Source organism: Capsicum annuum, chromosome 7, assembly GCF_002878395.1.
Source record: "Capsicum annuum cultivar UCD-10X-F1 chromosome 7, UCD10Xv1.1, whole genome shotgun sequence".
Classification (NCBI taxonomy): Eukaryota; Viridiplantae; Streptophyta; class Magnoliopsida; order Solanales; family Solanaceae; genus Capsicum; species Capsicum annuum.
The window spans coordinates 202866847-202929022 of record NC_061117.1 but is presented as its reverse complement, the minus strand read 5'-3'; the positions used below and the strand labels follow the sequence as shown (position 1 = coordinate 202929022).

The 62176-nt window shown below is 32.2% G+C and overlaps 4 protein-coding genes, 1 long non-coding RNA gene, 2 other non-coding genes and 2 pseudogenes across 10 annotated transcripts; 6 read left to right on the top strand and 3 right to left on the bottom strand.

Moving 5' to 3' along the window:
* The first annotated feature begins 3195 nt into the window (after positions 1-3195).
* LOC107855002 lies at positions 3196-15884 on the top strand (annotated as a pseudogene).
* A 1017-nt stretch (positions 15885-16901) lies between these two features.
* On the top strand, positions 16902-19913 carry LOC107855003 (annotated as a pseudogene).
* A 199-nt stretch (positions 19914-20112) lies between these two features.
* On the bottom strand, positions 20113-21290 carry LOC107855018 (homeobox-leucine zipper protein HAT22-like). Its single transcript, XM_016699994.2, has 3 exons — positions 20892-21290; positions 20675-20754; positions 20113-20580 (listed from the first exon to the last, which is right to left on the bottom strand). Exons 1-3 carry the CDS (start codon positions 21204-21206, stop codon positions 20340-20342), a joined length of 636 nt encoding a protein of 211 aa, XP_016555480.2. The 5' UTR covers positions 21207-21290; the 3' UTR covers positions 20113-20339.
* A 1911-nt stretch (positions 21291-23201) lies between these two features.
* Positions 23202-23273, top strand: TRNAD-GUC. Its single transcript has one exon. It is a non-coding gene; the product is annotated as a tRNA-Asp (tRNA).
* Positions 23274-30056: 6783 nt separating this feature from the next.
* On the top strand, positions 30057-33882 carry LOC107855045 (QWRF motif-containing protein 3). The gene is made up of 6 exons (XM_016700034.2): positions 30057-31744; positions 32120-32239; positions 32328-32444; positions 32589-32678; positions 32843-32950; positions 33191-33882. The coding sequence occupies exons 1-6, from the start codon at positions 30536-30538 to the stop codon at positions 33296-33298; spliced, it is 1752 nt and encodes a 583-aa protein (XP_016555520.1). The 5' UTR covers positions 30057-30535; the 3' UTR covers positions 33299-33882.
* A 626-nt stretch (positions 33883-34508) lies between these two features.
* Positions 34509-34602, bottom strand: TRNAY-GUA. Its single transcript has 2 exons — positions 34566-34602; positions 34509-34544 (listed from the first exon to the last, which is right to left on the bottom strand). It is a non-coding gene; the product is annotated as a tRNA-Tyr (tRNA).
* Positions 34603-43917: 9315 nt separating this feature from the next.
* Positions 43918-47639, top strand: LOC107855047. Of its 4 annotated transcripts, XR_001670161.2 has the most exons (5): positions 43918-43998; positions 44096-44174; positions 45060-45159; positions 47103-47187; positions 47359-47639. It is a non-coding gene; the product is annotated as an uncharacterized LOC107855047 (long non-coding RNA). The 4 variants fall into 4 exon arrangements; XR_007057751.1 differs by lacking the exon at positions 47103-47187; XR_001670158.2 differs by having other exon boundaries at positions 43927-44174.
* Positions 47640-48188: 549 nt separating this feature from the next.
* On the bottom strand, positions 48189-49970 carry LOC107855046 (enolase-phosphatase E1-like). The gene has a single exon (XM_016700035.2). The coding sequence runs from the start codon at positions 49968-49970 to the stop codon at positions 48189-48191; it is 1782 nt and encodes a 593-aa protein (XP_016555521.2).
* Positions 49971-52468: 2498 nt separating this feature from the next.
* Positions 52469-61092, top strand: LOC107855048 (formimidoyltransferase-cyclodeaminase). The gene is made up of 2 exons (XM_016700036.2): positions 52469-53122; positions 60356-61092. Exons 1-2 carry the CDS (start codon positions 52753-52755, stop codon positions 60868-60870), a joined length of 885 nt encoding a protein of 294 aa, XP_016555522.2. The 5' UTR covers positions 52469-52752; the 3' UTR covers positions 60871-61092.
* Positions 61093-62176: the final 1084 nt, after the last annotated feature.

Below are 62176 nucleotides of genomic sequence, written 5' to 3'. Positions count from 1 at the left end.
ATGGGGATTTACTTGTTTAAGTATTCCGCCATATCCAATATTAGAGGCGTCAGTTTCAATAATTTTTAACCAATTAGGGTTGGCAAGAGAAGTGCAAGGAAGAGATTGTACTCGAGTTTTGATTAGTTTTACCAAATCAGTGTGGGCTTTAGTCCACGGAGTTTTGTGATCCTTTTTCAGACGATCGTAGAGCGGGGCTAGATCACGAGACAGATTTTGATAGAAGGGAGAGATATAATTAAGACTGCCAAGAAATCTTTGTAGTTGCTTTTTGTCAGTAATTTCATCAAATCAAATAATGTATAAAAAAATATGAGCATCATTAATACAAAAACAACTAATACTAAACTTCTACAATATTTCTATTTCTATTATATAGAAGAGGTGGTTTCGATCACCTCTCATGCAATTACCAAAAAAATCCTCCACTCCCACTTAATTACATATCATGCCTCAATATATAATAATTTCATTATTTCATCATAATGGTTTAAATATTTAATATATTCTATTAATTTATATTAATTAACTATAACTACATATTGCAAGTAAAAAAAATTTATTCATTTAATTGGTTGTCATGTTCAAAACTAATTTGTTACCACGAATCACAATAATTAATAACTTAAAATATTTAAAAAACATATAGAAATTTTATTGACTCTTATTATTTTAGAAATGTCACATAAATTGAGATAAAACAAAAAGTACTGCAAATCATAATAAATAACAACTTAAAATATTTTAAAGATATATAAAAATTTTAGTTGATTCTCAAAATTGTATCGAAACCACATAAATTAGGACACAAGGATTAAATATATTATTTGATAATTACGTAAAAATTATTATAAATTATAATAATCAACAAGTTAAATACTTTTTTAAAAATAGATAAAAGTTCTATTCAACTCTCAAAATTTTATCGGTACACCATAAATCATGACAAAATAAAAAATTATCTTAATTAATTACAACTAAATATTTAAAGTAAATCAAATTTATTATTTTAATTGACTTTTAGATAGAAAAATAATCTTTTTATTTATTTATTTTAGTAAATTTAAATTTTAAAATTATTTTTTTATTATATAAAAATACTAATATTTAAATTTAACTTTAAATTTTTAAAGTACAAAATTAATAAATTTAATTTAATAAAATAAATTTCTAATGAATATTTTCTTAGAATTTGTGTTGGGTCAATATGTATCAAGTTAAAAAGAAATAAAGAAAAATATATAGTAAAATTTTATTATTGTGAAAGATAAATATAATGCACTATCCAATAATGTTTAATAATCATATTTTGCAAATGCAAATATAGCATCCCGTATTTAATTAATATACTATTTCGGTGAATTATCGATAATTACTATTGGATATGATAAAATTATATTAATTTTCATAGTAATAACATAATCAACCGTTCTTAATTAATTATTATGAGTCATCTAGGTATTAAAAAAATAAATAATATTTAATGAAAAATAAAATAGACATAAAATGCGAAATTAACTCTTAATATTTTAAATTAAATTTTCATCTTTCAAACGATGATTTTACTCTATCACTTCTTATTATAAGTCATTTATGTATTAGAAAAATAAGAATAACAAAATGATATATCAACATAAAATATTTGATTGACTATCAAAATTATATTAGTGTCATATAAATTGGGACAGGACAGAAAAAGATATTAAACAACATATATTATTTGAAACTGAAATAAAAAGTACTGTAAATAACAATAATTAACAAAAAAAAATTTAAAATTGACTGATTTCTGCTGCTTCAATCGTGATTTTTATGTATCACCCGCAATTAATTATTATAAGTCACTTATGTATTGAAAAATTAATAATATTGAATCCACGATTTTAATATATATATATATATATATATATATGAATAAAAATTTTCATGATATTTTTTTAAAAAAATAAAAATTACTACATATACTCAAAGGGCAAAAGAGTAAAAACGCACAAGAGATAAATGTAAAGAAATCAAGAAGCACTAAATGGATTATCAACATTTGTAACATTCCATACATTTTTAAATGTTTCCAAATTTTTCTTTAATCAACACATACACATAATAAAAATAATAAATAATAATAATTACATTTTACTATATCACCCCTAATTAATTATTATGGTTATTTAAGCATTGTGCCACATAAGTTGAAATAGAAAAAATATTATAAATCACAATGATCAAAAATATAAATTATTTTAAAAAATATAATTGGCTATCGTCGACACAAAACTCTGGACAAGGAGAGTAGCATATATTATTCAAAAATTATATAAAAAGTATTATAAATTACAATAGTTAACAACTTAAAATATCCAAAAATAATTTAATATGTTATATATTTCAAAAAAATTACATGAAAAATATTAGAAATCACAATAATTAACAATTTAAAAAATTTAAAAGATATAAAATATTTGATCTATTTTAAAATTATATTAGTGTCACTAAAATTGGAATAGAAGAAAAGTATTATAAATAACAATAATTAAAAACTTAAATTATTTTTAAAATGTAATTGACTATCTACGCCATAAAAATTTGGACAAGAAAAGTAACGTATATTAATTTAAAAATTACATAAAAAAATATTATAAATTACAATAGTTAACAACTTAAATTATCTAAATACATATTAAAATAATATACGTTGAACTCATACTAGATTCCGGATGAATCCTATTAAACATATGCAATTTTTTTATTAAAAAATTTTATTTAAATATATTAATATTGAAAAGATAAATAAATATCTTAATATTGGGTCGTGTCAATTACGAATATAAATATTGCTAATACACGCTAGAAGATTGTTCTTGTATTAGCTAGCTACCAAATAGAGTAAACTCTGTGGTCAGTTTCCTACCACTTAGTGCGCTGATCAAAGAACGAAGAATTAGTCACACGATTTCCCACCGTGAAAACTTCTAGTTGTAAAATACTTGGGAAACCAAAAAAAATAAAAAAATACCATAAAGTTCTTTCTCATTTAGTGCAAAGCGGGGCTGGAATCTAATTTATTGACAACACAACACACACAAAAAATATGCCAAGTGGCAAATTATTTCTGCTGATTTGGCTGAAAAAGCTCGATATCTCCTCTTCTTTAGTGTTGTAGAAGTGTAAGTGACAACATGTGTGCTTATAGTCAATTTCTTATAACTTGAGAGTAGTTTGGTTATTCAAAAGATGCTTTTCTACTTCCACTTGGTTCAACCTGCTCCTCCGCATTATACGTGGCTTCCATGCACACTTCCACATTAAAATCCAATTCATCTGTCAAAGCTCAAAAATTTTCTTCATCTTTAAACTTTTTCACATTGTTGTTGTAATGCTAAGGTACTTATTTGTTATTGTTCTCTCTTCATCTTCAATTTTCTCTTCATTTTGAGTAGTTTATTCCGTGTTTTTTATTTGGTTGAGTGAATTTGTAAAGTGTAGATCTTAATGTTTTTTCTTTCAATTTTCTATCCTTCTTCAATTTTTATTTTTTTTCAGTTTGTAGATTTGGTTGAATGAATTTATAAAGTTTGGATCGTTATGAAGAATAAGAATATATGGGTGAAAAGTGGTGCAGTAAGCAAAGGGCAAAATCTAAAAAGAATTGAAATTAGGGCAAAAATTGAGATAAAAGCTTGTCAAAATTTTCAATTCCCAAATGTAAAAGACGACAAATTAAAAACTCAAAGACCAAGACCAATGCTGAGGAGGATAAATATGAAGGTATCGACATGCTTTTCATTAGAAGAGGATTAGTTCTTTTGGAATATTATTATGTTAGTGACAGAGGGAGCAATTAGTGTTGATAAATATAACGAAGTATCTCCTGTACTCAAAGTTAACATCTTAATTAGAAGCCACAGTATCGACATAGCCTAGGATATTTTGAAAGTCATTTGTTAGGTGCAACACTTCTGAGTATATGAGTTGCTGATTTTTCAACTTGAATGCAATATTTTGATTATTTTTCTTTTCTGTTTTGGCAATCTTCCCAGTTGTTATACTAGAAGCAGAAGAAGAATTAGTAGCCGGGCATCTAACCAGATTTTCAGGTAGCAAATTTGATTTAATTCACCTTGGTTCAATATCTGAAACTACTAATTTCTTCATTATCTGTAACAATTTCTTACTTAGGAGGTTAAAATATTTTTATATTTTCTACACATTTATGGTTATGATTGAATTTAATTCTGTGTGAACTTGCCTTTCCTAAATCCATTTTATGGAATTACACTTGATAAGTTATTGTTGTTATAATTATGTAAATATTCTTAGACCGTCAGAAATGAAACCACTTTGATGAAGTAAACATTGATTTCGCAATACATTTAATAGCTACATAAGCCTACAATACTTCTGTTGGGTAATTGTCTTTGCGGCCAGGTCTAGAAATATATAAAGAGAAAGTACCCTATACATGGTAAATATTATAAATTTATATGTGAACATTGGATGCTATTTGGCAAACTTTAAAAGATCAACTAAACTTGTTATGATACTTCATAAGCTATTGTTCATCATTTACTCATTCAAGTTTGGGACAAATCTGCTCTTTTTCTTCTTTTGAGTATGTGTATATGATGCCATTATCAAGATTTATCTGCTGGTAATTTTGGTCCTGCAAACATACTTTTACTTTTCTTGGTCTTGTGAATTGTAATATATGGTGAAGAAAGTATCATATTGCTGAAAGCAAGTCCATATAATAAAGGCCTCCATAATTTGCGAAGGATGTATGTTGAGCTTTTAATGGTGTTAATGGTAGGTGCATCTATGCACACCAAGAATCAAATTTGACTCTTTCAATATTTCTTATTCATGCTTCATCATCTCTCTCATGTGGATAACGCTCCGAGGTAATTTTTCCTTTTTTTCCCTTCTTTCTTTTACTAGAAACTAGAAATCAGTTGATTTGCATCTTTTGTTTGTTATTGGCTTCAATATCAGATAAATAATAGCTCGGAAGTTTGTACTTTGTTCTTCTCTGTTTTATAATTTTAAGTTGTAGTCTTTGATTGGAGAATTTTGTGATTTTTGACCTTCTAGCTTTTAGGAATTTTATGATGGTTTTAATATTTGATAATTTACTTTTGTATTTGTGATCTTCTCATATCAGCTTGATTTCTCAAGCATTAGAAGCAATATTTATGAGGTAAAGCCGGATGTTGAGTTTCATAACTAAAGATTCAAAGAGCTTAAATGTCATTGCTATTCGGAGTAAACAATAGCAAGGAGAGGGGTTTTAAAATCGAAGCGGAGTGACTCCCTCCAGCAACAACAATCATAATATATGTACGCATTATCCCCTTAGACTTAACTCGGGATACTTGGGGCTTTTTTTCATCCAAGAATACTCCGGACATATTTTACAGGTACTGTTTACAATTATTTATGCATATGTTTTGCTTCTTCAGCTTTAGCACTATTCTTCAGCTTTAGCACCATTCCCTCTTGAATTGACGGTAATATGTAAAGAATTTCAGCTCCTAGATTGGACCATTTAATATGTAATTTATGTGTATTGATTTTCGGAAAGAACTTCTTTACCTCCTCGAGGTAGGGATAAGGTCTGCTTACACTCTTACCTTTCCTAGACTCTACTTTTGGGACTACCTTGGGTTTGTTGTTGTATTTATGTTTATTAATTAATTAATGCATATATTCTTAGACCTTAAACCAACATATGATGTATTTGGGAGAGGTTGCTTCCATAGAGATAAGCAGATTTTAGTTGAAGAGGTATTGACTTTGCCACGTTCACATGGATATGGTGGAAACTATTGCGGAGAAATATATCTAGCAGAGTAGCTATGTAATCCAAGAAATCTGTATCAATTATGCTCTGTCTCTATATTTGTTTCACATGCAATACAGTGTTGTATTCTTTTTGAGTTAATGATGAAAAAATACACGCAAAGGCACAACTCAGCATTTTAGTACCAAACGAAGTAATAGCTTAGGTAGGTAAAGGGAGTGGTTCGATTATGTCCTTTTATTTCTAACCTAACTTAGAGGAACTATTATGTCCTTTTATTTCTTCCACCTTGAAAATTCACTCCTCTTTGCAATAAGAATCATCATTTTGGAAGTTGTCTCGCCGCCAACTCCGATGATTATTATTAATTTCGACTTCTTTGGCATAGTGATTATTATACGCTCTTTGACCTTTTGTACAGTATGCACCTTAATTGCTTTCCGTTAATGTAGCTCGGAGCTTACTCATTCAGTTATCTGTTCAGAATTCCTTTATGTGTATTTAATATTTGATGCACTCAACCGTATGTAATTTGGGAAGTCAATGTAGCTTAAAATCACGTGTGAGGAGTAGGTTTTTTGCAGGCAAACTGTGAGGTATACATATTTAGTTATAACAAATGCCATTATGTATTTATAGTTAATTTATAGCAGATTGTTGTCCCAAAACAAAATTTTCTATTCTAACAACTTTTACCAAATATCTCAACAGCTGTTTTGTCAAACACTGTAACAACACCTGCCGAGAGCAAGATGACCACCAAAACCATGGTGATTGGCTGCATCAGTCTCTCCTTTTGCCAAATGTCACCTATGTGTACTATATACATGTACACATGAATCATGCAATTATGAATGTGTAGAATGGACCATCTCACACCCATACAACGTCCCATGTAATGATGTAAACAAAATATGTTTTAGCTATGCTCTGCCTTCTTCCCCTGGTTTCGTATTACTCATTGCCAAGGTTAAAAACTACAAGCATATACTTCTTTTCACCAACCCCTAATTAATCACAACTCCTAAAACTATATTCAAATGCAATTTCACACTGATATATATTGATAACTATTGGGCCGGTGGGCACACGGGCAACCGACATCTAGTTTTCTATAAAACTTTCTGTGCTAAAGAGGCGATATGTTCTTGTGCTAAAAGAAGGCTTGATATCTAATTTAACAGCATAAAATTGATCCCAAAAAAGGTATACAAAAATTGGTAAGCTATTCGTTTTCTTTCCTTTTAGGTGATTGTTAAATCTATGGCTGGAATCACTCATGTTAAATTTAGTAGGGAGTATTCAGGTTTGGCAAATCTAGGCATTTGCTTCCATTTATTCAACCTGTGTTTGATCTTTCTTTTGTAAATGCAAATTACTATTTTTGGTTTCTTTCATTTCAGGGTATGGAAGGCCCAAGTATTCTGATTTTAGATACTTCAATTTTGTCTTGCTCCCTTTTGTGCTAAAAAATTTGTTTAGATCTATTGTAAGCTCTTTGCTATATATGGGATTTTGGTTTCTGTTAATGTGCTTTCAAATGTGGGCTCTTTTAAGGCAATAACTTATCAGAATGTGTAAATTTATGCAGATATGTGCTGTTTCTGATGTACAAGCAAAGAAAACTGTAATAATATTGATCAAAGAAAATTGGTATATATTTTATGCACTTATCACATCTGTGTGCAGGTTAACTTTTGGTACGGACCCTTCAGTATAGCAAATCTGGATTTCTACTTAGTTTTTAAATCTCGGTGTGAAAATGCAGTTATGTAACTTTGTAATGTGAGCTGTATTGCCACTTAATGGTCCATGTGTTCTGTTGATATTTTTTAGGTTTAGTTATTAGAGACTTGATAAGTGTTTTTCTTTTTGGTGTATGATCTGTTTGTTTGTCTTAGGTCTATGCCTTGCATGTGCATGCACATACATCTCTTTTCCGTTGAATATTTTTTAAGTGGCATCCTTTTAACATTTTGTGCAAGAGATAGTTGAGCTTGACACCCAAGGATTTGTCCTAGTGGTCAATGAAGTGGATTGAGAACCATGAGGTCTTAAGTTTAAATCCCAGCAGAGAAAAAAACGCTAGGTGATTTCTCCCTATCTGTTAGACAACAATTACCTGTTGTTGTTAGGAGGTGATAGATATCCCGTGGAATTAGTCGAGGCTCGCACAAGCTAGACCGGACACAGTTATTCCAAAAAAAAAGTAGTTGAGTTTGGACTTGTTTGTTATATCAAATATGTACTCTTAGAAAATAATTGAATGAGATTACATGGTCCTGTTACAGAAATTTTTTAATCCAAACTTCAAAAGTTAATTACATTAAAAATTTTCCAAAGATGTTTGATCTAATGTTTTATCATCATTAACTGTTATCTCAATGGATATTTCTTACACTAAAATTGATGCACTCTAGGATTCCTCTATCTGATTAACTAGATTGATGAAATGTCTTGTTCCCTTGCTCTTGGTTTGTAGGAATAACGTATGCCAGTTCCTTTCTATTGATCAATCCGCAGCAAGGAACAACCTGTTCTTTCCGAATATCTTTATTTAAGGGCTAAGGCTAAAGATTTCCTTCATCCCGTCGTTTTCAATTTGTCGCACCTAAAATGTGTTAGAATGTTATACAGAAATAAATATGTCTTCTAGACAAAGAAGCTGTGACTTTGACGAAGACTGCATCAGTGGATGACCAGATGCCATCCTCATCCCTACTATGAAATATGTGTGAATGTCTCTCTCTACTATATCCAAATAGGATGATTTCTAAACTCCTTTTCTTTCCCAAAAGACAAAAAAAAATAGTATTCAAGGTGGAAACGTCATTTTCTGAACTTGTATTTTTTTATATGTACTGTTTGACAGCATCTACAGATGTGTTCTCATCTTGTGTTACCCTAGCAATTTGCAACTTTTAGTCCCTATTAGTGTCCGTTATAGTGGGGTTGGTACAACTCTTAACGGGATCACTTGTGCTTATTTTAGAACACACTCTCGTGGATTCATATTGGAATATGGTAGATACTCATGCCGACTGCTTGACTCATCACCTCAAAATGGTGGTGGTAGCTGGGCGTGTAATGAAGAAACAGGTTATTCAATTTCCTGAATATTTACTCGGGCATGCCATGGTGTTAGAAATGAAGGTGGAGACGGAAAAGCAGACACTGACCAGTGGCCCAATTTATTTATTTTCTAATGCTCCTGAATATGAAGAGAGGTTAATGAACGCCCCATTAGCCTCTGCCTCTGTTGCAGTGTGATTCTACCGAGTGAACCCTTCGGACGTATTTGCCTAGATTCTTTTAGGTCGAAAAGTTTGTTTCAAGGAACTCTTTTGCAATAAACAGCTAGGAACTCTTTCGCAATAAATAGCTAGTTGTTATAGGTATAAATAAAGTTAAACTCATGATAATAATGTGCACAATGAATTTTGCTGTGGAAAAAGTTTCCCGTAGTAACTGTTGAAGGGCTTTGTTGTTCGATGTTTGAAAGTTTCTTCTTTAAATTTTTTTTTCTTTTGGGTGAAATTACATTTTTAGATTGATGGGCTTTCGATCATATCTAATGATAGGAGAGTTGGGCAGGGGACATGAATCTTTGTTCCAAACCATCTAATCCCAAGTACCAATGTCTTGAAATTCTAATTGAGCATAACCAATCTTCTTTGGCCATAGCAAAACCACAGTTTTAACCGGATAGAATATAATTCATCGTTTGATCCATTAACTTTACTTCATTAAGAGATAATATTGTTAGAGATTTCAGTTCACTCTTTTTTATAAAATTTTCAATATGTCAAACAGAGTTCAACCAAATTAGGACGGCTGAGAACACAATTAGGCAGATCATAAAGAGCACGTGCCTCAAATGTACCATGTTGTGGGAAATACAAGTCAAGGACCTTCAAATTCTTATTTAATGCGAACCGGATCCAGGTACCCATTTCATTAGCCATCCTTTTCTCACTCCTCGGGATATCGTACTGCGATATGTCTATTCTGTTGGATGCCCTTTGCTAAAATGAGTGAGATAAGCTAAAGTAAAACTTAAGGCAGAACTTGTGTATAGTTAGGCTCATACTAAGAAGAAGCACACGGCGAACAAAGTTCAAGAACCTTTCGTCATAGGCAGGACAACTAGCTCGACCGCAATAAGCACAATAGTGCCCTCGAAACATGCATTGATCACAATTGAGTGTGTAGATGAACGACCAGAGTTTATGAAATCTTCCAAAAAAGATTGTCTTTGTAGCATCCTTTGATGGCAATAAGAAGAGAATATGGAGATTGCATCTGGTAGTCCACTGATGTGGTCTTCATTAAGGTCACAACTCCTTTTCCTTGAAAACAAATTAATTTTTGTATAACATCATAACATATATTAGGTGTGACAAATTGAAAACTATGAGATAAAGGAAACCGTTAGCCTGAAATTGGGATATTTGTAAAGAATAGTTTTTTCAAGATCGAGGATTAATCTATAGAAAGGGACAGATGTATGTTATTCCTACATACCAAAAGAAAAGGAATAAGAACTTTCTTCCCTCAAGCTAATCAACATATCAAATTTCCATTTAGAGATAAAGTTCATGATGATAAAACATAGATCAAACATATTGGGAATTTTTTTGAAGTAATTAAATATGAAGTTTGAATTAATAAACTTTAAAGACAAGAAAATATATTCTTAGATTTAATAACTTTCTAAGTACCCACCGATAAAAAAACAAGTGTAAACTCCATTATCTCTAACAAAAAAGATCAAAAGGATATAACAATAACAACTACGTGTTAGTTCCAAACAAGTTGAGGTAAGCCATATGAATGCTACAACAACGGCATACCCAGTGTGATCTCGTAATTGGAGTTTGGGTTTGGGTGGGTAGGGTGTACCTAGACCTTACCCCTACCTTTGTTGGATAAAGAGGTTGTTTTCTATAGACCCTCAGCTCTAACAAAATCATTTTTCATAACATGTTTGAACAAAATAAAAGATAGCTAGAGTATAAGTGACAACAACAGTAATATAAATGAAGAATATAGTGCCAGCATAATAATACTAGTAAGGAAGCAGATAGTTGCTCTAGCCTAGAATACCGCACTGGGAAGAGAGAAGTCACTCGACTACCTACTAACTTTTACATTAATCCTCGACCTCAATGTTCTCCTATCTAGGATCTTAGCTTGTCCTTGGTAAGCAGAAGATGTGCCATGTATTGCTTTTCACATGCCAAAATCACCTTAGTCTCGATTCACACATATTGTCCACCATGGAAGCAACCCCCAATTTGCCCCATATATTTTCATTCTTGATCTTGTATTTCTTAATATGCCCATAGGTCCATCTAAGCATCTTCATTTCTGCTACCTTCATCTTTGAACTTGAGAGTTCTTGACTGGCCAATACTCAACCATGTAAAACATAGTCGGTAAAACCATTCCTTTATTGAACTTACCTTAAAGTTTCGGTGACACGTCATATCACATAGGACACCTGATACGATCCTCCATTTTATCCATCCACGTTCTAATATAAAATGTGACATCCTCGTCGATCTCCCCATTTCCTTATATTATAGACCCAAAATACTTAAAAGCAATATGAATCCTAATTCCTCCTTTTAAGCTTATATCATATTATCATCATAGTTAATAAAATAAATGTGAAAATACACTGTATGTCTGTATATATATATGTGTATATATATGTGTGTGTGTAGTGTACATATAATCCATTATATAATCAAATAGAATAGAAAGAAATGTATTATTACTTACAATTATAGGCCAGCTTTACAAACAATCCTTCCTCTTGAAACCTTAACAAGTCTCTAATGTCAACATAACTCATGGACGCATGGACTCATGGACCGCTAAGTAGCGATGTAGCTCATAATATAAAGTTACGCAACTACATTTTCATTCTGAGATCCAAAAATTTGAAAACAATATATAAATTAGATTTGTTATTCTGAATGGCCCAGACAAGATCAACCTGCACACAAATGCGATAAGTGCATAAAATGTGTGCTAATTTGTGAAGAGTTTTCGCTCTTAGATCAGTAACGGCACACACTTGCACAGATTTAGACATACCGATAAGTTGTTGCCTAGAAAAAGACAACATTCAAAATAGTATCTAAGCACAAACCAAAAACTCATATATAGCATGGAGCACAAACCCGTTGTTAGCCTTGTTGGGAAAGTTACCTGGTTCCAGCTACTGGTAGGAGGTGATAGGTATCCTATGGAATTGGTTGAGGTGCATGCAAGCTTATCTGAAAACCATGGTTATTCTGAAAAAATAGTAGTTGAGTTTGCACTAGTTTGTTTTATCAGTAGGTACACTTAGAAAATTATTGAATATAAGATTATATGTTCCCAACTTGGAAATCTTTTAATTGAAACTTCAAAATTTAGTTACATTAAAAAATTTCCCAAGATCTAATGTTTTATCATCATTAACTGCTATCTCAATGGATATTTCATATGTTGAGATTGATGCACTCTAGGATTCCTATATCTAATTAACTAGAGTGATGCAATCTCTTGTTCCCTTCCTCTTGCTTTGTAGGAATAACATATGTTAGTTCTCTCTATAGATCAATCCGCAACCAGGAACAACATGTTCTTTCTGAATAATTTTATTTAAGGGCTAAGGCTAAAGATTTCCTTCATCCCATAGTTTTCAGTTTGTCGCACCTAAATGTGTTATGATGTGCTATAAAAATGAATATGTCTGCAAGACAAAGAAGATGTGACTTTAACGAACACCACATCAGTGGACTACCAGATATCCTCATCCATATTCTCTCTTTGACCCCATCAAAGGCTACTGTCAACACAATGTTAATTGGAAAATTTAATCACCTCTGGTCATTCATCCGCACACTCACTTTTGATTAATGCATGCTTCTAGAACACGACTGTTACTATTATAGTCGAACTATTCGTCGTGACTTTGACGAAAGGGTCTTGTACTTCATTCATCATCTGCTTCTTCTTAAGCCTAAGTATTCATAAGTTCTGCCTTCAGTTTCATTTTAGCTTTATCTCAACTCATTTCGGCAAAGAGTATCCGACATAATAGACATGCGGTAGTATGATTTTCTGAAGAGTGAGACAAAGATTGGCTAATGAAATCATGATACCTGGATCCAATTAGCATTAAATAATAATTTGAAGGTCCTTGACTTGTCTTTCTCTGTTTATGATACATTTGAGCCAAGGCTTATTATGGTCTGCCTAATTGTGTTCTAAGCAGTCCTCATTTGATTGAACTGCATTGGCATTCTGTAAGATGAATACAAAAAAGAAGAGTGACTTTAAGTCTCTAATAACATTTTCTCTTGATAATATAATGCTAATGGATCAGTCGATTGATGATTGATTATATTCCATCTGGTTGCCCTATGCTTGAGGAATTGACGTTGTGGTTTTGTTATGTCCATAGAAGAGTGGTTCTGCTCAATTCAAATTTAAAGAAATTTGTACTTGGCATTAGATGTTTTCGGAGCAAGGGTTCATGTCACCTGTCCATCTCTCCTATCATTATATTTATCTGGAACAGTGGAGGTCTTGGATATTACAAATATAACATCTATCGTTGAAATCTGTCATCTGTATGGAAGAATTTGACTTCAGAGAGTTCAAGGATTACCAGGATATGAGAATATTACTGCAAACAAGTAGTGGAGCCAAAAGTTTCAAGCTACGTTCCTAGTTTGCTCTGGTACGCACTTCTTCTCTTTGTTCACAACTTCTCCAGGTATAGTTATGATTTCTACTCTATTGAGAGTAATAACTTTTTTGGTGGATATACTTGCTATAAACAGTTCTATTCACGAGATGGAATATCAGTACATTTATGTACTAGAGGGGTTATGGTGCTGGATAGTCTTTAATGTCTCAGATTTTGGCATCTGTCAATACTTCATGTGCATTGTGCAATTAGTTTTTAATGCTTTTGTTACTTACCTAATTACCTTGTGGTCGTCAGGACAAGTCCTTGTTGATTAAGTCATGATTTTGTTTACTGCTTCTGTACTTCTCTTAAGAAAACTTATTTTAATTCATCGAGAAAAAGAAAGATTTATTTCAATTCATCAGAATACAAACACACCCTTCTCATGTTGTCTTTGTAAAACTTGAAATGGTAGATTAGTCAATATGATATGTCCTACAGCATAGTTGACAGTTTTGCATGCAGAAGGTTATATCAAGGCTAGATAGTAAAAACTCAAAAGTATAGTGAAGCTGTCATGCGACTCTAGGCCAGTGTTCAGTAATGCTCTCGCATTGTCACATAATGCGATAAAGCGAAGCGATGCGGGCCCCTCTCGCTGCGTGGGGCTGGTGCGAGCGCATCATGTTGATTTTATTTTTAGGGTCGATTTTAAATTTAAAAAAGAGTAACTTTGTGTTGATTTTATATTTAGGGTCAATTTTAAATTTAAAAAAATAGTCTACTGCAGTGACTATCACTGCTGCAATTTTCTAAGGTTAACTTTGAAGTCCACTTTTGCGACTTCTTCTTCTTCACTGTGCGACTACCACTGCTGCGCCTTCTTCTTCTTCACTGCTTCACTTCAATGACGTGCTCGCATCGCTTCACGCTTCGCGTAATGTGTGATGCGGAGCCTTATAGCTTTTTTCCGCATCACGCTTCCCTGAACACTGCTCTAGGCTACTTCTTCTATGCAATTTAGATGGATGATTTTCATGGTTTGGTTTAGCTAGTCTTTGCATCAAATTTGGTCGATGCAGCATTCTTTGCTGTTGTAAGATCTCCTTGACAACATATGGAAGAGGCTCCCTTGTTTTCTTGATCATTTAGTAACATGTTCATAGTGCATAGGATCATTTCCCTTAGACATAATCCTTTCCGCCAACATCGGATTACTAATGTTCTGAAACGTGTTTTAGCTTAATTTGAACTTACAATATTCTTTTCATGGTCTAGATATGCATTGTTCAACTAAATAGATAGGAAATATTTGTTTAGGTTCTTTAACTTTTATGTTTACTTTTTGTCTGCCTAGGTATTTCCTTCGTGCCAGTTGACAATCTACCATCTCCGACCTTCAGCTGCGAATCCCTTCATCTTTAATTGGATTTTGTGAAATGGCACCTTGCACGAATGCTAAACTTGCTGAAGCACTGTCCTTGCTTAGAGAATCTTATCGTCAAACTTACTTCTTACAATGAATCTACATCCCAAGTATGACAGTTTAATTGTTTTGCTGCTCTTGTTGTTAACTGTGTTCTTTGCAAAGTATTTGGAACCTAAAGATTGGGCAACATTTTGGTGTCAGACGCTGGTAGGACACTACACTAACCAGAGTAGGTATAACTGGGATGTGTTGAACTCTTAACTCTGGCATTTTCCTTTTCTAAAATACATTTTTTTCAAATTTCATATACAACGTCCCTTCTATGAAATGTGTGTATGAGTGTGTCTCTCTACTATATGCAAATAGGATAATTTTTCCTAATCTCCCTCTCCTTTTTACTCGTTATTTGGTAATCCTGAAAAATAATCAAGTAGAAACATAGGATATCATGTTTTCTGTTTCTCTTTTTCTTTCCCAAAAGACAAAAAACAGTATTCAAGGTGGAAACTTAATATTCTGAACTTGTATGTTTTTATTTGTATTGTTTGACAGTAACTATAGATGTGTTCTCATCTTGTGTTACCCTAGCAATTTGTAATCTTTAGTTCCTAATGTGTCAGTTATACTCGGGTTAGTACAACTCTTAACGGGATCGCTTGTGCTTATTTAAGAACACACTCTCGTGGATTCACCCATATGATTTGATGCGGATGAATATTGGAATATGGTAGATACTCCTGTCCACTGCTTAACTCATCACCTCAAAGCGGTGGTGGTAGCTGCTCAACTCAGTTTCTGGAATATTGGCTCGGGCATGCCATGGTGTTATAGGAAATGAAGATGGAGGCTCAAAGGCAGAAATTGATCAATGCCCAATTTATTTCTTCTCTAATGCTCCTGAATATGAAGAGAGGCTAATGAATGCACCATTTGCCTCTACCTCTGCTGCAGTTTGCTTCTGCTGAGGTGAACCCTTCAGATGTATTTGCCTAGATTCATTTAGTTTGAACAGTTTGTTTCCAGGAACTCTTTTGCAATAAACAGTTAGGTATAAATAAGTTGAACTCATGATAATTATGTGCACAATGGATTGTGCTGTGGAAACAGTTTCCTGCATTCTGTAATAACTGTTGAAGGGCTTTCTTGTTGGATGTTATAAAGTTTTAACCTTTTGTTTGTTTGTGAAATTACATTTACATGAGGTCCTAGAAGAGGAGATATCGAGATTGATGGGCTCTCTATCATATCTAATGATAGGATAGTTGGGCAGGGGACATAAATCGTTGTTCCAAACGATATAGTGCCAAGTACTTATGTCTTTAAATTCGAATTGAACAGAACCACTCTTCTTTGGTCATAGCAAAACCACAGCTTCAATTGCTCAAGCATTGGTCCAGATAGAATATAATTCAACATTGATTCTTTAACATAACTTCATTAAGAGATAATGTTGTTAGAGACTTCAGCTCACTCTTCTTTTTTGTATTTAACTTACAAAATGTCAACTGGAGTTCAACTAAATTAGGACGGCTTAGAACACAATTAGGCAGATCATAATAAGCATATGGCTGAAATGTATCATGTCTAGAGAAAGACAAGTCAAGGACCTTCGAATTCTTATTTAATTCGAACCGGATCCAAGTACAAATTTCAGTAGCCATCCTTTTCTCACTCCTCCAGAAATCATACTACGATATGTCTATTCAGTGGGATGCTCTTTGCCGAAATGAGTGAGATAAGCTAAAGTGAAACTTAAGGCAGAACTTATGAATAGTTAGGCTCTTATTAAGTAGAAGCACATGGAAAACAAAGTTCAAGAACTTGTTTTCATAATCAAGACGACTAGCTTGACCACAATAGGCACAATAGTGCCCTCAATGCATTGATCAAAATTGAGTGTGTGGATGAATGGTCAGAGTTTATGAAATCTTCTAATAAAGATTGTTTTGAAGCATCCTTTGATGACAATAAGGAGAGAGAGTATGGATGAGGATGACATCTGTGGACTACCTGACCATCCTCATTCATATTCTCTCCTTATTGCCATCAAAGGATGCTGCCGAAACAATCTTTAGTAGAAGATTTCATGAACTCTGGTCGTTCATCCACACACTCAATTTTGATCAATGCATGTTTTGGGAGACTTCTATGCTTATTGTGGTCGAGATAGTTGTCCTGACTATGAAGAAAGGTTCTTGAACTTCGTTCCGTTCCTCATGCGTTTCTTCTTTATAAGAGCTTCATTTTAGCTTATCTCACTCATTTCGGCAAAGAGTATCTGGCAGAATAGTCATACATACGGCAGTATGATTTACTGGGGAGTGAGAAAAGGATGGCCAATGAAATTTGTATAAGGATTCGGTTCGCATTAAATAAGAATTCGAAGGTCCTTGGCTTGTCTTTCTCTAGACGTGATACATTCCAGCCACATGCTTATTATGGTCTGCCTAATTGTATTCTAAGCCGTTCTAATTTGGTTGAACTCTGGTTGACATATGGTAAGATAAATACAAAAAAGAAGAGTGAATTGAAGTCTCTAACAACATTATCTCTTGATAAGGTTATGCTAATGGATCAATCGGTAGATTATATTCGATCTGGTTGCCCAATGCTTGAGTGTTTGAAGCTATAGTTTTGCTATAGCCAAAGAAGAGTGGTTTTTCTCCGTTTGAATTTAAAGACATTGGTACGTGATATTATATGGTTTCCAACAAGGAAGCATGTCTCTTGTCCAACTCTCCTATCTTTAGATATGTCTGGAAATGTGGAAATTGCAAATGTAGCATCTATTGCTGAAGTGTCTGCCCGTCGCAAATTAAAATTTGATTTCAGAGTGTGCAATGATTACCAAGGTTGATAATAGTACTCCAAACGATGACCGGGGCCAAAAGTCTGAAGCTATGTTCCTGGTTTGCTCTGGTAAGCACTTCTTCTCTTTCTTCGCAACTTCTCCAGGCATAGTTTGTCATTTCTGAATCTATGGAGAGATAACCTTTAGGGATATATATACTAACTATAAACTAGACTTGAGGGTGTTAGCATGGTGGACAACTCAAAGATCATGAATTAATAATGAATATTGTATATATTAATGTAATTATATATTGTAGTATATTTGTAATTTAAGAGATATGATGTAGTAATCAAGAGATAGAATAGCAGATTATTAGGGATACAATAGCAGATTCAAAGGGATAAAGTAGCTGATCTTTAGGGATAGGAAAGGCAGATTTTTGGGAATGTTATCTTTGAATACTTTCTATTTAATGGCAAGACTCTCAACATTGAGAGACATTCAACACAAATTTGACAATTTGACAGAGGGGTTATCATGTTGGGTTTTGTCTTCAACGTCTCAGGCTTAGGCTTCTGTCAATATTTCTTGTACGTTGTACAATCAGCTTTATAAAGGTTTTTCTTACTTACCTTGTGATATAGTCCGCCCAAGTCCTTGTTCATTAAGCTCAATACGAAAATCTCTATTTATTTAGTTTGTTTAACTTTTTGTTTTATTTTTTTCTGCCTAGGTATTTTCTTAGTGGCAGTTGACAAATCTACCATCTACCACTTCCAGCTGCAAATCCCTTCATCTTCAATTAGATTTTGTGAAATGGCACCTTCCAGGAATACTGAACTTGCCGAGGCACTGGCCTTGCTTGGAGAATGTTATCGTCAAACTTATTTCTTTACGATGAATCGGCATCCCAAGTATGGCAATTTAATTGTTTTGTTGCCTCTTGTTGTTAACTGCATTCTTTGCAATGTTTATTTGGAACCTGTTATCATGGACACAAATTTGGTGACATTTTGTTGTCAGACGCTGATAGGACAGTACACTTATCGGAGTAGGTATGACTGGGATGCGTTGAACACTAACTGGGATATCATGTTTTCTAATTCTATTTTGTTTCCAAAAGATGAATAAACAGTATTTAAATTGGAAACTTAATTTTCTTAACTTGTATGGTCTTGTATATACTGTTTGGCAGTAACTATAGATGTGTTCTTATCTTTTGTTACACGAACAAGTTGTATTTTTAGTCCTATTCAGTGTCTGTTATAACTTATACATGGGTTGTTACAACTCTTAATGGGAGATTCGCTCGTGTGCTTATTTTAGAACATACTCTCGTGGATTCACCAATATGAGTTTGATGAGGATGAATATTGGAATAAGGTAGAAGCTCCTGTCCGGTGCTTGATTCATCACCTCAAGACAGTGGAGGTAGCTGGTCTCGTAATAGAGAAGCTGGTGGATTCTGTTTCTGGAATATTTGCTTGGGCATTCCATGGTGTCAAAGAGAAGGAAGATATTCCCAAAAAGGAAATCTATTGCCCAAGTAGTCTCGTGTCTGATAAGGCTTGTGAATAATGAAGGGAGGCTAATGAATGCACCAAAAGCCTCTGCCTCTGCTGCAGTGCTCTTCTTCTGAGGAGAACACTTCAGACGTGTTTTCGTAGATAATCTTGGCTGCAACAGTTTTTGTTCTCGGAACTCTTTTGCAACAAACAGTTGGCGTTACTGGTCTAAATAAGTTAATCGTGATAATAATGTGCACGATGAATTGTGCTGTTCCTCCATTTTCTGTAATAATAGTTAAAGGGTTTTCTCGTTGGATGTTATGAAGTGTTTTTTTTTTCAGTGAAATTGCATTTACATGAGGTCCTAGACGAGGAGAAAGTAAGAGCGATGGGTTTTCTATTAGTTGTTCAATTTTCTACACTTAAAACTAATTAAGCAATGAGAATTGAAAAGTGACGATCATTGGATGCAAGATTGTCCTCAGGTGTGTATAGCTCCCATACAATTTTTTTTTTCAATAGTATTTTCAGACACATGGTCTCGTATAGCCAGAACTCTACAAAACTATTTTGACTGTTTAGCCAATCTTCTTGTAAGCCAAAAGTGCCTTTTTAAGTGCTTATTTGAGAGAGTTTATGTGTTTGACCAAACTTTTAGAGAAAAATAATAGCAAAAGCTATTTTTTAGAAGTTGAAAGTTTTAGCTCCTCTGGAAGGATTTTGGAATTTTGGTCAAGCGCAAATATCTTGCAAGAGTGTTTTTCAAAACAAAACTAAGAGCACTTTCCTGGAAGGCACTTCTAATGAAAAGTAAGTAGATTTTAAAAGTCTAGCTACACTGACTATATATTAGATGACACTATTTATAGCGATGTGTCTCCACCCCTTGTACTATATTATCAACCAAAGATTGATGAACTAGAGCAACATAAAAAAGTATAAAAGTTAATATCTGTTTCTAGATTGGAAAATCTATGGTGAATCACAAATTGTGGTTCTTCATCTATATTAGCATGTCATGCTTTTGTTTAATAATGTCTGCGGTAAAAAAAAAGGGCTATTATTTGTTCTTCCCATTGACAAGAACTTTGTTTCAATTTGCTCTTTCAAACATTGCATCACCAACCACTTTCCGTCCCTGTTTCATGCTTTTCATCAGTGTCGCCCCTTGAAATTTTCCGGCATGATGAACATAGAGCCAGTGTCCTAGCCTTGGAAAGTTGAAGATGAATACGTTGATCAATCTTGATAGATCTTAGTTCTTGCAGCTCTTTCTTCAGCCTATTATTTTCACCATTCAGACTTTGACACCATTTCTTCAAGAACTCACAGTCTACTTCTGTTTGCTTCAGTTTAGTCCTTTATAACACACAATAATTAAAACAAAAAAGAATTAAGAAGGGTTAAGAGCAATTTGAAATAGAGAGATGGTAAATAATTAGATTTTAATCACCTTGCTCTTCTATTTTGAAACCATACTTCTACTTGTCGTGGTTTGAGTTTTAACTTTGCAGCTAGTTCTTGTTTCTGACCCTGCATTAGTTAAAGAATTGTTTCATCAAATTTATCTACAAGTCACGTGATACGACAATGATACAAAATTTCTTTAGCCTGTCAACGTATATAAGTTAAATATAGAAAGACATAAAACATAAGATATATAATGATACCATAGCAAGTGTAGTGTGAAGTTTGAAACTGTCTTCAAGTAAGGTGGACTGTTCTTTGGTGAGCCTTAGTTTCTTTCTCATACCAATCTTCTTGCTCTCATTATTAAATTTAGTGTAATTCTTACAAGTTTTTGAGCTGGACCCATCAATCTTATCGGTGCCATCATGACTAGAATGAAGAGGAATAATAGATAGATCTTGACAAGTAATTTTCTTATGGTCGTCTTGGTTTTGTTTTGGTAATATGTGATGATCACTTGTGGCAAGTCCAAGTGTGAGCCTAGTGTCGCAAGCTTCATTATCATCATTTCCCATAGAAAGAGGATGAGTCGGAGCCGGAGACGCCTTTGTTAGAGAACGTTTTAGTCGAAGAAAATATGATGGTATGATTTGAGAATTGTAGTGAAATTGTTCCGTTGAGTAGGATCTTTATATGATATGTTTAGCTTCAAGAAAATGAATGAGATTTGATTAATTGTGTATTAATTATACAAAGTCATTAAAGTTTGTTGAACTAGAGAGGAGTGAAATTAATAATTAAGTACTATGAATTAATGATAATTATGGCATGCGTTTAAAACAATTGACTCCTCTAAGGAAACCACAGTAACTTACACTTTGAACAAGATTTTCTTTGACTTGCCCCCTTGTTTCCTACAATAATTTTGATGTATTCAAAGGGCTTTTCCTATTCCAATTACATTAGCCTTTAATTGCATATAGAAACTTTATACATTTATAATTCTCATAAATTGATGAGATGGGATTGATTCATACATTTAGTAACAGTAGTGACAACAGTCAACAAAGAATCATGTTACTACATTAAAACAAGAACCCCGTTAAGTGACAAAATAATTACTTCCTCCATTTCTTTATAAATGCTTCTTTTTTGTGATTTTGTTGTAAATAAGTGTATATTTAAGCTTTCAACAATATTTTTATCATAATCTTCCTAATATGTCCTTAAATTTAAATATAGTAATTAATGTCACTTAAAAAGAAATAAATTTTAATTAAGGGTAACCTGGTAAAGTTACCTTTAATTTTTTAAAATGAGTACTCCCTCCGTTTCATATTAGCTGACCCTCTTACTAAAAGTATTTGTTTCATTCTAGTTGTGTAAGTTCTAAAATCAAGAGAAATTTATTGTGTTTTTTCAAAATTACCCCTATCATTAAATGATTATGTAAAGTATTATACTCCCTCCGTTTCATATTAGCTGGCCCTCTTACTAAAAATATTTGTTTCATTTTAGCTGTCTAAGTTCAAAAATCAAGAGAAATTTATTGTATTTTTTCAACATTACCCCTATCATTAAATGATCATGTAAAGTATATATAATAAAATTTATATTTTTCATGCATAATTAATAGGGTTATTATAGTAAAATAAATCTATATTAAATATTTTTTTAAGGGGAGTGTCAAGTCAATAAGGGTCAACTAAAATGAAACGGAGGGAGTATAATAAAATTTATATTTTCAATGCATAATTAATAAGATTGTTTTTATAAAATAAATCTCTATTAAATATTTTTGTAAAGAAAATGTCAAGTCAATAAGGGTCTACTACTAAAATGAAACAGAGGGTTTTTTTATTAAAAGATGTACTCAAACCAAAAAGATGTAGGAATAGAGGGGTAGTCTTTAATTGCTTGTAGAAACTCTATACATTTATGATTCTCATAAATTAGTGAGATTGGATTGACTCATACATTTAGTTACGATAAGAATAAATTCATTACAAAAAAAATCATGTAATTAAAATAACAAGAAGTCAAGAACTCCATTAAGAGATTTGGAGTTATAGTTCATCCATCCCAAAATAATTATCTTTCACTTTTTTAGAGTCAAATTATACTATCTTCAATAAATATCTTAGAATATTTTAATCATATTGCTATAGATATCCGAAGAATAAAGCAACTTATACTAGTAAATTTCGTATAATTTTTAATAAACTAAACTGTAATTTTAAAATATTAAATTAAGTTAATTAAATTAGCTTTAAGGACTACTCAAATTAACTCTAGATAAACAAAATGTGACAACTATTTTGGAATAAAGATAAATAAAATTAATTTTTTTTTAATTTTACTTTATTGACCGCAAATTTTGATGGTTTCTCGCCTATATTAGCATTTAGTAACTAGTGACACTAAATCCTTAGTCTGTAATATTGACAATATATGGGTGACAATCATGAACAAACTTGGAACTAGGTTCCAAATAGTCTGTAATTTATGTTAATAATCTAAATGCAATTATCGAACTAAATATTGTTTATATTTTGACAGCAAACAACAAAGTCGTTGTAGTATAGTGGTGAGTATTCCCGCCTGTCACGCGGGTGACCCGGGTTCGATCCCCGGCAACGGCGTATCTTTTAAAATCATTTTTGTGTTTCTTTGTTGTTGGTTGTTTCATTTTTTGAGGGGGGTTAACTTTGAAGTATAGAACTAAGAAATATTTTGTTTGCTTCTTTCTGCATAACTAACTTTATCTAGAACACAAGTTACAACCAATACTTACTTGCTTAAGTGACGTGACTTTGATTATATTAAGCTAATTAATTTAACAATTTATACAAATTTCAAAAGAATTATTTGTTTATTGGTGTTTTATAGATATCTTCTCACCAAAATATAGAACTTAAAATTCTTTTATTTACCCTATTAGGCTCCAATAGCTTAGTGGCAAAGGCAGGAAGCAAAGATAAAATTACCCAGTATGATCTATAAGTAAAGAATTTTAATGGTCAAATCAATCACTAATGTTTGCATCAGAATAAACTATTTATGGCACTCTCTTTTGAGGTCCAACCTTTTTCTGAACCTTGCATGTATGTGAAATGGTCCTGGAACTGGATTAATTTTATTTAATTTTTTGTTAGGACATTTAAAGAAAATTACGATAAAATATAAGATATATTTATTATGTAAATTTTTTTTTTAAACGTTCGTTGGATCATAAATTTTGAAATTGAAACTTAAAAATTAAGCTTTTGTAATTGTGGCTTTCAGAACTTGAAAAAGTGAAATTTCTCCTAAGAATTGTTTTGGACTAGATTTTGAAAGTTTGAAATTTTTCTCAAGATAGATTTTCAAAATCTGATCTAAAATCTTTGGTCAAACAGATATTTAGATAAAGGAAAAATTGCATAAACTAGCAACCTTAAGATATTAATTACAAGAAATAACAATAGGTTGGCAAAATTACAACTAATAACAAAACTAGCAATATTTTATCTTTTTTTCTTAAAAGCGCGTGAAATCTACTCTCTTATTTTCAATTCCCTATTTTTACTCTACCTATTTCACTTCCCCCAACTTCCTTTTTTTTTTTTTTTTTTTTTTTTTTTTTTTTCCCAATTTCCCTTTTACCCCCCCCTTTTTTTTTTTTTTTTTTTTTTTTTTTCAAATTCTCCCAAATTCCGCATGAAATCCCACATCTTGATAAAGATCATCTCCATTTTTTAAGGTAAGTTTTTATTTAGTTAATGCATGTTTTTTTTTTCTTTTAATTTCTGTTAAGGTGTTTTAGTGTCGTCATTTTTTTAAAAATTAGTTTGCGAAACTCGTCTTTTTGGGTTTTTTTGTTTTGTTGAAATTGTACGAGTTATTGTATAATGGCTCAACATACAAATCGTAGTAGTTCAGTTAGAGAAAATCAATCGAAGAATTTAGTTTTCGATGAACTACCATCGCTTAGTCTTGCTTTAACACAAGACGAAGATTTTAACTTGGGTTCTACTAATATTCTGTCTAACGAAGGTGTTATCTTTGAAGAGTTGAGATTGAAGCACCGTAACAATCCCGAAAAGATTGTGGAGCATTGACAAAATCTTCATCTCCAAAACCCATAAAATTTCAAAAATCAATGAAAAAGATGAAATCGGATGAAAAAGAAGAATGTAGTAAAATTGCAACTCCCGTTGCATCAGATTATGAATCTGAACAAGAGAAAGTGGAGGAGGTATGGTGCTATTCGAAAATTTTGTTATTTATATGAATTGTATATGTTATTTACAATATATTTTAAATATATACTTGATATCTAAAATTTGTGTAAGATATTTGTATTTATCAATGGCAAAGTTTTTGTATATATATTTTTATATAGAAGTGTATTATGTATTCTGAAAATACATTTGTTAAATAATTTGTATATGTGTTGTTATACTCTGTTCTTGTAAATTAAATTTGTACAATTCATGTATTCACAAAATACATATGTGTTTGTTGAATTCTAATATGTATTCTGAAAATACGTTCAGTTTAGATATGTGTTTTTATGTTTACCTCTAAAAATTTTATTCGATGTTAAGTCGTATTTGGTAGTCATTAAATTTTGAATGTGATATGTAGTTCTTGTTTGTTGAAATGTATTTTTTACGTACATCAGGTGACGATAATTTTTGTATTTTGATGTGTTGATAACTTAGATATTCACTAGTAATGTAACTTTTAGGATGTATTTTCTTAAATACATATGTTGCATTGTTTAGACATATAATTGTATTTTTATGTTGTATAACTGTTGCGTTCTCAAAATATACATGGCAAGAGTAATTCATGTGTATGTTTCAACTATTAATTTTGATCCAGATCTTCTTCGCACGAGATATGCTTTAATGTTGTGGCATTTTGGTTCGAGGAAAGAAGAAGAGAAGGCACAAAGTGATGATGAAGCACTAATGAGGCATCTTAGGGATATTGGGATAACAGAAGATATTGAAGTGCATGATATTTGAAGATTATTTTGAATTTGTTGTATTTTACAATAATGAACTTTAGGCAGACTAAGATTTAGTTGAATATTTCTTAGGTTTCATTTGTCACTTTAATGTTGAAAATTGATATCTTAATATTTTCTTTGTTGTAATTGTTAGATTTTTTATGTTTAAATTTCTAAAATACGGTTGTTTGTGCTTAGTTTATGCTACTGTTTTGCATATTTTGGTATGGATATGTGCTTTCTAATTTTGAATATAATTTTCAGTAATGAATACGTATGTTTCATTCATTATATGTATTTTTCAATTATACATTTGTATTTTTCATTTTATATATATGCATTTTTGAGTAATGCATATGTATTTTGAGAAATGCATGCACTTTTTTTCAATTCTGCACATATACTTCTAAATAATACATAATTATTGTATAGTTTTACATAAGTCTATATATTTTTATGATGCGTATATATTTATGATTAATACATAAGTATTTTATCAGAAATGCGTGTTGTACCCTTTTACGTTATGCATATGTATTAATTAATGCATATGTATATATGAATACTGCATTTGTTTTTTACAAGTCTGAATATATATTTTCTGCTATGCATATATATATATATATATATATTTGTCTGAATATATATTTTTTTGTCCATACATATGTATGTGTATTTGTCCAGTTTAATACGTATGTATTCTACCACATAAGCATATGTATTTATGAGTTATTCATAGATTTTTTTTCATGGCTAAATACATATACAAACCCCTTAACTATTCGACTTTTCCCGCATAGACACCTCAACTAAGCCATGTACCTATTGAATTCTTTACTCCTTCACAAAATGTGTCAATTGAGCCCAATTGCTAATGTGGCGCTGACATGGCGTGGCATGTGTAATGCACTCTCCCAAGGGAGAGTGAGAAACCATAATTAATTTAAAATAATTAGACATACAAATTTCAACCAATTAAAAAAAATACATTAAAAGAATTTAAAAAAATAAATAAATAAAATAATCATTATCTTCTTCTCCATATCTTCTCTCCATCAATGGCTTCTTTAAAAACCATTAACTTATAAATTGAGTGAGAAACCACAATTAATCAACATAATTAAACATAAAAAACCATCAACCAATAAAAAAACACATTATAAAGAAATTAAAAAAAAAAAATAGCCATCATCTTCTTCTCCATATCTTAATCTCCATTAATGGTTTCTTTAAAAATCAATCATATATAAATTGAGTCCATATATTCTTCTCCATTAATGACTTTTTTAAAAAACACATTGAAGAAATTAAAAAAAAAATACAAGATACAATTTTTTTTCTTCTTTCTATGTTCAATCCGCAAAGGGGGCTGGGGGAGGGGGGTTGTTCAATCGACGAAGGCGGTGATGGTGTTTGGAAGAAAAAGACTGCTAGGGGTGGGAAAGGGGGCTGGGGGGAGGGGTTCGTGTTTGGAAGACAAGGGATACGGGGGAAGAGGGCTGGGGGGAGAGGTGTTTGGAAGAGAAGGGATACGGGGGTGGAGAAGGGGGCTGGTGGGGGGGGGGGGGGGGTTTTTTTTTTTTTTTTTTTTAATTTAAATTTAATTCTATTAAAAAAAAATTTATAGTTATTTTAAATTAAAATGTCACGTGTCGTTATTTAATTCGTTACTTCGCCACATCATCAGCGTATGTATTACACGCATTTTACATTTTTTATCACGTCAGCAAATTGGACTCAATTGAAACCATTTGTGAAGGAGTAAATGGTTCAATAGGTACCTGACTAAATTGAGGTGCCTATACGGGAAAAGTGAAATAGTTCAAGGGCCTGTATATGTATTCTGTCTTTTTTTCATATATCTATATATATCTATGAATAATGCATATTTATGTATGATTAATGTATATGTTTTTTTTAAAAAAAAAAAACAAATGTATTTAAAGTTTTAGTTATGTAATTGATAAGTCATTATATGTATTCTTAAATACTTTTATTTATTACATAAATGTATATTAACTTATTCTTACTTTTTACAGATTGACATAGGTTTTTATTAGATTCCCATATGTATTTTTTTTAGATTAAAATTTTGACTTGTGTAACGTACAGTTCATTAAATATAAATAAATGATGTTACACGTCTTGTATACTATATTCTTAATGATAACATTTGCAATAATTTAACTACAAAAAGTTCAATAACATTAAAAAAATTATCAAAATTTAGAATCATATAATAATCAGTGAAAAAATGAAGCAATTATTTTTTGACTGAATACATCAATAAACTTATCATTTATTATATTTTCTACATGAACATCTATTGTGAATGAACTACAATAATTTTTTTTTTTGAACATATCTCTTCTCGATTTTTCACGATTCTTCTTTGTAGGTCTCCCAAGGGGTCGCTTGTATTTTGAGGGCAAAACTATCTCCTCCAATATCTCCTGTGGAATTATCCACTCATTTTGTGTAGTAGAGGATAGATGGGAAGATCATACATTCTTAACACAATTTTTAGCTTGTATAAATAATAGCAATATGGTCCCTTTTGAAAACTCTTGCTATCAAGTACCGCACAAACATGCACACACAGATCTCGTCCAATTGGAATGCTTGGCAAGAACATTTTTTTTCCTTAAGACAAACAATAAAATGTTTATCCATGTCGTGGATTGTATAGACATACTCTGAGGCTGGTATAACCTGAAATTATTAATACAAGAATAATTTTTAAAAAATAATTGACAATTCAAATCATTCCAGTTTATCAAATGTATTTATTCTGAAGCAGCATATGTATATTACAAGTCTTAATATGTATATTTATGATATGCATATGTATTTTCATTACAACATATAAATTACTGCATATGTATAATATAAATACATATACCTGAAAATATTTGAAACAGACAGTGAGCACATAAATAGACTGCATATGTATATTATAAATACATATAGCTGTTAAAATATATAAAGTCAAATACATATAGCTATTAAAATACGTACTTTAAAAATAACTATTTCGTATATACAAAAATGCAAAACGAATTCCGACAAACATGAACATTTTTTTTTGAATACTAGTTATCATCGACTAAAATTCAAATTTATTGTATAACAATTGTATCTCAAATTTCAAATTAAATAACGACATGAATAACTTTAAATTTGAAAGAAATAATTCGAGCAAACCATTTTTTTGAGAACTGATAGAATTCATATACAATCTCAAATTTTGAAATTCCACGACTATTACGCAACTTTGTTGCAAGTTTTTCGGTAATTCTTGCAATATTTTTTTTTATGAAATTCACAAACATAATCAAGTTTATTTATCAATACCTGTAATTGGAGAGTTATATTTTTAATATTTTCTTTAAAATTTTAGAAGATCATCAAAAATATTGGAAGCACTTTGTTTTTTGAATTAACTTTGATTTGTTGTTTATGAAAATCGTTGTTTGAATTTGAATTATGTTGATGTAAATTAATGGCTGAGATAAAAATAAAAGAGTCATATAAGGTAAAGGAATCTGTTTAATTAAATGTGGCATAAATCAAGGAACAGTTTCATTCCTTATTTAACTCTAACTGATTAGATTTACTGTTTTTAATTTGAATCTGTATTTTGGATTTAGATTTTAATTTCTGATTATTGAAAATGTTTTTTGAATTTGAATTAATTATTGTAATTTAACATTGATGTGAAAAAAGAGTTTTAAAAGGTAAGGAAATCAGTCAATTAATTGTGTCATAAATTATGAAACCGTTTTTTTCATTTTAAACTGAAACTGATTTGCGTTATATTAGGAACATAATAATGATTGAAAAAAAAAACCTTTGGTCTCAGGCATAAGAGCTGGACTGGACTCTCGTATTCGACTAATGAATGATCGGATCAGGGGGCTCGCCCAATAATCAATAATCAAGACTAATACAAGGCTTCCTTCTCCCTTCGGTCGAAGAAAAGATAGAAAGAAAAAAAGTAGTATACTAATCTAACCTTATTGGACAAATGCAAGGTCTTAAGGCCGACCCCTTCGGTGTCCGTTGGCCTTGGAGGACCGTAAGAAGCACTTGGGCAAAAGACGGTCCGGAAAGGAAAGGGAAAGGTGCACTTTAAACTGAAACTGATTTGTGTTATATTAGGAACATAATATTCTGTTGTATATGTATTTAACTAGCAACAGTTTACTCAAATACAAAATACATATTACTATTTTTTGTAATTTTGAAACTGTTGCTAGAAAAATTACAATTGAAACTCTACAGTGGCTATTTTTGAATTTTTTCCTTAAAAAAATACAATATCTAGAACTAAACTCTAGGTTGATTACATAAGTTAAATCCTAAACTTAAGAGTCACCAAGTGGCACAGCTCCATTTTATCCCCCACAATCAAGTATGCCGGCTAAGCTAAACAAACAGAATCCTCAAACAACACTCTTGTTTTAATAAAATTACTTCTTAATTTCTCCTAACACCCAAACAATAATCTTTCTTGATGTCATTTGTTTTCCAACGTCTCTATCCAAAACAACCAACATTCGAAATTTCACTTCCACATCAAAAAACCCAAACTACCTTTCCCCCTTCTCACCAAAATCTCCCCATATAAAGCCCTTTTTTGTAAATTCACACACCTAGTCCACCAGTAACCCCGTTGATCATGCCGGCTTAGCATCTTATTTGCCGCCGCACTTTAAATGTTTGTTTTTAGCCTCATCCATTTTCGGTAACAAAGCAAAAAAGAAAAAAAAAAAAAAAAACGAAACATAAAATCTATCTTCCCCTTGTGGGACTATTGTTTATTTGATTGTTAACAACAACAACAAAAACAAAATCGATTATTAGTACAGTGTGCGCAAACGTTATCTCTATCTCGTTGTTACTATGAAGGAAAACGACGTTGAAAACGTTGTTTTTGATCCTTCATTGAAGACAAAAAAACCAAAATCTAGAGAAGTAAGTTCAAGACATCTATCTCCAACTTCGAATTCATCAATTCTTGATTATGAAAATCGGTCTGCACAAAACACAGTACCAAAACCAAGATTATCTAGTGATTACAAGAAGCATAAAAGTCTTGATAAATCAGGATTAATGGGTAAACTTTGGTCATCTTCTTCATCCAACTCGTCATCGAATTCAATGATGGATACTTTTGCTAATCACTTGGGAAATGAGAGACTAAAAGACCTTGAAGAGCGAAAAAGTCGCGAAAATCCCAAGTCTCATTCTGTTTCCCTTAGTAAGCAAAAGAGTTGCACTGAGTTTAGTAGGTTTGAGAATGAAAAAGACAAGACGAAAGAGAAAAAAAGATCATTTTTTGGTGGATCAATGAGGTATACTGGAAAAATCAAATTTCCAGGGAGATTCTCAACACATTCATCAACGTCTTCAAAGTTATCGGAAGATTATAGCGATCAGATTGCCCCTGGAAGATTTTCTGTTGACGCGAATTCCCTTGGAAGAAGATGTAATTCTGCAAGAATTAGATCAGACATTTTAACAGATATAGCGAATGATTCGGAGTCCGAATACAGTGACATTTGTTCAAACAACAGTTTTGATTCACCTGTTTTTGGGAGAAATATAGCACCATCATACATGGCACCAACAGTAAGTTCAAGAAAAGCTGGTATCGAAGTCCCTTCGAAGTATATGCAAAATTCATTATCAAAATCGCGAAGATGGAGCGCAGATTCTAGTGTTCATAAGCCAGATTCTCCGAAATTGGGACTCAAATTCAAGAATCCAATACAAGGGGCTAATTCACTTACTAGTAAAACTTCTAAATGGTCTTTGTCTCCTGGAAGGCCAAATTCTCCTCCTGTGTTGATGGAAAATAAAGGGATTTTTACGTCGAATATGAAGCCCCCAACGAGTCCTTCCAAAGGGAAAAAAGTTGGGAATTTTCTTAGCATGGGACTTGATTTGCTCAAAGGTAAGAAATTTACTTCTGGTGCAGCATCTCCTCTTAGGCCTGGCATGCCAGAGAGCGTTCATCATCTAAGGAAACTTCATAATAGATTGTTGCAGTGGAGATATGTAAATGCCAAAGCTGATTCAGTTCGTCACAATGTCAGTAAACAAGCTGAGGTCAGTGGCGAAACTAAAAATTTTACTACGGTATCTGTAAAAAGTAACTTTTGACCTATATACGTGTTCTTTTGCTTCATAACAATCTCTTACAAGTTTGCAATTCATTATGTGGCTTAAAAGCTAATGACCTGTTTTGTTTTTTTTACTTTCTTGCAATTGAAATTTATTAGCTGCATTTATTAGTCTTTTTCCTTGGTGTAAGCTCGGAAACAACCTCGGTAGAGGTAGAGGTAAGGTCTACACTCCCCGACCCCACTTTGTGGGACTTCACTGGGTATTTGTTGTTGTTGTTGCTCGTTAGTGTAAAAATCTGTAATGAGTAATTAGGCCTTAGTCTCAAAATCAATTGATGTGTTTATTTGGTTTTCTCAGGCAAATTTAATATATGCTTTGGATGGTCTTATAACATTGAGACAATCTGTGGTACAAAAGAAGCTGCAGCTACAGAGGCAAAAGTTGGAGATGAGATTGAGTTTTGTTCTTCTTTCTCAAGTAAGAACTAATAACCCTTGACGAATATCGGTAAGACAGTAACAGTTACAACATTTAAAGATATGATTTTTGGTCATGTATTGTGCAGATTAAGTTACTGGAAGCCTGGGGTTCTATGGAAAGGCAACATTCTTCAGCAGTGTCAAAATCCACTGATTGTTTACAATCTGCGATTTGTAGAGTTCCTCTCATTGAAGGAGCGACGGTAAGTCCAATGGCAAGCCAGAAAAAAGTCGTTAAGGGTATTCAAAATTTAATATACACGTGTAAACTATAATTTTTTGTTTAGTTAATAATTTTTCGATGGAGGGTGTTCAACTAATTAACCACCCTTCACTGTATGTGGCAGGTGGAACCACGATCGGCTATTGTTGCACTGCAACATGCATCAGATGTATCTTCATCGATCAAGTTGATATTATCCAATTTCTCATCGGGAGTAAGATTTCGGTTGCTCTAGATTCTTGCATTGCTTATATTGTCTCGGATTTAATTTATATGCTCTAACAACTAGCAGATAACGTTGTAGTTTAACTTATATTGTTCAGTGTATAAAAGTTAAAACAAAAACTAAGTTAAGTTCTACATGAAATTTTCAATCAGGCTGGAAAAACTGCAGAAGTAATTAAGGAAATGGCAGAGGTAGTTGTACAAGAGAAGTTGCTGTTAGAAGAATGCTTGGAGCTATTCAGAAACATTTCTGCACTAGAGGTTAATTTCTCAATTTATAGAATTATTTAAGTTCATTGCATTATACAAGTTACTTTGTTCATATGATACACCCCCGCATTTCAATTTATTTATCTGGTTTTGACTTGACACTATGTTTAAGAAAGTAAAAAATACTTTTGAATACGTAGAATGTACCCTAACGTCCCTTAATGTTGTGATCGTAAACATGTCTCCTAGACTTTTCTCTTTGTAAATCTTCTGTGTGTTTTGTATTGGCAGAGTCAAGAAAGGAATTTAATGTGCAGCATTATCCAATTAAGACTGCAACAAGAACAGCACTGCAAAAAAGAGAAGGAAGGGTATCAGCTTAATCATTCAGCAGAGTAAATGCTCAAGGATTTACCATAATAGGCGGAGTCAGGATTTCAATTTTATGGCTGTTATGGATTTCAAAACGACGAGGTTCAAGTGTTAATATCTGAATTCTAAACTTAACATTTGTGTATGGCATAATACATAAATGTGTCCTTTTAACTTGGCTTCAACTTTCATCTATGCCCTCCAACTTTGGTATTCATAAATAGACACTTGAATTTGTATCAAGTTGAATAAATAGACACATGCGTCTTATGTGAAGCCTACTTGGCCAATTCATCTCCGATGTGGCGTCCTACATGTGTTACGCCACATAGGACGTGTATGTCTACTTGTTCAATTTCATACAAGCTTAAGTGTCTAGTAGTGCACATCCAAAGTTGGAGATCATAAATGTTAGTTGAGGTTAAGTTAAAAGGGCATGTTTATATATTATGCCTTTGTATATTTAATGAATTTTCTTAATACAATGTATTCAATTTTCTGGAGACGAGCAAGAGTAGTAGCATTATTTTGCTGATTTTTTCACCGTATGTATATTATTGACGTACACATATTTAGTGAAAGCTCGAAGATGGTGGCACTATCAGCTTCAATTTTATTTTTTTTTGTTTCCTATCTGTTAACTAGTAGTTTAATTGTTCAAATACTCTCTGCATAAATAATTCAGGAAAATATACTTAATTTACTTAAAATTGAACAATTTCTTGAGGTCGAACATATTTTGTTCAATCCCAATTCCCACACATTTCTGGTTTTATCTTTTTTTCATTACAAAAAAAATAAAATTAGTAACTTTGGTCACAATTAAAAAAAGGGTTGGCTGATCATCTACGAAATTGACAGACAAAAAAGAGCTTCAAATCAGTCAGAAGCACCTTAGGTTTAAGTTTATTAACCAAAACAAGATATAAAAACTCCGCAAAAAGCATTAAGGTGTTGAACACATAACATGAAGAGATTAATGGTCAAAAACAAACATGAAGTATTACTTCTTTTACGAATTATTTATTTAAACTATCATATATTTATGTCTGATTATCACCAATTATTTATACGAAGAAAGTATGTAATGGTGTGTGGTGCAGTCTCTTTTTTTGTTTGAAAGTGGTGCCAAATGACAGGATAATAAACAATAATAGTTAATTGGAATTATGTTGTACTTCGTCAAATCATGTCAATTCTTTTTTGGGACCTGTTAACAAAAAATGTAAAAAAGGATTCCGACCTGCCGGATTCGAACCAGCGACCTAAGGATTAGCTGTTAAGGTTTTGCCCACTACAGTCCTCCGCTCTACCAACTGAGCTAAGGTCGGTTGCTGAAACCACCTGCTTCTAAATTAATTAGTCCTTTAATCATTTTCGTCATAAGAATAAATTTCATTACGTGAAATGAATTTATTACTATTGATAATCTATAATATATTAAAAGTATAAAGACCCTTAGAAAAATGATTTGAACTTTTTGTTTTTCATTAAAATGCTTCATAATAAATAAAATCGTCATTTATTATTTTTTTAAAATAATTATCATTAAATTATTATTTAAATACTTAGAATAAAAAAATAAAAAATCCACACCTAAAAGGAATTAAATATAATATCTGAAATTTTTTATTAGGAGTCATATGCAATTTTTTAGGAGGAAAGTGATGTAAAAGGGAAAAAGAATTAAGAACCAAAATTATGTTTGTTGAAAAGGAAACATGCATGGAAACTTTTAAGAAGAAAAAATTTTAGTAATCAAAATATATTTCTTTTTTTAAAAAAAATCTATGCAAAAGGAAAAAAATTATTTGATTCAGATATGAAATTGTATTATTTAACACTTCTAAATCAATTAGAATTTTATGCTATATAAAACTTCTAAATCATATAAAATTTTACCTTATATAATTTTTTTACCTTATATAAAAAAATGTTTATAATTATATTTAAATTGTATTTTGATCAAAGTTTACTTGAAAATTTTTTTATTTTAATAATTTATAATTAATTAAAGCTTTCTTTTTGCGTTCATGACTAGAGTTTTCTAGCCTTCTTTGTTATATGAATTTTCTTTTAATTTTTTATTATACGTATTTAGTTAATTGTGAATAAATCATGAGATCTGACATATCATCATTATATTTATTAATAAACTTTATTTATTGTATTTTTTGAGGAGTATGACAATGTTCTTTTTATACATATGTTTAAAAAGCACTTACCTAAGTTTCAAATTTTTTAAAATAAAAATAAAATAGGAGGGTAGACAAAAATCTCAATTGAAATTGGAAGAATAAGTTGAATGAAAAGTATGCATCCTACCATAACCTGTTTCTCCTACCATCCACCACTTTTTTAGTATTTGTTTCAAAATACGGTCATAAGTTGAATATTGTTTCCATATCTTTGTCGTCTTGAGAAAAATGACCGTTGACAGGCTCCTCAATTATTTTCTTTATTTATCTCAATTGTGGGGGATTTTAGCATATGGGATCATTAAGTCCTTCATCTAAACGAGTCTAGAAAAATGAGAAAGGATTTATTACTATATTTTTTGTCTGTATGAAAATCTTAATTTGGTGTTATTGTGATCTCCACAATGCGTTCATGCAGATCATTGAGATATCAAAAGTAAGCAAATTCAAATATGAGCTAGACAACAAAATCGATCTTATTAAGGTATATGACACGATGATCTAAATTAAGTCAGCTCTAAGCATTCCTCTGAGAAGAAACATGATCATAAAGGTAATTTAATTTTTTTTATCAATGTAAATAACTATAATTTCTTGATAAATGATGTTTTGCAACATCCAAGCATGTTTTTTCATTCAAAGTATTAGTTTACAATTGGAACATAACTTCTTTCTACTATCTGTTTTTCTTGATTGTATATAAGTCAAAGTTGGAGTCTTCTAATAAAATTATTTATTTTCAAACTAATGACACTTTCAAATGATTTTATAGTTTGCATATATTTATTTATGATACTATATTTTGGAGAATTTATTTCCTCTAGATTTTGTGTTTGTAATATTAATTTTTAATATGTAAGTCATTTAATTAAAGCATATTAAATACTAAAAATTACACAAATACACAACTTATGTTTTTAATATTACAAAAAATCCCAACTTCCTTAACATATTACAAAAATCCCAACATATACAAAGAATGCTATGTATATGTCGGCTATGTTATGTATATTACTAGGGAGAAAGAGTAAAATAATTAAAAAAACGGGAGAGAGTGTAATTACTTCCAAAAGGGTTGGTATTTATGTTATTTATATTAAATATTATGTTTGTTTTTATTATGATTTTCTTCATAATCTTATTTTGTGAATGTTTGTAATGTAAGCTTTGCATAACGTCATATTATCCAATTTCAACTTTAATTATTTTCTAGGTTCACAAATATATTTTTTAGTATAGAAATTTATGAGTTAAAGTTGTAATTTTTGTTAATGGATCTTCGTAATTTTTATTTTTTTTTGTTATGAACAAAAATATTTCATATTTATTTGTGCTTGATTAATAGAATGATTTGAATTTTGTGGGCGTGCACATGTATTACATTATAAGGTATGTTAATACCTCATGAAAATGATTATGAGGCCAATTTTTGAAAAAAAAAAAATTCTTTTTGCAGGTTAGTAATTTTTTTTTTGTTAATTTGAATTTAAATTGTTGAGTTGTTACTCAATTAATCATATTCATCATTTACATGAATTTACAATTTATGTTAAAGCACACGTCAAAAAATTAATTTAAATAATAAAAAAATCTAAATAAAATATTAATTGATTATAAAGGTCCTATATTAAATGACATGAAAGACACTCTGATTACATAATGCATTAAATTAAGTATATGTTTGAAAATACCTTAGATCAAAGGATGAGAGATTGGATTAAAATAAATTTAACAAATAAAACGAGTTTTAACGTTAACTATTTTCATGAACTAAAAAAAGGTAATTTTATTTTAAAAGTATTTTTGAGAAAAATACATTTAAAAGAACTTTTAAAGGCTTTGTCAACTATTTATAGTTAGTCAAATACTAATAGTTGTTTTGTTTTTAAATTTATTAGTCAAACACAAATTGATTTTCGCCAAAAAATAGACATCAAAGTAATTTTATAAAATTGAACTTATTGAAGCAAATTACACGCGTGAAACACGTATGCTAAGACTAGTATGTCTAAAATTCTCTGCAATTTGATCATTTAAACATAATTTTTTTTCTATATCAATTAACTCTGTCCACAAAGGTTGAACAAATAAGAAGAAATCACTTAATATTTATCTCTACTGGAAATTAAATATGATATTTGATGGTGCTCAATTCAACTTTCTTGAATCACTAGATCACACTCTCAAGCAGACATAACTAAATTATATTTCTCAACCATACACAATACTTATCTTTTCATAAATGTGGAAAATTTCCATGTAAACTTTAATCAACATGTTGTTAAAGGTATGAGTATTAAGTTCCCATAGTTTTTCTTTTAATATAGAAAGATGACAACTACTTCTTTATTTCTTTTTTTTTTTATTTCTCATCCGATGTCCGATGTCCGTATTGGAGCCCTAACTAATTCAAATCGTGCGTTACAGGGCCCATTAAGGTGACAGCGCTCCCAATAAAATTTTCTCCATACCCACGGTCTAACCCTCGACCTCTAATTAAGGGTGGAGTAGCCCCATCCACTGCACCACAACCCATGTTGGTACTCCTTTATTTCATTATCATTGGACTTAACACACTTTTTAAGGAACTAGTTTAGAATATGTGCGTTACATGTGTATCACGCGTTAATCGAAAATAAATGTGTATAAAAGATAAACTATTGTGTGCACTTTATTTTATTAATTTAGTGCAAAATTTTTAAAAATGTAATGTATAAATTTAAAGATAAAAAAGTATAGTTAATTGAAGACAACAATGATTCATCACCGTCACACTTATAATTAAGGAGCAAAATTAGATGTAGCAAAAATATATTCTCGGTTAAATTTATTCTATGTAATCTTTTTTATTAGTTGAGATATTCCGAATTAATGACAACCAGAATTTATATGTTTTTAAATAGTATTTAGTCATTATACTTATTTTCTAAACCTAAAACTATTTTGTTCTTAACGAAAAGTTGTTTTTAGTCACCAACTTGTACATTTTTATCAAACTGAGGGTGTATTATTCATTTTGATAATAAAAACGTATAAAAATATGACTTGCATGTATTTTAATTTTAACTTCTGCTATAAGATAAGATAAAATATTACAACGCATTTTTTCATTAAAAATACTCAAAATCAAGCCAAATATTTATTGTTGAGTATTTATAGTGGATAAAAATTAAATATAATAAATTAACATAAAATACCAAAATGAATCAAACTAAATAAAAGGATAAGAAACGACAACATATAAAAATAAAAATTTAATATCCCTTTTACAATACAAAATATAAATACTTCTTTGGTCTGCCTCTTCCTCTTCGGATGCCCACCGGTGCCAACCATTTACACCTTCTCACTGGGGATCACTTGAGACTTAAGCTTTACTTCCAAATCGATCTTAGATGCAACATCGTTGGATTTACATAACAAATATTCAATCTTAGTCCTGCTCAACCTAAATTCTAAATCAGTCTCTTATACTTAAAAGTAAAAATATAATAATCATAATGACCTTAATTTTTTTCATCTGTTTCATTTTTTCTTGATTAAGGCACTACTACTTGATGATATATTTATCACAAAATTAAAGGATTGTCACTTTCTTTGGTTCATAAAATTTGAAGTAAGATAATAATTGGATTTGAATTTACCTGCGATTAACAAATTAAAATCTAAAAATAAACTTAACAATATCTTGGTTATCTAATGTTTGTTTCAATTTTTTTATGACAAAACATTTTTTATGATTTTTCTCATACAAACGCTATTTTCTTGTATATTTGTTTAACAAAGTTTCTTAGTACAAATCAAAACAAATGACATTCATACTCACGTAGTATTAAATATATACTTTTTTTTTACTTTATAATCAGCTTCATTCAATTCCTTGTCAACAATATCTTAAGAAAAAATCTGAAACATTATAAATATTTAATTTCAAATTATTAGTTAATTAGCTATATACATCACATGAACGAGTATATTACCTCATAATACAACGTATTCATTATATTCTGATGAATTATCGGTTATATATGTAACTCACTTTATTATAACTCAATGACATATTATTACCTCAATCGTAAGATATCAACGTATTCGATAAACAAAGATTATGTTTAACGTAATTTAACGTGTATATATATATGTATATGTACTCGCCGAAAAATATATTTATTTTATAAATTGAAGCATAAGTAAAAAATAAAGATTATGTTTAATGTAATTTATTTATTTTATTTAATATATTTCTTAGTTTATTTTCTAGTATAGTTTTTTACAAATTTAATAAATTTAATAAATTTTATTTTTATTATATAAAAAAACGACTACATGTGGTATGTGTAATTAAAAAATATTTTTTTATTTTCTTTTTATTATATAAAAAATTGATGGTCACTTTTCTAAATTATTTTATTTTTTATTTTTTTAATCATAAAGCGACCACAAGTGATCATTTTTTGTAAATAATTTAAAAAAAAAACAAATCAAAAAGCAACCACAAGTGGTTGCTTTTAGAAAAATATTTTCTATTTAAGTTTTTTAAAGAAAAGCGACCACATATGGTCGCTTTTTCAAAATATTTTATTTTTTATTTTTTTAATAAAAAATCGATCACTTGTGGTCATTTTCTTATAAATATTTTTTTTTATTTCTTTAAATCAAAACGCGATCACAAGTGATCAGTTTTTGCATAATATTTTATATTTATTTTTAATGTAAAGCAATCACAAGTGGTCGCTTTTCCCATATATTTTGTTCTTGCCATATATTTTAGGACTCTTTAATTTTTTAATAAGTAATTAATAAATAAAGAAAATAAGTAAAAAGATAATTTTGTCTATTGCTAAATCCTTTAATGAAGGGTAAAAAGTTAAAACAACATTTTTAAGACCCTTCAAACTTTTAATATATTATAGATTATAGATTATAGATAATGATAAATATAAATATTTTATTTCAATATCTTTATTAATTAATGTATATCTTTAATTTTAAAGAATAAATAATTAATGTTAAAGATAAAATTAGAAACAAATAGTAGTGATTACTTTTTCTAAATATGTTAAAAGTTAGAAATGATAAATAAAAGTGAAATGCTCTTCAATTTTATTAGTACTATTTATTATTTCGTGCAGTTTGATTGCAGAATTATTTTGTAATAGTTTGTTGTGTTATTATCTGATGTTTTTGTTATTATCTATTGTCTCTGATACTTTTATTATTTTTTTTTAGATTGTTTCTATCTTGTGACGAGAGTGTGTCGAAAATAATCACACCTCTGAGTTAGAAGTACGGTGTGCGTTCACTTGATCCAACTTTGTAGAATTACACTCGACACGTTTGTTTTATTGATAAATAAAAGGGAAAAATTATTTTTAGAATAACAATAGATAAAGAAGAAAAAGGAAAAAAAAATCTATATCGAAAAAGGGATAAATATACCCTCGAATTATTGTAAATGGCATGCATGTATCCCTGTCGTACTTTGGATACGTATAGGTCATTGCCATCAATGAAATGATATTATTTATCATAGTTTGGGGTATATTTATCCCCTTTTTATTTTTATTTCAAATTATTAACCTAAACCCTCTACCCCACCCAATAAACCCACTACCTAACCCGCTCTAATTAAAGTTCGAGAGATGCCTCTAACAGATGCATTTTTCTCATCCCTATAACGATATACACACACAATACAATAACACTTATTGCTATCAATTTTCAAAAAGAAAAAAATCATTAATCCATAACACCAAAAACAACGCCAAATAAATTGACCCCTCACGTTTCAATTTTCAGCGAAAACGTTGAAAAAATACTATCCATCGTCGGTCAACTCCACATAGCCACCGTCTCATTGAACCGGAAGCACCACACTGGCGAATCATCATCGTACCCCTAGCTCCGCCCACCCTCAGCCTAATCTCCACTCCCTCCAACCAGTAAACACCAACTAGTAGCATCGATCAATCACTGCAATTTGATGGAATTCGCTTTTAAGAGAAAAACAAAAGGAGTATCGAATTTGGAACAAACAATAGAGGTCAGGTCGAGTTGGTTTGAAATTGGATTCGATGGATTTATTGGTTTGAAGTAGTGAGTTTGTGTTAATTATTTGAAATAAAAAAAGTTAAAATGAAAAAGGGACAAATTTGCCCCGAACTTTGGGATACAAATATGCCACTATTGTTGGTGTGAGGGCATATTCATGCCATTTCATTAACGTAGTCATTAGACGCATATGTATATCAAAAGTACGACGAAGTATGTATATATATATATGTAAGATTTATCATTGTTGGAGAGTATATTTGTCCCTTTTCTGAATCCATTGTAATGTATAATTGTAGTTTCAATTATGATCCCGCTCAAGGGATTTCACTTGATATGCTGTATCAATTATGCGTGTGTATGTGTGAGGGTGACTGACGGTATTTGAAAAAATGGATGTATTGCAGATCATCACGGGCTACCTAAGGTTAATTGCAAGCAAGATCCTATGAGTCCTTCAAAATGGGAAGAAGAGCATGTGAGTTCTCTAATTTGATGCTTTACTTCTTACATTTTTGTTTCAATTTTTTGTGTTAAAATATCTAGAGCTTCAAAAAACTAAGGTTTTATACATAGTCATTCTCTTAAACTTGTCAGATATTCCATTTAGGCACTGGAACTAAGCCATGTCTGAATTGAACATCTCAGCTCCTTATAATTTGTTCCAATTAGACGCTTTCATTTAAATTTAGAAAAAAAAGAAATATTGTCACGTGTTTTCATTCGTATTTTAGATAGTTAAATTAATCACATAAAATATATCATCTTATCTATTACACGCACTAGCCTCAGATAGAAAATGTCTCGGTTTTACGGCTTATTGAAGTGAGCGCGTATAATTAAAGGAAATGACATATATTAAGTGGTTAACTTACTACCTAATAGACGAATCAAAACACTTGCAAAAAGCAAAAAAATTCAAAATTTGAATGGAGAGTGTGTAATTGGAACATTCTATTAGGAGCTGAAGTGTTCAATTGAAACAAGACTTAGTTCCCTAGCAAATTTAAGCGACTAGTTATTTATTAAGCCAAAAGCTAATGGTTGTGCAAGTTTGGTGTTTGTGACATGGATAGTGCTTGGTTTGAAAAGAGAATAGATTGAGTAGTGTCAAAATAGGAATCAGAGAACAAAGGATAATGATAGAATTGAGACGTGGACTCTGCATTACTGGGAACCTTTTCGTTTTCTTACGGCCTTTTCTTCTTCTACCAAAGACAGGTATAAGTATATCTCAAACCTATCACGCTATCACACCAGCTTAAGATTTGAAAGCCTGACTATATTTATAATTATTAAAGTAATGCAAGTGCGTACAGTGTTTGATTACGTTATATAGGCAGAGAATAATGTTATACTTAGAATTCATGAAACTCAGCATAAAGATAAAACGTGGATATACTAAAGATTGACTTTGGATTTACATTGAAGGTGTTAAATATATTCACTAGCAGACCCTTTATATGAAAAGGAAAGTTTTCTCCAGAACGAACCCTTAATCATCACTATATATTTGTGCCAAATGTTTTCATAGTAAAGATGAAGTAAAAATATAAATCTAGAAGATATATAGTACTCTTCGCTGACTGTGACAATTGCACTTCGCGGAGTCAGTTATCTCTTTTACACTCAATATGGCATTCTTTCTAGGCGTTTAATCATATACTCATATTTATATGATCTGAAACCTTGCAGTTTGCGATTGTATCTTTGTCTGGATTGGTTTTGCTTTTCTACGGTGGATACAAGTTGTTCACCGGAAGCAAAAAGAACAAAGAAAGGTACTTGCATGTTTCTTACAAACCCTGAACATTTGCTATACTTTTACTTTTCACAACTAGTTCTACTTCCAAGAATTGGAGAGAATCAAATCTTCTGCAGGAATAACATGGCTTCCTAATCTTTCACTTCACACTAACTTGTTCAATTTGCAAATGGTAGATCTTTGTGTAATGACCCTTTGCGACGGCATTTTACGGCATTTTTTCATATAATTTTAGTACTATCTAAATATATCGTGGATTATTTAATTTGACATTTAGTATATTTTTGATATTAACAAAATTCTGTAAGTGATGATATATTTATATCACTTTATAATAAACTTTTATGATTTGTTAATATTTTAAGCGGATATAATAATTTTAAAAATATGAAAATACTATTAGTATGTAATAGAGGTTTTATTAGAAATAAATTTTTATTAATTATGATATATTCAAAATATTATAATTATTTTACCACGAATTTATACAGTATAGAGAAATTATTAAAACCGCATACGTGAAAAATGATACGTGGACAGCAACATATTGCTTGGTGCCAGCCGCACATGTGGCCACTTTACTAAGTTTCTTCTTTTATATATATCTATATATATAGACATATATGCTTGGCAGTAGTTTCATTTTAAAAAAATAAAATCTGAAGGCAACTTTTTCAAACTTTCACTGCCACTTTAGCTTTTTTCCTTGAAAGGTTTGGCTTTTGCCATTTTAAAGTTCAGTATACTCTCTTCTATATTATTAATTCGATCAACTTTTCATATCATAAAGTAAATATTTTGGATTGCTAGATATGCGTATATAAATTTGGGTTCTAGTGGGATATTATTCGGAGGCTTTACAAAAAGATATTATAGCTTTGGCGTCCAGGTAGGCTAGGTTTACCTATCTTTAAATTGAGTTTATTTACCGAAAATATTAACTATTATGTTAGCTTTGGATAAATCCTTGTAAATGTGTATATTTTTATATATATATATGAACTGTCTTATTTATTCGATTAGGCCTGTTTTAATAAATATTGAAATATTATCTTTTTTAGTATAATATAACCCCTATTATTTTATAACGTGAAATTAAATTGCAAAATCTTAAATTTATTTTCTTTTAATTAAGATTAACGGATGATTATTTAGACGTTGACATTGTTATAATATGGAATGAATTTTAATATTATCGGTGGGTTATGGTTACTATAAGTTCCGGTTCGAGTCCGGCAATTGATTATTATGATTATTATAAGTTCTGATTCGAGTCCGGCAATTGATTATAATGATTATTATGAGTTCCGGTTCGAATTTGGTAATTGATTATTATGATTATTATGGTTTTCGGTTCGAGTCCGGCATCTGATTATAGTTGGGGTTACTCTGAGTTCCGGTTCGAGTCCGGCATCTGATTATTTATGTTTACTGTCATCACTTGTGTGTCCCATTGGCTTATGGGGTACGGTTGGGTTAATTGTCTTCTTCAGTGTGCCTAACGGGCTTATGGAGGCTCAGTTAGGTTATGTTTGATTTATTTGTTATTACTGTATTAATTTTTTTTTCTGTTTCACACAAGCTTATTACTTTACCGCCGTTGCATAGCTTGGTAGTTGGTTACCTTTCCATCTTTATTTACTAATAATTCAGATTACGTCCTCGGATTGTAGTTATACCTTTTCTGTATTGAGCCTAGTCGGTCGATGATGCCTACTGAGTACCCGTAGTTTTTGGTACTCATACTACTCTTCTGCATCTTTTTCTGATGCAGATCCGGGCATTAGCAGTCGACGTTGACGTGTCCTGCCTTTCAGTACTAGAGCAGGGTGAGCTTGCTGTCGTCTAAGGCTGATCCTTCTCTATCTACTCCAGTTAGTCTTTTGCACTCGAGACTACTTGTGTATATTGTGGACGTTTTATTTTATTTTTGTCTAGTACTCTGGGTATCTGGTAGTAATGACTCTAGTACTGACCTTATCAGGTTTTGGGAGGATTCATTGTATAATTGTTCCTTTTTCCTCCTCTCATATTTGATATAATATATATGCTCCTTTCTTAATTTTCAATTATTATTGTTGCTGCTATCATTACACTTAATCTTTTATTTGGTCTCTACTGTAAGCCCGTTACTTATCATTCCGGACTATGGCTTGGCTTGCCTATCGGTGGGTTAAAGTAGGCGCCATCATGACTTGAGAAATCAGGTCGTGACACTTTGTAACCCTAGTCCATTAAAATCAGATTTAGGAATGGATGAAGTCATAGATTATAGTAGCTTACTTTCCTATATTTGCATGGAGCTATGCTATTTGACAGTAATTACTGTAGACCAAAGATGGGAATCTCATATTGTCAGACGGTATAATAACAATTCAAGAGTTATTAAGCATTAGCACTGTGTATGTAGGGGTTGAGCATAACAGGATCCAGCAATTCTTGTTTAGTGCTTCCTGAAAGCAGCGACCTTGGATTATTTTTTCCCTGATGACGATGGTGTCCTGTCTAGGATTCATACTATTGTCATTCTTTATCTATTCTTTTCGTTCAACTTTCATATCAGTTTTCAGAAATTATAATAAGATCTTGTTTGACATTGATTCTCTGCTAACACAGTGCTTCTTAAGGAATGACTTTCAACTGATGTATCAAAAAAGTTGAATGACATTTGATTAACTGAATGAAACAGAACGGACATTCGGTTCAATCACTTCTTGAAAATAGTAAGAGGCTTTCAGTGAACCAGCAGAAAAAAAAAAAAGATGAAAGGCCGTGTAGTAACAAGTAATCGACTTGAAACTTATGCTTGGTATATTAATATATTTGTTTTTAGTTTTAGAAAACAACTCACCAAAGGCAGTGTTTCTAAAGATCACTGAATAAGTGCCTTCCGTTGTTCATGATAAAAAATTGAACAGAAAATTAAGAAAATTGGAAATGGACATGTCTTACTTATGTTTTTTTCCTGTAAGTGATCAATTACTAATGCTTATGCCTGTGCACTAACATCAGATGTAGTTGAATCAATTTTGATGCAACTATTCTGGGCATCAAAGTATTTTGCCGATCATTGTGGAAAAGAGAAAGACCCACCTTGAGAAATTTAGATAAAGGGACTAAAGAATGAGAGCCAGAACTAATTGTGAGCTTCCAATCTTCCAGTTTGGAGAGAAACCTGAAAATTAACGAAGTTCAAATTATGATGCTTATTCAAGCAATTAGCTGAAATACTCCTGTTGCAGATAATGTAGCCTATACAAGTATCACTTTTTTTATTTTGCTCAGACCCCATTATTGAGTTTCCTAGAGCATTTGCTTTGATAAATCCTGAAAAAGTGTGAGATGCCACTAGGATCGACTTGATTGAATTAGAATTTCTTTGGTTAACACTCGAAAGAGATTAGAAGATGTGATTGTAAAGGCTATCTTCTGAAATTGCTTTCTTACTTCTGGTTGATGGATATGCCAAATTAACTGAAGAAAAATTGAATCTTGGAACAATGTTTATATCCTAATTGAAATCTTATTCTGGATTTGTACTTGCAAACTAAGATATTGCTGAAGTCACAATTAATGATACATACTTGGGTAAGTGCAAGAGTTACAGATTTACCACTGTCACCATTTGATTGAAGTGGTATTATGTCTCACAATTGCTAGGCGTAGAGTCTAAGGTATAATTTGGCTATTGTAATATTTATTAGAGGAAGACAGTATTAAAATAGTGGTAAGAAAGAAAGTTCGATTGTTAAAAAAACTGACATCATAATTCAAATTTGATTTGTAAAATGAATTTGTTTCTTGAAACTTGTGACAGGAGTACAAGGTACTGATATTAGTAGAACGGAATTAGAACAACGCAAATTAGAATGAGTGTGCTATAAATTGAGATGGAGAATATTGTAAGGGTTTTTGTCTGATTTTCTTATCAAAATTAAGTTTTATTTTTTCTTGTAAAAAATAATAAAAGTAATCATTTCATTTGTATATCCTTCTTCTATTCCCCAGGAAGAGGAACCTTCTATGACTGTGAGTATTGACATCTACCTCGTATTTATTTCTTATTTTTGCAGACACTGGGACAAGCAGTACAGTAAGATGTGAATTTACAAGGCATTATCCCAAGGCTGGGAATTGTTCAAGTCCTACGTCCCAAAGTTTCTCTTTAATAATCCAAATGGTGGACATGACATAAGTTCCTTTCTTTTCTTAATATTGGCTGCTTCCTATTGTTATAAATGACAATTAGAGTTCCTGAGACAGTAACTTGTAGACAAAAGTTGGTTGGATCAATTACAGTGCAGTTCTCCTTATATTATCATGGTATACAAAATGGTTCTGCCCATTTGCTTCTCTTGGCTATCTTCGTCTTGCTTATGCAGTGTCTAAATTACACATGCATTTCAGACCTCATAGTCGAAATATCGTGCAGGCTGTGAATATATAATGACAGTGATGAGGCATTTGTAAGGGTGTTTTAGTTTCAATCTGTGTTCTTACCATATACTTGTCTTCCAAAACCATGGGGCTAAAAGTTAAATGTCTCAGTTTTGTCTTTACTCGGTGAACACAAGGAGACTTCCTTCGCTTATTTTATGCTACCGGATTATGCTTTTCTTGTTCCTTCTCCAATATCTATTTGAGGGAGTGAGTTTTTTTTTTTTTAATATATTTATTTTTGTTCGGAGGGGTGAGTGCGTGGGCTGGAGACATTGAGTTGTTTTGAGAAGACGTAAAGTAATTAGTGAATGGAAGCAACAAATGCCTAAACTTCAACAGCTGCAAGGTTGGCAGAAATGGAAGTATTTCCCTAAGCTTAGCTTAATTATAGAAACTTTTAGTGATCTGACTTCTTAATGGAGCATAACAATAGCATTTTCTTGCACTGCTGTTAGACTAAAATTCAGACCTCGTCGTTATGGTCCCCATCTTCTGCCTTCCCTCCCAATCTGGTCATATTGCCTGTCTCTTCTTCTGTGGTTTTATCATTCTCAACTTCAAGGTAATCATCCCTTACATCCCTTTCAGCAGTTTTAACATGTTTAGAAGGATAATGAAGATTGTCCGCAGGCTTTTGTTCTCTATCTTTGGTGACAGTCTTGGTTTCTACTTCGGTTCGTGCAGTGTTATCTGATTTTTGATTACTGGCATCTTGAGATCCTCCAGAATGTTCTCCCTCTTCTTGTGGTTCCTGATAATAGTCAACCTCTTGGTTGTCGTCTTCTTTGATATCTCTTTCATCAATTGTCGCATGTTCAGAAGAATTTGAAAGATATTGAGCTTGCCTTGGCTCTGTATCTTCTCTGATGGTGCTGGTTATTTCCTCTGATTGTACTTTTTCATCTGATTTTTGATTTCTGACCTCTTCTGAGATGCTACTCTCCTTTGAAAGAGCTGTATTTGCAAACCCTTCTTCTCGAGAACTCTGGAGCAGCTCAATTGCTTTGTTGCTGACTTTTCTTTCCTCACCTTCCTCAGTCTTCTGAGTCATGTCATGATTCATGACTTCTTGGTTCTTTTCCTCTGCACCTGCAAAATTGTTAGGGTTTGGCCATGTCTTACCTGGTGGACTATCATCGTGGTTTGTGCCAACATCATGCATTCTGTCTCTGCCTGTATCTGAATGCGCTCCTTGTTCTGACCTTATCTGGTGGTTGTTTTGTAATGCTGAATCTGCACCTTGTTGAATCTTCTTGGTCATTTCTATCCCATACTCTTCATCGTCAGATTTCTTCCTCGTGTCCACATACATGTCGTTGTCTTTCTGATGATCCCTTATTTCCAGTTTACTGCCTCCAACCCTCACGATCCTTTCAGTTCCCATTTTTACTTTCAAGAATTTTCTGTTTCTCATGCGTGCTATTCCACGACTTTCTGTATGCATGCCACTTTCTTCCACCTGGCGCTTAGCAATTATAGGCCGTCTCTTCCCTCTCGTTTTTCTCTTGTGGTCCTTGGTCACTCTTGATGTTCCTCTGCTGTTTGAATTCTCTTGCATTTCTACCTTAGTCATACCTTCATCATCCTCTCCAACTTCATTGCTTTGCTTTTGCACTTGATTTCCATCATGCTCATTTTCCTTAGATGCATTGCCACCAGTGTATGTTTTCTCGTCTAGGTAAGATTCTTCCGCATTCTTATGATAGTCGGTGTTTTGTTTGGTGTTGCTCCTTGGAACGTCTTTTTGAGAAGTTTCCTGCTGCTGAGACTGCTCGTCTCCAGTTTTCTCTTTCACGTTGCCAAACCTCTCCCCAGTTCTTCCCGTGTCATCTTCCCCAGCGACTTCCTTATTTCTGTTTTGGGCAGATTCTTTGGCCTTGCTGTCTATATCTTCTACTGAACTTTTCTGGTCTTCTCTTTTGATTGATTCGTTCAGTTCTTCACTTCCTCTTCTACCATCGTTCCTTCTTCCAGCAGCCTTGGTGGTGTCATTTGTTGCTGGATTTGATGGGTCATCTGCACCTACTGACCAGACCTTTATTGGTGAAGATTCAAGACGGTGTTTTAAATCCTCAATTTCAGCCTCTTTCTGTCTCAAAGTTTCAGAAAGTAATGTTACCAGGGAATCATCTGACTTTATTTCCGGCTGTGTTTCCCTAAGCATCTTAATTTCACTCTGCTTTTCCTCAAGAGCAACTTCAATTGTTCTTTGTTCTTCTTTTAGGGAAGAGATTGTTGATGTCATCTCCGAAATCCTACTTTCAAGATCTGTTTTCTGCTCTCCATGCCAGTGTATATCGGATTTCATGTCCTCTATCTGCCTTCTGGCTTCTTTTGCCTGTTCTCTTTCTTTCTGTAAACAGGTGACAAATAATGTTAGCTTGGTTAGCATAACAAACATGAAAGTATGATAATGGCAGAAGATATAACTATTGTTATTAGTCTATCGGAAACAGCATCTCTACTTCAGGTAGTGGGAAGGACTATGTACACATTACCCTCCTCAGACCCCACTTTGTGGGAATACACTGGGTATGTTGTTGTTGAAAAACTCTACTGTCATAGATTACTTTGTACAATTATTAACTGTGTAACAGGATATTAACAACTTCGTCATCCATCTTTTCCCTTTATGAAATTAAAATGCACTTTTGTTCACTCAACGGTTGATTTAACATCCAGGGTCTGTGTTTTGTCACCTGAGCGGACCTAACACCAGATTCTTCTGAGAAGCTACATAAAACCGTTTATTTATTCTCATTAAGCAATGTTTACGCTTCATCAGTTAGATATTTGTTGTAGAGGCAGATAAAGTTTCATCAGTTAAAATGCACTTTTGTTCTTGGCATACTTTATCCAAAGAAGTCTAAGCTCAATCGCACAAGACATCTAATAACAGAAAGTCTACTGATTCTTGATTTTGGATTTCACATTCACCAGTGTATTCTTAAGTTCCGTAGTGAAAAGTGAAAGATGCATGTAAATATATGTTAGCCATGAACCAAGATTTCCTTTTTTATTCTACACACACCCAAAAAAAAAAAAAAAAAAAAAGTCGAAGAGGAGAGAGGAACCTGCAAGAGGAGTTTAAGGCCATCAACTTCACGGTCTTTCTCCTTGACAAAGTGGTTGCAGATGCGCCTGTCCCTGATCTTGTGAAGAGTCATAACTCCAAATAAAGCAGCACCAAATGCGAGCAGCAACAGAATTCCATATGATCTCTTTGTGTTCTGACTGTGTAAGTGCCCTTTCATGTTTTTGCTCTACCTATGTTCTTCAGGAAATTTATAAAGAAGTCGTGGGCAACCTAACAAGAATGGCCTCACTTCCCTCTCTCAGTGCAAGTATAGATTAATGTGTCACAGCTTGTGTGCTGCTTGTCATCTCAAATTGGTTGCTGCTTCCCCTCTCTCTCTCACACACACACAGAGAAGAGTCACCTAAACTGCCTACTTATTCTCTTCGCAGTCGACTTTTTTTTTTAATCTCTTGCAGTCCCACCTGTGGGATTACACTGAGTATGTTGTTGTTGTTGCATCTCTTGCGGAATAAGCTATATTTTCCTATTTTGAGGCGCGCAAAACAGTAGTTTCTACTCCAGCAGGACAACTCAGAAGGCTTTTTCTGTAATAAGCATTTATGATCAACTAGGGGCAACAAGTGTGACTTCGCTTCCATTTGCTTTTTTCTTTTTCATACGTAACTAATTTTTTAATCCGCACAAAGTCTCGTCTGTCCATGATTTAGAAAAACGAAAAGATGGAAAACTATACATCTCTGATTATTTATTTGCTATGCACGTAAGTAACCAAGTACAACAATTATATTTCAATCTCAAGTAAGTTGTAGTTGGTTATGTGAATCTTCACTTATCTCGCGACTCTGGTTAATTAAGAACTCAAATCAAATGCTTATGTCCGTTATTTGCACCAAATCATCGTTGCATAACATGCATTTACTTAAATTTGATGTAGTAAGACTTTTGTTATCCCTATTTCTTTTTTCCAAATGAGTTTGTTGATTATGCCATAATAAGCTATAGTCAAAAGGTTTGGCCTTATATTTAGCAACAAGCAATTTACCTGGTTGAGTAGAACCAAACAGAACAAATACAAAAGCCTAGCTTCACTCTCAAGAATAAAGCCATGGAACTATTCTGCACCCTTGACATTATTTTTCCTTCATATTTCTACTTATATTCTTCTCCACATATACATATAGTAACACCAAAAACTTTGTGTGGGATTTATATGGAGTCTTTAACTAGTAAGCATGTACAAGTTTTGTTTAAACATATTTAACTTGAATTGGTAATCAGAAAAGAATTTTGATTACTTCTAAAATGTTTTTGTCATTTTAGGTTCTCATTTTCAAATATTATTATATGCATATTCTTATTTGGTATATTCTTCCCGCAAAAATAACTTTCGTAGATTCATACGTAAGTTATTGTGATATATTTATGTGGCAAAGGGAAATGGTAAACCAAATATCTGACCCGATTATGATTTTCTTTATGCATTTGAAAATCTGGCATCCATGAAATCTTTCTTTTGTTAAAATGGTGCAAATGGAACTTCAAAAAAAAAAATCTTAAGTTTAAAATGACGTAAATGAAACTCCAGAAAAATTTCAAAATAGTGCAACTAGTACTCCAGAATCTGACAATTTTTTTTCGAGTTCCAATACAATATCTTGGAGTGTCACATGTAAAAGTTTCAAAGTCCAGCAATATGCTGGAGTTTCGCATTTAGCTAACAATATTTCTTCCCAAATTGAGTTATCATGACTATACCTTTCAATATCAGAAATTCTTTTCAACTGAGAGATTTTCACAAGGACTAAATTTTCAAAATGGGCTACCAAAAAGTATGGGCTTGAACAACTACTAAAGCCCACTTGATAACCCAAATCACTAGCCCAAACTACACATAGAACAATCTCAAAATTCTACACGTGGAGTAGAAATAATCCATAACCAATCTCTTCCTGAACCAAAATTTTTTAATCCAGGAACAAGAAAAGAAATGCTAAAATTATTGTTATCTTGTTGTAAGATATACATATCAGAAAGCAAAAACAAAGCAGCACTTAAATCAATTGAAAAAGCTGCTAAATTATTTCCAGAGTGTCCCATCGTTAACAAGTTTGAAGATGAGATTTACAACAGAGTTGGTTACACACTTGTTTCCAAATTTTCTACCAATTTAAAGAATGCATCTTTTGCTATGGTTAAAGTTGCATTTGAGAAAATTGATTTTCAAGAACATTGTGGGACTCATCCTAGGCTTGGTGTTGTGGACCATATTTGTTTTCATCCCTTGAGTGGAACTTCTTTGGATTTGATTGCTGATACTGCTAAGTCTTTGGCATTTGAAGTTGGTTCTAATCTTCAAGGTTTGTCTTTTACCCCCTCTATTTATTTTTACTTGTCCATTTTGCACTTTGTATGCTCCTTACAAAATAATATTAATATGAATATTTTACCATAATGTTAATAGTAATTGATGTATATTCTTAGGTGGTGAGGAATGATTTTTGGAATAAGTAATTAATGTTGAGTGTGAAACCTTAAAAAAGTAATTGTCTTTTCTTGATATGTTAAAAGTGATGAGTAAAAGTATAAATTTATTTTTGGAATAATGAATAGTATGCGTGAACGGAGGGAGTATTATTTTGGTGATACACCCTTTATTGTGTGCACCTTAACTAGTTTCATAGTACTGCACCTCTTATAAATGTTTTTTTGTTATAATGATGGTATTGTAACTAGTTTGTGTGCAACTCGACTAAATTAACATGTACTAACTCTGTCCACCTTATATTCCCCTGTCCAATTTTGTTTGTCTAGTATTGACTTGGCACACTGCTTAAGATGCAACAAATAGAATGAGAATTTAACAATATCACCTTTGAATATAATAACTTCGGTGCTTTGGGATATGTATTGAGAAATGACTATAGTAATAACTAGGTTAAACTAGGAACTGATAAATAACAAGGTTAAAAGGATCATGTCTATTTCTGAGAATCAGTCCGGATTCATGCGCTCGACTACAGAGGCCATCCATCTCATAAGGAGACTGTGGAGCAGTATATAGGGAGAGGAAGAAGGACTTGCACATGATGTTTATCGATTAGAAAAAGGCTTATTACAGGGCCCTATGGAAGTTCTTTGGAGGTGCTTGGAGGCTAGAGGTGTACCTGTAGCATATACTAGGGCAACTAAGGATATGTATGGTGGAGCCAAGACTCGTGTAAGAACCGTGAGAGGAGACTAGGAGTACTTTCTCAACTTATTACAGGGTCCCTAGGGAGGTTCTTTGGAGGTGCTTGGAGGCTAGAGGTGAACCTATAGCGTATACTAGGGTAACTAACGACGTGTATGATGGAGCCAAGACTCGTGTAAGAACCGTGGGAGGAGACTAGGAGCACTTTCTCCTCTGATGAGGTGACATCAGGGATCGATTCTTGGCCTGTTTTTATTTACATTGATGATGGGTGTATTGATGTGGAAAATTCAAGGTGAGGTGCTTTGGTATATGCTATTTGCAGATGATGTTGTTTTGATTGACAAGACCCATGGTGGAGTTAATTAAGTTGGAAATTTGGAGACAAACCCTAGAGTCTAATGGGTGTAGGTTGAGCGGGCCCAAAACAAAATATTTGGAGTGCAAATTAGGTGAGGTGATATATGAGGTTGATACGGTAGTAAAACTTGATACTCAAGTCATCCAAAGGAGAGAGGGTTTCAAATATCTTGGGTCTATGATCCATGAAAATGGACAGATTGACGAGGATGTCATCGTATTAGTGCAGGGTGGATGGAATGGGGCTTGCATCCCGAGTCTTATGTGATAAGAAAGTGTCTCTTAAACTTAAGGCAAGATAAAAAAAGTGGCTATTAGACTAGCTATGTTGGATGGGGCTGAGTGCTAACTAGTCAAGAACTCTTACATCCAAAAGATGAAGGTGAGGGAGATGAGGGTGCTACGATGGATCTATGAGTTTAATATAAATGACAAAATTAGAGATGAGATTATTCGAGATAAGGTGGGAGTGACTTTGGTGGATGTCAAGATGGGGGAAGCGAGGTTGAGATGGTTCGGGCATGTGATGAGGAGGGGCACAGATGCTCTTGTACCGAGGTGTGAGAGGTTAGGTATGGATGGATTCAAGCGAGGTAGTGGTAGGCCGAAGAAACAAAGGCGGGAGGTGATTATACATGATGTGGAGCAGCTTCAGCTTACCAACGACATGACCCTAGATAGGAAGAAGGGGAAGATGCGAATTAGGATAAAAGAATAGTAGGAAGGAGTGTGTCCTTGCTACTAGTAGGTAGGAGTACTTTGTTTGTTATCCATGCTAGCAATCATAGAGCTAGGCTCGCTTTAGAGTGTGGGTGGTGTTTGTTGTCTCGGAAAGATCGTGTGTAGTATTACTTTGTGGTACTCTTGTTTATGTTATTACTAGTTTAGGTGTACGCGCATTGTGCGTGTAGCTCACTTTAATGAGTTCAAACCTTACATTAAATGAAATATTTATTTAAATAATAAAGATGAATATAATAATTAAATTTAACATCTTTTGAGTATGTAAAGATGGAGAATTTATTTATTAAATCTAATCTTTACCCAAAATATTTTTAAAAGTCAATCGACATTCATCTACTATGTGTAAATTGCAACAAAACAATACAATGAGACATCAAAATAATACAATTAAATCTAATCTTTACACACAATTTTTCTCAAAGTCATCTGACACTCATCTACCACCTATAAACAATAACAAAATAATACGATAATAGAGATATCAAAATAATACAACTAAACCTAACTTTTACATAAAAAAAATTTATCAAAGCTGATTAACATTTATCTATCACCTGTAAATTGCAACGAAATAATATGATAAAAGTGATATCAAAACAAAACAATACAATTAAACTTAAATTTTACATACAAAAATTTCTCAAAACCGATCGAAATTCATCTACGAACTGTAAACTACTACAATATAACAAACTAATAGAGATATTACGATAATACAATTAAATCTAACCTTTACCTAAAAAAATTCAAGTCGACCCACATTCATCTAACATCTGTAAATTAAAATAAAACAATAAGATAATAAAGATATCAAAATAATACAATCAAACCGAACCTTTACACAAAAAATTCTTCAAAGCCAATCGACATTCATTTACGACCTGTAAACTATAAAAAAAATATAATAGTGATCACAAAGCTTCGATTTTGATCCAACTAATTCTTGTCTGAGCGAAAATTTTGATCCTACAGAATGATTTTGAATGAAAACAAAGAAAAAATATATATATACACATATGTTGAATTCTATTATATTGATAAAAACAGTGAAGAAGTTGAGAGTTAGGAAAAAAAAACATGTTTAGGTATAGAATTTTATCATCAATTAATTATTGATAGTATCAATGATTATAGAGATAAATATATTTGTGATTTACGTTATGTTTTTTAAAGTGTTAGTATGTTCTGATATTAACAATAATAAATTATCATGTATTATTGATAGATAACTGCTAATTGAGAAAATTCCTTCTAAATAGGAATACCTTGGATATCAATAATTTCAACAACTTGGTGTTTGTTTCCAATAAAATAAAATTAAAAAAAAGCGTGATCCTATAAAATATAAATTCAAGTTTGAGATTGAACACATCAACAAAAGAAATTCATAAATAAAAATTGGCATTCGATTCCTATAGATCAAAAAAAAAAAAAAGCGTGATCCTATAAAATATAAATTCAAGTTTAAGATTGAACACATAAACAAAAGGAACTCATAAATAAAAATTGGCATTTGATTCCTATAGAATTTATGTTAGTGTTTATATATATTGTTGTGCCTATAATTGTATGGAAATTTTTTTAATAGAGTAGACAACTTTTTTTTTCCAAAAATAATCATAGTTTTTCAATAAAATAATAATAATAATAGCTTACCAAGTTCATGCAATTTACGTACAACATAATAACAACTTTTATGGTAGTTTTGTTTCTTCAAAAAATATATTTTTTTATATTTTAGAACTCTTGATTTTCACCCATATATTTTAGGATTCAATATTAATTAATTTTTGAGTCTCATATATTTTAGGAAGTCTAGTAGAAAGAAAAATATTAATTAATTCTCTTACCATATATTTTAGAAAGTTTAATTAATATAATTAAAAAATAATTAAATAATAAATTAAAAAATAGTGAAAAGATAGTTTTGTCTAAAGAAGAGTCTTTTAATGAAGGGTAAAAAGTTCAAATCACTTTTCTGAAGGTCTTCACACTTTTAATGTATTATAGATTTGTTGTGCAAATACCTACTTTTTCGTGTTCCTATACTATGTCTTTTTTTGTCTTGAGCCGAGGGTCTATCGGAAATAGCCTCTCTTTCTTAACTATGAGGTAGTGGTATGGACCACGTCCACTTACCCTCCCCAGCCCCCACTAAGTGGGAATGTACTAGGTTTGTTGTTGTTGTTTGTTTTCCAAACTAGACAAGTAAAAATGAAAATCTCTTTTTAGTATAGTGAACAAGTAAAAGTGATAGAGGGAGTAAGTGATATTGCAGCTACAAAAGATTGAATCTTGGCTTTTTGCATCAATAGATAACCTAATTGGATGTTTGTATTGCAGCTAGAAAGATTGAATCTTGTTTTTTGCATTAGTAGAAATATTAATTGTATGGCATCCAAGGTTATGTCCAACAGGTCAATGAAGAATTATGAGATATTAGGTTCAAATTTAGCAAGAACATGATTTCTTTCCATCCGTCTAGCTTGGTAGACTTAATTAGTCTGTACCAGTGCAGCTGTGCTGGTGAGAGATAGCAAGAATTAGTCGAGAGTGCAAGCTGACCCAGACATCATGGTTTTAAAAAAATTACTTTTGGCGTTTGAAGTTGGTCGAAATATTCTGAGTCTTGCGAATATTTTATAGTCCGACTGGACATATGCCCCCTGGAAGTGCAATTGCTGCTAAAAAAGATTTGAGTCTTGGTTTTTTGCATCAACAAGAAGATCAATTATATGGATACTTAACTGTAGTTGATGCATTTCCCTCTCTTGTTCTAAGTTGTAACTTGTAACCAATATTTCTCCTTCTTTAAACCTTCATAATATTGGTAAAAAAGTTAGCAAAAGTATGTGGATAATATGATATGGAGCGTGGATTAATTAGTGCTTGTTGTGTTTGGAGTTGAAACCATGGAAGAACCATAGTCAATTTTAAGGCTTGTGTTTTTCTTTAATTACTAAATGTTGATATAATAGAGGCATTGATCGTGTTTCGTCCATGCTGTTTCATTGTTCAATCGTATAAAGATAGAAGGAGGAAGAGATGGCCATTTGTTCCACATTAGGAGTTGCATTGGTCACAAATTCACTATTTTGTGGTCCAACATTAACTAAGTTTTCTAAAGGCTGCTAAAAGGGATGGCAATTCTAACACAAAAATGACAAATTACAGAGGAGTTTGGAAGGCAGAAAGTCATAGATAAATTAAAGATAAGTTTTACAGCACTGAATAGAGAAGGCCTAAGTGAAATCAACTGACTAGAAATCAGCTTGTCGTGGTATATTGTTCTTACATTTGGAAGAGATACACGAGAAAAAAAGCTACCACTGCAATGTTTTAGGTGGAATATTTGGTGGTTGATGCTCTACAGCTGGTTATTCTGCTTTAAGTGAACAACAATACTTGCATTGGTTATTTGTCCATAGGATGCAATGAAGTTGCTTCACTACCTTCGTGTGGACCTTCATTCATAAGATAATCTTGTACTTAAAGTGCCTTTTCAAAGAGTAATAGGATAGATTAATATAATCACTTTGTATAAATCAAATTTCCCGTAGTTTTTTTTATCAGTAGACAGTAAGGAACTTTAATATAGATAACCAGCAAGAAGAACTTGCTTGCTGTGTGAAAGTTACAACCAAAAACCAGAACCTATAGGTTGTATAAGGTGTTAAGGATATCTATATTGGCATCAGGATAAAAACATTAGTATTTGCCATATTACACAAAAATCCAAGGAAAAATAAGCATCTACTTTGACATTACTGACAGTATCTTTCTTGTCCTCAAACAGTCTTGCATTCCTTTCTTGCCATAAGATCCACTATTCAGAAGCTGGTAAAGTATTCCGATTGGGTAGAGAGGACCTATGAATATCTTTCTGGACTATCCTTACAAGAACAGTAGTGCTTTCTTGGGCATATACCACTTAAGACCCAAAATATTGAGAATGAAAATCCCAGATTTGAGAGGAGAATTTACATTGGAGGAAGAAGTGGTTGCTGTCCTCATTGTGTCCTTCGCATAGCACATCTGGTACATAACTGCATTCCTTTTCTCTGAAGGTTGCATTGAGTAAGACAAGCTTCGTTTACTTTTTAAGGAGCCCTCCCTTTCCTAATCCATTTCCGGGGCTAGTTAGAGGTATGGGGTGTCTAGCAGTCAAGAATAGACTAGCAGCTTCTCAATGTGAAACAGCCTTTAGAGAGTGACCTTCCCATTTGATGCAATCTGAAGGTAAAGTGGCAGGTGGTGTGCTGTACATGGAATCCAATAACTGAAGGTAACTGTCTTATCTCCCAATCATTTAGGTTCCTCCAAGAAGTGATGCACCATCCCTGCCTCAGACCTGCATTCAGCAATCATTGCAGATTTGTTGATAGCAATAGTGTATAAATCTGAAAAGTCAACCATGAGGGGAGTGTTCCGTGCCGATATCATGCCAGAAGCTGATTTTACCGCCATCACCCATTTGTAGAGCTGTATTCTCACGAAACCTGTCCCATAATTCCCTGATATGTTTCCAAATCACAATACCAATTGGAGTAGAAGAGATTTTGATAAGGAAAGGGTTGAGTAGAGTACGCCATATTTTGAACATATAACAGCTACCCAGAGGGAATGAATGTCATGGTTGAATCTCCATAGCCATTTGCACAATAGGCTTCTATTGTGCACCTATTTCCAGGAGCTTAATCTGTCTTTCCCGTTAACTTCCCTTTAAAATGTTGTTTTGACTAGTGTGAGGCAAGCATATCTGGTATGTATGGTTCTTTGGAGGTGTCCCATCATTAGTGCCCTTATTGCAACTTCAACTAAGTCGATAGGCTTATCACAAGATTTTTCCTTTTTTTATACTCGTGGAAAGATTTATATCAAGCAAGGGTTTTCTAAATTGTAGAAGTAACCACTAATATCTTTAGTTGTAGCCTTTAGTAAAGTGCCATATAATATCATAAACTTGAGATCTACTAGACAAGGTACTCTGACCATCTTCGGTGGATAAAATTATTCCACAGAATTTGTTTAAGGCAATCTTTTATTTTTTTTATCTCCTGTAGAAGAGCTGATATTAAGCAAGACGTTACGAAATTGTTGAAATAACCTCTAATACCTGCCGTCATAGCCTTCAATTAAGGTCTATTTTAGGTCTTTGAAACTAATAACTCTTATGTCTTCATTGCATTCAATAAATCCATCTCGCAGTAATAGGATGAACATGTGCCTTGCATTGTAAATGTTGTTAATGCTATTCATTTTAATGTAACTAAGTGGTATTCAACGTAGACTGCAGTCCCAACCTTCCTATATGGAGCAGCGCATCAAGAGGGAAGGTCGCTTGATTCGATCAGAAGGGAGTTGGGATATTTCCGTCCTAATGCAAGTGAGAACCAGTGGATAGGTGGGACAGAATTGGAGACCCTGCAACTAAAGCCAGACGAGGGTCCTGCTCAAGCAACTCGAGGAAAAGGCATCATTACAATTGGGGCTACCCGGTGGGTTGACAACTATAACATTCCAGTCTTCACCAATGACATATCCATTGTTCGTAAAATTGCAAAGAGAGTCAGCGGAAGAGGAGGTGGACTTCCATCAGTGCAGTCCATGGCACTAACTCATGGAGGTGGCACAATTGAGGTTGCTTGTAACTTACTGGAACCATCTAGGATTGGTGGTGACCAAGTGCAGCCTGAAGTTGAGCGGCTTGCTAGGGAAGAGGGTATTGCTGTCGGAAAGGGATACTATACTGATCTCTCAGAAGAAAAAATAATCGAAAGTTACTTGAAACTAATTCAACATTCTGACTAGAGAAGTTGGAGGAAAAGATAATTTCCTACTCTCTTTTCGCGAATTTTGACAAGGTTTCAGAAACCTCGGACATTGAACTCCAGAGTTAATCAGTATTTGTTTGTGTGTAAAATCCTGACTTTTTGCATTTGGTTATGGCTCACAATATGATGCTCATACTACATTTCTTAAACATTCTTATTGTATATCCAATTTTTGTAATCCTAATGCTCACTGTTTTAAGGATTCTCTCCATATTCATAGCGAGAACTATCCTGAGAAGTTCATCAGCCAAAGATTTGAATTTTACGGATTCTGAACTTGTCATTGAACTCATAGCTTGTTTTAGTTACTGGGCTTGCAATTTATACATATGCGTACATAGTTTCATGGATTTCCTAATACAAACACAGGACGTAAAGACAAAACCTACTGGATTCGTCTGAACCGTACCTAATACCCTGTTGAGAATTGGATGACATACATTGATCTTCATCTTAATGTGGTTGATTGGACCTTCTTGATCAAGAAAGAAGCATGTCTAAATGTATCAGACAAGAAAATCGATTCTGTCGTGGAAATGGTGAGGTTTTTGTAATAGAAAATGAGTTTTGACATGAAGCTAGGATACCAAATATTGTACATGAATAGGTAAGGAGGATATTTGGATGGACTTATTTTAGGTGCTTGTAGGTACTTTGTGGTAATTTGTTCACTGTGCAATAGCTCGTAAACCACACTACGCAAGCCTCATGTGACGAGCTCATAGTTGAGCGGCAAGCGAATGCTGAATTCGATTTCAAGTCTCCCATATGGGAGATCTACCTCCCAACCACTCAACCATGCCCTTTAACGCCCTAAAAAAACTAAGTTAGAAATCCAGATTTTTAGTTTATAAGTCAATAAGTTATCAAGACCATTCCTCTGAACGCTAGGTACATGAAGCTTTTTTATTTTCTGGATGGTCCTTGTCATTGCCTTGTCACCCTCTTTCAATTCATCAAATTTCTTCTTTGTCCTCATGTACGTACCATATCAATTATCATATTTCTTGTCTTCTTGATATCATAAAATTGTGGCTTCAATTTCTTCCCAAAATATCTTTTATCAAGATTTTGATTTACTTTACTCACTCCATTTTATTTTACTTGACACTCTTACTGAAAACAATTGAAAATTACTTGTCCAATTTATAAAATCAAAAGAATTTTATGTGTAGTTTTTCCTTTCTACCCCCGATATTAAATACTTACATAAAGTAGTAACAGTAAAATTAGAATTTTAATGTATCGTTAATAAAGTTAATTTTGTAAAATACATAAAAATA

Excerpts from the sequence above, each read along its gene's own strand:
- LOC107855045 (XM_016700034.2), top strand. The coding sequence starts at position 30,536 with ATGAAGGAAAACGACGTTGAAAACGTTGTTTTTGATCCTTCATTGAAG. Across the intron at positions 31,745-32,119 it reads ATGTCAGTAAACAAGCTGAG|GCAAATTTAATATATGCTTT; the intron begins GTCAGTGGCGAA and ends TGGTTTTCTCAG. Across the intron at positions 32,679-32,842 it reads TATCCAATTTCTCATCGGGA|GCTGGAAAAACTGCAGAAGT; the intron begins GTAAGATTTCGG and ends ATTTTCAATCAG.
- LOC107855018 (XM_016699994.2), bottom strand. The coding sequence starts at position 21,206 with ATGGGAAATGATGATAATGAAGCTTGCGACACTAGGCTCACACTTGGA. Across the intron at positions 20,755-20,891 it reads TTCACACTACACTTGCTATG|GGTCAGAAACAAGAACTAGC; the intron begins GTATCATTATAT and ends TAACTAATGCAG. Across the intron at positions 20,581-20,674 it reads TTTCAAAATAGAAGAGCAAG|GACTAAACTGAAGCAAACAG; the intron begins GTGATTAAAATC and ends TGTGTTATAAAG.
- LOC107855048 (XM_016700036.2), top strand. The coding sequence starts at position 52,753 with ATGCTAAAATTATTGTTATCTTGTTGTAAGATATACATATCAGAAAGC. Across the intron at positions 53,123-60,355 it reads AGTTGGTTCTAATCTTCAAG|TCCCAACCTTCCTATATGGA; the intron begins GTTTGTCTTTTA and ends CGTAGACTGCAG.
- LOC107855046 (XM_016700035.2), bottom strand. The coding sequence starts at position 49,970 with ATGACATCAACAATCTCTTCCCTAAAAGAAGAACAAAGAACAATTGAA.